Here is a 72,089-nt window from a genome sequence, read left to right on the forward strand (position 1 = left end):
TGCCAACCTGTATGAAGTATGTTGATGTGAAAATGACAACTCTATGAAAACTGTGATATAACAGCTATAATATATTCTTGCATTCTTATCCAGCACTTTTATTACATTGGTGCATCTATGTAAATGTCTAGATTTTCTGCTTGTAAAATTATAATATAGAAACACCACCTACTTAATGGAGTTTATAACAAAAGTTCAGGCAAGATGACAACAACCAAGCTCAATCAGACTCAGCTGTCAGTAATTAGCAATCGCTCCTGACAATCCATTCCTCTTCCAAACACTATAAATACCTATGAGATCCCCATCTCTCTCTACCTCTTGCATCCCACCTCCCCCTCTGCAGCTACCTCTTCGTCACCCTGCAGGGGGGTCCTGGTCTCCTTGTCCTCTGGCCGGGAGGCCAGCCCTCAGCCAAGTGGGTTAAGCCACATTTTCGCTCCAAGACGCTTTCATCTTGGGCATTGTCATTCCTCGTGAACAGCCCAAAGTTTGTAGGTCTTTCACTTTCGAATTCATTCAAAACACAATCCAGCATTTACTGGTGTACAACCAGTGCAGCAAGACAGAAACTGTAACCCATAAAAACAAATTGTTGTAGAAAGTGTTGTCACTTAGATATGCATCTGCACATTGTATAAATTAGTAACTGCAATACCATCAGGTTCTGCAGGTGTACACACCTATTGTGTTATGTGGAAATTACGTCAATCCTTCGTTTATAAAAGCAAGTATAGGTGTAAGTAAAGGTTATTCTTGTTTTGCCTTCCCACCTGCTGATTGAGAAAGAGAAGACTTTAGTCCAAAGTCAGACGACAAGTAATGTATTTAATGTCTTGTTATTTAAATTCTATACTGTAACTATTGTTAAGGTCTGACATACAGTAAATGATGTTGAAATTAAGTGTTATACTTTTTTTTGTCTCTTTGCAGGTACAGCTCTGGAAAAGTGTGATGGCTTCAGCTTTGGGCTGGACTCTTGCAGCATTTTTGCTCACGGACACTATGGCCTTCTTTCCTGTTCCAATCCCACTTGTAGTCAAATCAACAACTCATGCAGACATCACCCGGAGAGCCATCCTGCGCAAGACAGCTGAGGTCTGCAGGGACCTGGCCCAGGCACAAGGCAGAGACTTCATCCTGATGGTAAGGACACACATTGTTTTGTTTCTGATATATATGATCATCAAGTTCCTTAAAATTGGTGGCACACTATAAAGCAGATACTGTATAACATCGGAAAATCTAATATATATTGTTAGTGTTTTCATAAGTTGAACATTGTTTCTCTAAATACTTCCATCCATCCTTTCTTTTATTTTTAACACGCAATTTAGGGCGCAGGGGAGCCTGAGCCTATCCCCGCAAGCAATGGGTGCAAGGCAAGACACTCCCTGGACAAGACAGTTCATCACAGGGCAGACACACAGATGCACACTCACACCAGGGCCAATTTTCCTAGAAGCCTATTAACCTACCAATATGTTTCTGACAGTGGGAGGAAACTGGAGCACCTGGCAAAAACCCACAACATCATGGAGAGAACATATAAACTCCCTGCAGATAGCTAACAAAGTCTAGAATTCTAACCAGGGCTTCAGCGCTGCGAGACAGAAATGCAACCCACAGTGCCACTGTGCTGCCCTTCTCAGAATGCTTTTACGATCTAATTTACACAACCTGTGAAAATTAGAAATAGACCACAGTATGTTTGGTGATGATTATTAAGATGCATGCACTGTATGTTGCATAAAAAAATCAACACAGATTTAGTGTGTACCTTAGTAAGTAAGTAAACTATAAAATTTAAATAACCAAACACCCCACTATTCAGGAAATGTTAAATGTTAAATGTTCACATGGCTTCTTTGTTACTGGCATGGTGGGCTTTCAGAATTAAAGAAAAAGTACTCAGAATACACAGACTATAATTTGCAAATATGTTGTGTATCTGTGAGTATTTGTGCCTAAACTATTAAAAATCTTGTGACCTGACAAACAGATCTCAGCCCCTTCTGAATCTGAGACAAATTCAGTAGAAGAAAGATAAAAAACTTTCTCATAATAGAGCCTGTTTAGGTTTTATGGCAAATGGGAACAGAAAGTTAAATCTGAAATGGGCATCCACATGTTAGTGAATGATTTGAAAATATGTCAAGGTTTATTCCATGCTAAAAAGAGAAGAAAAGAAAAACAACGTTTTGGCTGTGGAGCCTTCTTCAGCTGTGGCCTTCTTCACACCCGAAGAAGGCTCCACAGCCGAAACATTGTGAAATAAACCTTACTTGTTCCTTTGCAGCCTATGCCTGCTGATGCAGCTGTACGTATTTGAACTTATCCAAATATGTGCATAAGAACATAAGGTTACATTTGGCACATCTAGTAGTAGTTAATTGATCCAAGAATCTTATCCAGTCAAAGTACCAGCTTCAAAAAGTGATGAAAGTATTAGCTTCAACCAAGTTACTGGGTAGGTTTACTTTTCCCATTCTCATTTTTTCCATGTAGTTTTCACTTGTTTTCTCTCATTTGGGTTTCACTGATCATCTTGAAAAAGTCCTCTGTGTTGACTTTGTAAATGTCTTTCAGCATTTTAAATACTTATATAAAGTCCCCTTGCAGTCCTCAAGACTAAAAAATGGCTCACCTTCTCATTCTGTAAGTGTAGAACATTTCTGTAAGTCCTGGAATATGTATATGTAGCCTCTTCTAGCTCACTGCTCAGGATTTTGTATTTATAGGTCATTTCTACTACCTGCATGCCAATTCATCCCTTCACTTGTCTACATTAAATATCATCTGTCAGCTGTTTGCCCCATCTAAACCTTTCGGAATTTTATCTGCTGCTTCTCTAGTATTAGTTAATTCTATTAATGTGATATCATCCACAAACTTGACTAGTTTACCAACTATAACAGAATCAAGATCTTTCATATACAGTATATTAGGAAGAACACTGTCATGATCATCATCCCTCCTCTAGAGGGCGCTCCGACCCATTTGTGTTTTAGTGTCATTATCCCATGCACCCGTCCCTGGATTCGCAGATATTAGTTAAACCCTGTGCTTCAAAAGCTCAGGGCTCTGCATTGGAAGACAGACGCCCGGAGGCCCGCCTAGCATCAAGTTGCCCTACGTCCGCGGCTTGAGGGCTTAGGCTTCCGAACGGCTCCCTGACCAGCTGAGTCCGAGGCTCACTCGTCACTCCGTTTTTAACTTCCTAGTTCCTTGTCCCTGTTCCTGTTTTTTAATTGTCTTGTCTTGGATGGATCACCTGGTTTTGGATTTTGGACTGCGCCCTGGATTTCCTACTTGGACTGTTTTTGGACTTGTTTGCCTGTGCTCCCCAATGCACTTGGTTCACTGTCGGCACCACCCCCTGTTCGCAATCCCTTCCTTTCCTCACCGTGTTTTCCCCATAGTCCTTTTCCAGTCACTTCCGGATTATACCGTCAGCTCAGGGTCCTAAACTAGGCACTATATGTGTTACAAGCACTGGTCCTACGGATCACTAACTACATAACTCTTATTTGAATATTTACTCCTTATCTATAGTCTTTTTTCCTATAAATTAACCAGATCTAAGTCCAATTTAGAGCATTTCCCCAAATGACTGCGATATGATGATTTATCTTTTATGAGGAAGTTTATCAAAAAGCCTTCTGAAAATCTGAATTCATCATATTACCTGGGTTGGTTTTACTCTTGATTCCTGAATCTGACTTCCCTTTTCGATATCTGTTTGATATAAAGTGCTACACCTCCTTCTTTTCTGTGTTTCCTCTTTTCAACAGAACAGTGTTACTGTTTTCAACAGACTCAGTGCTGATGTTACATGAGTCTCCACTGTTTTCAGCTAGTCAAGATTCTATGACACCAGTTATTTTATAATTACTGTACCTGCTAATTTGGTAGCTTCTTTGTTTTGGAAGGTCTTTGGCTTCTCCCCTTCCTTTAGAGTTGAAATGTTTCTTTGTCAATCCTTAAAGACTGGTGCCAGTTTCATTCAGATGTAATCCAACATGTCTTTTCAGATGGCCTTTGGAAAGGCTTCTAATGGCCAAGAAAAGATTAAGCTTTTTTTCTGCACACAATGTCCTCATCCATATGTTGTGCTGTCAAAATAACCTTTGCAGTTTTTCACCATTGCTTAGTGTTAGATGGTTTCCATTTGAAATCACTGATTTTGTACTGTAATTCAGTTTGTTGCAGAGTTGTTTTAACTTATTCTGGATGTTAAGTGTGCTATTTATACCAATGTATTTTGTGCCCACATGAAAATGAATGTGGGCACAAGTCTTTGCCTATCTGACAACAGAAAACTGTTAACTATATGCACAAAAAAATCACTTATTTTAGTAATGCTATGAGATTTCATACATTCAGAAGTCAGGAACAGAGGTGGTGTGGCCTTGAGCTCCCACATCTGATTGTGAGTCCGTGAGTGAAAATCTGTTTGGCGATGTGATGCTGGATAGTATTGTTTGGTTGGGATGGTGAAAGATATTCCTTTAACCTACTGGTTCCAGCTTATTTCAATTTTTTTTCCTGTTTGTCCTGTTTGTCCTGTTATCTCACTAATCCTCCATAAAAGATTTTATCATTTTATTTCAGGAATTTGTGGCTGTTACAATAGGTGTGGTTTGGCTGATGGCCAGTTAATTACAGTTCTTCCTGCAACAATCACAGAATGTGATTGACGATTGCCAAAGACGATTGATAGGTGGCACTTATGGTGCATTAGATGCTAGTGAAACTATCACTGCATTTAATCTCTGTACCGTTCAAGTTTACATCTACTTAATATGGAATATCAATATGGAACTTTAGAATTAAAGGAAACCTTTATTAGCTGAACATAAAAATAACCAGAGCATAACGTCTCTGAATGTCACAAACTATATTAATTTAGGAATATAAATATATGATGTATGCTGTATATGCATGGTAGTGGTAGCTTAAATAAAATGTACACAACCGTATTTCACTTTCTTCATAAAAATTTGATGCATCAAACATTTAACTCAGTAACTTACTGTGGTTGTTTAAGAAAAGTTTTGATGTGCTCGTTCTTATTGTATTAAGTTTATATATTTTATAAAAAGCTATAACGTTTTAAACTTTTCTATGAACACTTGCTGTCGTTATTGCAGTAAAAATGTGTACTTTTCAGAATCTGCTTAATAGGGAATATAATATGGAATCTCATAACTAAAGAAATTAATAACGATATTAATGTAAGGATCTTAATATATTTATATGGCTAATAGTATTACCATATTCCACTTTCTTTGTAAACATCTGCATCAACTTATTTTATTATTTTTATATATCACAATGCCTTCCACCAGTTTAATTTAATTCAGTTCAGAAATACTTTATTCATCCCAGTGGAGCAATTAAACACAAGTCTTTATAATAACAAAGTGGTATTAAAAAGACCACTGAAACTTAACTGTAATAACATATCTGATCATTGTTAACAATATAAATGTATTAATAATAAATAATCATTTCAAACATTTTGTATTTTGTTCAGGGTAATTTGTTGTCTCCGGTTTTCATAGCCTTTGCTTTCTTATTAAAATGTCTATTTATGAGACACCATGTTTCAGATGTCAATAACTTTGCAAACAAATGACACAGAGCCTTTAAACCACAGGTATTTTACGGATCGTCATTTGTGAACATTTTCACCTTTATCGTTTGCCCAGCAACTAACACAAACTAAATAACAACACAAAGTGTATGTGCAAGAATAACAATTACAAACATTTAAAAAGCATACTTGCAAGATCAGAGTAATACGCTGTAATATTAAAACACTCTATGGGCACTACACTGTGAGACACACTGCCCAGTAACCCGAAAACTTCATGGCAACGTCACGTAGCTAATTCACAGCTGGATACAATTTTATCTTGCCTCGTGAAGCTGAAAATCCAGAAATTTGTCAACTTATTTACTAAAATGATCATCATTAATCTCATTGTGCACCCCGGTGCTCACTCAGTCTTCATACTCCCAGTATAGTAAAGGAAAAAAATGTGTTTTTTTCAGGTGTGAAATATATTTTGTAACTGTTAATAAATATAATTGTGATTCTCTCACAATAAAACACAATGCAAACTATATTCACATTTCTGAAAATTGTACATATCAAATATTAATATTGATGATAATGTAACAACATGAATAAACCTCCAGACCATCTCCAAGATGTTCAGAAAGAGCTCAGGAGGGATTGTTTCATGCCAGCCAGCACATTATCACCTTGCACACGAGAGGGAAGGGAAAGTGCTGGTGAGCTTTTATTTTACTTTCCATTACCCCCCCACCCGGAAGGACAAAGGTGAAAAAGGTCATAAAAATCCATTCAAAAGGGTGTGGTGTGTTAACATAAATTTTAACAGAGCTTGTAAGACCAAGGTGACTTTCTGCTCAATTAAAGCTATAGCACAGATAGATTTTAAATAATTCAAGCAAAATGAGCTGTTTGTCAAAAATCAGCTACTTTACAAGCAGTACACGACTTCTGAAAAGGTACCTTTTGTCTCTCGTGCAAACTACAGTTTATTTTTTTAGAATTCTGAAACTTGGAGGGTATTCTTTAGGGACTCATTATAGTATAATCAAAATCCCCCCCGCTGTTCCACACACGCGAAAACCCATGAAGTCAGATCCACAGATATACCGCAACAGTAGCGCGCATGGCAATGAACGGCAGTGTGTTCATATACTGTATAAATATACGATACCGTATGGTTTTAAAGCCACTACAGTACAGTATGTATGAAGTATTTTTACAGATGGTGGATATATATAATTTTTTGCAGTTTATTACTGAACATCCTCATTTACTACTCCTACTACTACTAGTCACGCCCTCCCTGTAAACCTCTCCAGCAACTGATCCAGAGAATTGCACACAACTCCAAAACATTTCAAACTGCTCGACTGAGCAGAACTACAACAGGACCTAAGCTTACATTCATATTCCCTATTGTGTGGTATTACATCAGTGTTACACCTTTTTCTTATAACAATAATGGCAAGTGTTCTTATTACACATTCTTCAAAAAGGATAAAACATTTTTTTATGAAGTATATAAACTTTATATAGTTAGAACAAACACATCAAAACTTTTCCAAAATATCCACAGTAAGTTACTCAGTAAAAAACTTGAATGTATAAAATGTTTATGAAGATGGTGGACTACTGTGTATACTTGGGTTTTTTTACATTTAGTTACTACTACCATCTACTGTATGTACATTAGGTATATAATACTGTGTATATGAGACAGTATGGCTTTAAAGATACAGCAGTTCAGTGTACGTGAAATATATTTTTCACTTTCAGAATTTAAAGTTAAATTATCCTGATTACTCATTGCTGAAATTTACGTTAAGGAACAATACAGTATATATTATCACAATGTGGATACAAGCCTAAAAAAAGCACATTGTGTTGTAGCGGCGAGGCTTGTTAATAAGACAGAATTAAGTGTTGCTGTGCTTTCCCAAATGAGGCCCCATCTCTCCCTTCATCTCTGTGGTGCAGCCACAGAGAAACTATTCATGCAGGCTGATTTAAGGTGTTTTCTTTTGATAAGGGACAACTCCCAAATGGGGATGCACTTAGCTAAGCCTGGCTATCATGATCAATGGTCATCCATTGGCGCCTATCTGTCTAGGGAGTGCCAGATGGACATCTGGACTGCATTCCTAAGTGTCAAGAGTAAGTGACTCATATCTCACCTTAATCAACCAATCAGGGACTGGTAGGGCCGAGTAACCCACGTGGGACTCTGATGCCCATGGAACTTTCAGCCAATGAACGAGCTGAAGTTCCTCCAGGTAAAAACAGGCAACACAGAGCTCCAAGACTATTCTAAAGAATTCCAGGGCAGGACGGCCCAGGAGCAGAAAGGCTCCCAAGGGCAGGACATTCTCGCAGCGCGCCTCCTGACCATCCTGAGACTCAGCCCGGACAACCACGGAACGGCCAGTGTGTCCGAGTGCCAGAACTTTCCTTTGTTCTAAGAGTCGAGAGCGGAGGTTGCCACGAGTAACCAAAGGATCCACCCGAGGTTAGCACCAGCAGCAAGCCTCGTGAACAGGTCGGAACTGTGGACAGCTGAATCAGTATTCAGAACTAGAGCTTCATCAGGAACAAACCGGTCTTCTTCCTAACCTGCTGGGACCCAGAGTATCTTTTCTCCTGTGCACAAACTTTGCTAGTTAAATCCAACACTAACTAGCTGGTCTTCAGAGAGCATCAGCAGCGCACCGTCGCAAGCAGCACAGCACAGCCTGGCACGGAGCCAGAGAGCGCGGATTGGACAGTAACAAGCCCGCAACTGCTTCTTTGTGCCTACAGGAGATCTGAATCCCCAGAGATTGGATGAGTATTCAACTTCACTGCATCACTGCTCGAGAATTCAATTGTTATCCCAACCAGTTGATATCAATTTAATTCCTAAGAGTTATGTACTTGTTTTGAGTATCTAATGTAGAAGTTGTAACCAAGTTCAATTACGAAACGGTCTAAATGAATGATATACCGAACGTATGTCCTCTTGATATGTGTAACTCTTTGTAACCACCCGTATCTTTTGTATTCTGATAACCCTCACGATAAGATCTGTTAGGTTTACATGCATATTCTATATATTAATAAATGTATCCTCGTGTATTAGTACCTCTGTGTGTGCATTGTTTGAGTTATATCGCATGGTTGGATTCTAAGGCCATTAAAAGAATCAATTTTGTGATTTACTGCCACAATTAATAATTGTCCCAGTAAATGCCCAAACCCCTACAGAACTGGTGCCTCGTGAGAGCACACTACAGTGTTCACAACAAGCCACAGTAGAGTAATAAACTATTTTTCATATATCGAACTGAGTAATGTTGTTTTTGCAGAATAGCCCTATTTTTTTTAGTTAATTTAATATTTAGCATACTGTAATAAACCATTTAAAATTAATAAAAGTCTAAACAATTTACAACTTGTTGTGTATCTTAATAAAAAGCCGTTTTTATATTATTTTAACTATTTTATTAACTACACAAATCACGCCCTTACACCATATATTCCCACCTTCTACTCTCTCGTTCTGTTGTCTCGCGATGTCTACTCACTATACTACATCCCTTCCTTTGTTATTTTTAAAGTCCATAACTTTACCATACAATTGTAACAATTCTATATCAACACACAGTAAACGGTTATTAACTATTATAACAAAATGTATGTAAAACCTTCCATTTCTATTCGACACATTCAACTTTTTTTCTTTTTTTTTACAACTATTTCTATGCATACCAACTCAAATTTTAGTTCAATTTCTACTTAAGTCACTTCTAAATATCACCTCATTTCTAGAAGTCTAAGCAACATCTACATAGATAACACAAACAAAATAGGGCAATTTAACATTTGGAGAGCTATGCAAGTCCTATATTTTTAAATGTCTCTGTAACGAGCCAGTTTCCTGATAACCCTGCCACTTCTGGTTGTTACTTCACTTCTGGGTAAAGTTACTGGCTCTCCTACAGATGTACTCTCCACTGTCTGAGGACTCGGCACTTCCTGCACATCAGAAAGTCCTGTATTCTCAGCATTTTCTGTTTCTGCAGATTCAAAATCAAGATCCAATGGAGGAGTGTGTCAAAGATGTTTTACATTTCTCATTATTTTTGAGCCATCTTCCACATTCACTAACTCAAAAGAGTTACAAGAGGTGTTTCTTAATAACACATAGCGAGTGTCTTTGAACGTGGCATCCAATTTACCGTTGTCTAGGCCAGCCACAAACACTACATCACCGACCTTGAAGTTGTGATCCCTTGCTCGATGTGTCTGGTCTGCATATAATTTCATTTTGTGTGTGTACTCCTCATGATGTCTATGGATATCTTTTGTCTTTTGAATGTCCCTCGGCTCTTCTTCTTTCTTTTCCACGTTTGGTAGTTTAGTCCGGATATCACGTCCAAAGATAAGATTAGCTGGGGTTTCTCCAGATGCCCTGTGAGGTGTTGATCTATAAGCCAGCAGAATCTTAGGGAGTTCCTCTCTCCGTTTTTTTCCTTCTGTCGCAGCTGCTCTCAAGGCCCTTTTCAGGTATCTGTGAAATCTTTCAATTTTGCCATTACTTCTCGGATAGTAATGTGTTTAATTCCACAGTTAGTCAGAAATGATTCAAACAACTGTCCTATGAATTGCCTCCCATTATCTGTTACTACCTCTAGTGGATAACCAAATCGTGCAAAGATGTTCATCAGCTCTCTAATAACTGTGGCCGAAGATATGTCTGATACAACAACCGCCTCAGGGTAAGAAGTATAATAGTCTATGACAGTCAATATGTATTCATTCAGAATGGGACCTACCAGGTCAATGCCCAATTTTGTCCAAGGCCTTGGTGGTAATTCAAGTGGTTGGAGAGGTTGACCCTCCTGCAATGGCTGATTCAACACACAAGTGAAACAATTCCTGACTAGTCTTTCAACATCACTGTCCATGTTGGGCCAGTAAAATTTGCTTCTCAGGTACTGTTTTGTAAGAACCACACCCTGATGTGTCTCATGTGCTATTTTCAATCCTTGTCTGATTTTTTTCGGTAACACAATCCTCTGTCCTCTTAAAAGCAGTCCATCATATGTAGATAACTCCAGCCTACACCTGTGGTATGGCTGCAGTTCTTCTGGAATTGGATTAGGCCATTGTCCTTTTTCCACTATGGACATCAACAATTTCAATGTGTCATCTTCGTTTGTTGCCTGCTTAAGTTCCTCAAGTGTCAGTGCATGCAGTTCATAAGTGCTGATTGAAAACACTCTACCAACATAGGTTTCTACATAACCACTGTCTTCTGTGTCTGGTAAAGGAAGACGTGACAATGAGTCTGCAACATTGGTTTTCCCTACTATGTGTTCAATTTTGTAATCATATGGCCGTAATCTCAATCCAAGTCTTTGTATCCTGGGTGGTAACAATGTTGCCCTTTTGGGCTTGAACATGTAAATGAGGGGTTTATGATCCGTTTGAAGTGTGAACTTGCCTCCCCATAAATATGTCCTAAAATGTTCCACTCCCCAAACACAACCCAAGGCTTCACGCTCTATTTGCAAGTAATGCCTTTCTGTTGGGGTAAGTGAGCGACTTGCATATGCCACTGGCTTGTTCTGTCCATCTTCTTGTCTTTGTAGCAATACTGCTCCAAGCCCTACAGGACTTGTGTCACTGATCACTACTGGTGGCGCATCTAGTTTGAAGTATGCCAGACACGGTTCAGTTACAAGTGCTCTTTTCAACTTGGCAAAGGCTTTCTCAGTTTCCGATGTCCATTCCCACTTCTGTCCTTTCCTCGTTAGTTTTCTAAGGGGTTCTGATATATCTGCATAATTAGGAATGAATTTAATCAAAAATCCACAAGTGCCTAAGAACGAGCGCAAAAGTGCAACATTCTCAGGTCTGGTGCACTGCAAACAGCTGTCACCTTTTTCGGGTCTGGCTTTATTCCTTCTGCAGTGACCAAAGGTCCCAGTTTCTCGATCGCTTTCAGGCCAAAGATACACTTATCTTTATTTAAAGTTAAGCCTCTGTCTTGGAATCTTTGGAATACTTGCCTGAGCCTCTGTTCTAGTTGTTCTTCATTTTCCTACATCATCATCCATATACCATACAACACCTGGCATTGCACACAACATCGAACCCATAGCCGTCTGATAGGCCTCTGGGGCACTAGACAAGCCAAAAGGAACTTTTCTGAAACGGTAACAACCCAACTTGCCAGAACCCTTTTCAAGCATCTAACTTTGCAAAAACCTTGGCTCCTTGCACTGCTTGCAATATGCTGTCAACCGTTGGTACTGGATGTCTCTCTCTGATTACTGCTTTATTCACTTCTCGCAGATCCACACACAGTCTCACTTCCTTGGTGTCTTTTTTAGGTATTATCAGAATATTTGAGATCCATTCTGCACCTTCATTCACGTCTTCAATAATTCCATCATCCAACATTTTATCTAACTCCTGATTAACAGCTTCTATCATCGGATAGGGTACTCATCTCAGACTTTGAGCTACTGGCGAAACTTTCTCATCAACTGTAACCTTGTGACTGTAACCCTTGATCTGTCCTAAACCTTTAAAAGAGTGACTCATATTCCTGTGCTAACTGCTTAAATCTCTCTGAAGACTGGTCAACCGCATTGACAGTGTCTCCTACACTCAGAATCTTCAGATCAAAACATGCTTTTCTTCCCAACAACGCTTCTACATTTCCTTCAATTACATAAACTTTGTCCTTTATTACATTCTTCTGCCATTTCAGCTGTGCCTCGAAGTAGCCAACACACTTAAGTGGACTAATTTGTGCATAGGCATAAAATTTCTTCTTAGTCTGCTGAAGTTCAGTTCTGTGTGCAAACACTTTCTTGAAAAGTTCTACTCCAATGAAGTTTCTTCGACTTCCTGTATCTATCACCATTTTTATCTCTTGGCCATTTATTTGAACAGTTTCTTTACCTTCAGGGTCAATGGAATTAACAAATTCATCTGAGTCTGAAGAAGGTTCTTGAACTGCTCGCAGTTTTGTCCCTTCCTTATTTGTATTAAGTTTCTTTTCCTGATGGGAACCGTCTTTCTTTCTACACACTCGTGCATAATGTCCTGTTTTCTTACAGTGCAGACATTTTGCTGTTCGCGCTCCGCATTCATCTGCTTTGTGCGTTGTTAGTCCGCACCTGTAACATTTAATGTCAGCCGTCCCCTGTTCTTCTATATCTCTAGCTTGACTGCATCCGGCTGCTTGGCTTTTGTTTGTAAAGTTTGAGCAAGTACCCCGTTCAGTGTTTCTTGTGAAGTAAACATGACTCTCTCTAGCTTTGTCACTGTGGTCAGAAAGCATTCTTGATTCTGCTTGAGCTGCTTCATGAATTCTAGCGACTGTAAGAGCTCTTTCTAAAGTCAGCCCTTCCTCCCGCAACAATTTATCACGCAGTCTCTTATGTGCACATTTTTCCACAAGCTGATCTCTTAACATGTCAGCTTCCAATACTCCAAAGTCACACGATTTAGCCAGTCCTCTTAGTGCATTCACAAAAGCATCAACAGATTCGTCCTGAGACTGAGTTCTCTGCCTAAATTTATGCCGTTCCAAAACCACATTTCTCAGCGGTGTAAAGTAAGCGTCTAAGGCAGCTACAGTCTGTTCATATGTACCTTTTTCTCCAGGGAGGTTGGCGAAAATCCGCTGCACAGGCGCCCCCATACAGTGCAGTAATGTAGCCCGTCTCACGGCATCCGGAGCTTCTGTAGATCCACTGGCGATTTAAAAAAATCTGTACGACTCCATCCATATCTTGTATTCCGTATACAAATCCGGAGCTCCGAGGTTCAGTGGAAGCGGTGCAGAAAGCTGGGCATAAGCAAAGCTTCTCGGCGCGGCGGCCATATCTTCCATGGCGCAAGCTAAACGAACAGTCCGAAAATTCAAAAGTTCGTTTCTTCCAGCAAGAGAACTAAAATCTGCAGTGTTCTGCTCGCTTTGAGTTCATCAAGCACTCATCTCTCGTCGCCATAAATGTTGTGTATCTTAATAAAGAGCCGTTTTTAAATTATTTTAACTATTTTATTAACTACACAGATCATGCCCTTACACCATATATTCCTGCCTTTTACTCTCTCGTTCTGTTGTCTCGTGATGTCTACTCACTATACTACACAACTTAAATTCTATAACTGGGAAAAGATTGTCCCACAGCATTGACCGGGATTTGAAACCAGGTGTTTTCTGGCAACAGCCCAGATACTTCTAGGCCACCTTATGCTTTCACTGCTCCACCTGGTGGTTTTACAAAGTAGTGGTAACCTGCAGTGCAGGCACTGCAATGTACTGCAATATCCTGCAAGCATTTCTGAATGAGTGGATCTGTACTATAAATTATAATAGTGAATGATTATACACTAGTAGTAGCATTATATACACAAATCACAAATATATTCTTGTGTGAATGTGTATATGCATATATCAATACATATATATTAATTATATACAAACCATATTCTTTGTTTTTTGCAAATGCAGATTGATGACAATCTCACCCCACAGCAAGTGATCCAGGCACACTATGACACGATGGGTGAGAAGGTGTCTTCAGAAACATTTGAGGAAGCTATCCAATCCATTGTTTTAAGCAATGCCTGGGTGGATCTGAGGCACGTATTGAATGAGGAGTATCATTTTGACAATGAGTCCTTTCTGAAGGGGAAAAAGCTCATTACTGATGGGATAGCCAGTGTGAAAGGCAACATTAGGCAGCAGAACTTCTATACAGCAAGAAAGACACTGGGGCAAATCTTTCACACCCTGCAGGTGAGTAAAACATTTCATCGTGCCTGGTTAAATCTCTGTCCTTCTGCATCTCTCTACTATGTGCCTATGAGGTTTTTATTGTTGATAAAAGCAGGATAGCAATCTTTCCTATCATACACCTTCTTTGTCAGTCATCTCTACCTACTGTAGCCTCCACATCCATATCAATAAACTATGAGAATTATCAGAATATTTAACTTGCTTCCCAATATGTAAAATGTATGAAACTGTTTTATTGCAGAGATTTAATGATTCCTTGTTCCTGGGGACTATTCAATTAATAGAATGGAAACTATAGCATCTGAAATCTACAGTATGCATCATCAGAATCCAAACAGAGCATACCTTTAAATTACAAGAAATAAGAGTAAAACAAACCTGGTGGAAGCAAGAAAATAATATTTTTGTGATTATAATTATTACATTATTCCAAAGATGGGATACAACAGAAATCCAGGAATAAAAAAAAAACATGAAAAAAATAGCATCTCTAAGCACGTAAAGCCAATAGTCTGTTTGGGTTTTTGTCAGGTTGCTATTAATATATAGTATTAATTAATATATATATTAATATATATACCCTCCAGAAGAAGGGTGTTTTTGATAAAACAAAGGAATTTTAGACATACCTTCTCATTAAATGTTATAAAGGTTATTATATGGTACAAATTTAAACAACAGTTGCTCCCTTAGCATTGACACAATCCTGTTTCATGTTTCTTTATTATCATTCTCTTCCCAACATGTATGTTTGTATTTCCTAGGATTTCTACAGCCACAGTAATTGGATTGAACTGGGCTACAAGACTCCTTTTTCCAACTTGATACAATCCAGTGCCTCTCTCGAAAATATTGCATGTGAGCTACTGTCTGTTGTTCTGTGCTGACACAAAGAGTGACGACTAATCTTCTCTTCTCCTGCATCAGCACACTGCAGAACCTCCCAGTTTCCAGAACACAATCTCGACAAGACATGTCAATCAGCTGGTTCATCTAAATACTTGTTATGGCAGAAGCAATGTCCCACCTGTGCACGAATAATGACCATACCTACAGTATCTCATTGGGAACAGCCTATTTAAGATAGGACTTTGCTTTACTCAGAGCTCAGTCTTAGAGCTTGTTCTGAGTATGAGAGGGGAAGAGATTCCATTCCTAATTCTCGTCTCTAGTTGCTTTAACTTGTGGATTTTGTCTTTGCTTTGTTTTGACTCTGCCTTTATAGTCTACATGCTTTATACCGTGGATTTTTTGGCTGTGGCCATGCTTGCTTTTTTTTTCAACTATACAGATGCAGCCATTCAAAGTGCGCGGTACAGACACGTACCAGAGGTAATTGCCTACAGCGTCGCGCATCGTGACGCGCGGTACCGCGGTACGTGATTGGTTGACCGACAGGGGCACTCGTGGTCCATTGGTCGGACGTAGAAAGATTTACAGTAAATGTCTTTACTGTGCCCGTTTTAGCATTGAATATTCATATGGAATTTTACCACTGAAGGGAAATCTTAGTACCTGAGCATAAAAAGAATAGGAGCATACTGTAACGCGTGTGAAGGCCATAAACGATATTAATTTTGGAACATAAACATACAGTATATGGCTGGTCTCGGTACTTTAAATAAAAAATACACACCAGTATTCCATTTCTCCCTAAATATTTTAAGCTTCGAAGTCTTTAAGTAATGTGATACCGTAGTCAACAAGCATACTTTTAGAATTTGATTAAAAGGGAATATAATATGGAATCGCGTATCTAAGGAAATTAATAACGATATAATTATATTCATGTACCGCAACACAAGAATAGTACACGCTGTACATTGTCTGTTGATAATGTTTCTGTAGTGCTTTTTCAACACTCCTCATGTGACCTCGCCGGTGGCGCTGTGGGTTAGGTTCCCGACTCCTGCATCACATGGTGAGTGTTTGAATCCAGCTGAAGCCATGACTTTTTTTTTAACAAACATTTCTTTGAAAAAATAAAATGTTTCCCTGGGTCAGAAATTAAATAAAACCTCACTCGCACCAAACAAATTTATATTTCTAAATATCACAACATGATCGAATTTAAGTCATTTTAATAACAATGAGTAGTCACCTATGCGTTACAATATAAACATTTATATTGATTTAAATCGCGTTTTGATTTAAATCGCAAACGCGTGTTTAAATATATGTGTTTTTTGATTCACAGTCAGACAAATGTAACATAAATTGATATCTTTGTCTTCTAAGTATCTTAATAAACTTTCAGCATAGCTTTCTCCCCGTTTAGATTTATTTTTCTTGGGATCTTGGGATCAAACGTGGAAAGATTAGATTGTAATCGTTTTTATTTTTTAAATGCATTTTAGAAAAGTGTAATCTATACTAAAAAGCTGTACACCACCTGCTGTAAAGATACATATTGTAATACTTTCGGGTTCGGATAGGACAGACACGAGAACTCAGACTTGCAGAGTTAAAGAAAGTTAAAGCCTTGATTTTATATATCACCTTTAAAAGTGGCATCTCAAAGCAAAGTAAATACCCAACACTGATTGTACCCATCTGTCATGCTAATATAGCACCTTGAATTGGGGGGAGGGAGAGAGAGAGAGAGAGAGAGAGAGAGAGAGAGCACAGACAGGCAAATAAGATACACTCCACAGACATTCACAACAGCGACATATCATAAAACGTTTGCACATATAGTTAAATTATTAGCTGTTTTTCAGGAAGTTAAAAAAAACACTTGAATTACTTATCCAGTCTCTCGAAATAAAGTTATTTTTCAAGCAATGCAACAAACGTCGGACAATGTGTTTTTTTTTAATCCAACATTGACAGCCACATCTTAAATCTTGTCAGTCAGCTCTTTTTTCTCTATTTGAATTGTGGCGATTCAAACAACCTGGGATAACAAGTGGTCTCAAAGTCGCCGAGCTCACAGAGCTTCAACAACAGATGACAATTCCCTTAGTCCTTCCTTAGTCTTCCTGAAATTGTCGGATTATGAGTGAATAAAAGCATCTTATTAAAAACACGTTTGCGTTTGTTTGGGAGCTATATTATGTATTTTTCATATGTAAGATATAATGATGTGTTCCCGCTTACACATCGCACGACTTTAAAAGCTAGAAAAACAGGTTTCGATTCACATTATCTGGAGAGCCTTGTTTTGTCAAAGGACAGCACAAAAAAACAGACAATACACGGGGGGGGAGGGCAAGCGAGAGAGAGAGTTTTTTACCCTCTGTCAAAAAAACCCAAATCACCAGGGGCAGAGACTCTGGGGGGATCATTGTGTGGTACAGAGCGGAGCTCAGTCAATCCAAACAAGTACAGTAGTAAAGAGAGAAAAGTCAACAATTGATTTAAGGACGATCTGTCAAAGTGCAATGAAATACAATATTGTTGTTGTTGTTATTGTTGTTTTTATCCTGTAAAGCGTTTTGAGAAGCCACCTTTAAAGGCGATATATAAAAGCGCTGATTCTTATGGAATGTGTTCCGCCGGGGAACAAGTATAACCTTGTTCATGCACAAACAGTGGCATGTTACATTATTAATTTGGGTGTCTCCTCTTGCCAGAAAGCTCTAAATTGCATTTTGAGTGCGGTTTTTGACTTTTTTAAAATTGTAACCCATAAATAAAGCTGATACCGTTTAGACTTTTAATTATTTTAAACTGTATTACAGCAGCACAATGAACAATGCAACGTAAATTGCAAAAATGCACTTGGAATCTGTCCAAGCCCTACTTTGTCAGGCATTTTCTTTTGCTGCAACGGACATAAAAACTCCCTTGCTTTTAACAGAGCGTTTCATAATTTCTAACTACGAAAATTATTTAAACTGCGACACTTATCATTCAACCAGAGCTCGAAATATCACAAGGATCCTCAAGAGCACAGCAAAGACTGTATTAAAAGAATCGCGTATCTAAAGAAATTAATAAGATATAATTATATTCGTGTACTGCGACAGGGCTGTGTAGGGCTGTTTCACCTCTCTCTTCATGTGACTCTATTCAAAAGCCATTTAGCAAAGAGGGGATGAGAAGAGTGACAAACTAGTATACTTTAGATCTTTTTTTCTGAACTGGGGAAAATCTGATCATGTTTCTCTATAACAATAATAAAAAACATTATTTTACATATCACCTTTAAAAGTGGCATCTTTCCACTTGTATGTCATCGGAAAATACAAGAAGTTTCTGCTTTGTGTAAGGATGGTATCAAAAAGTAATCTAAGTGGTGAGAAAGCTGTGCTCCTCAAAGCGCTTTACAGGATAAAAACAATAACAACAATAGTGTTAGGCTGGGCAAACGATTTTTTTATAGAAATACAAAATGAGATATAACGATGTGTTCCGGCTTAGACATTAACGAGTACAACCCCCCTCTCTGCGGGAGTGCTGGCTGTGACGAATTAAACCGGTTTCACAGGTATTTTCAAAGCAGAAGGGGGCGAGATTTCCAGCGAAAGACACCTCCCCCCTCCAAAAGTACAGTACTTACTAGTTAAGAAAGCTAGGCTCCTCAATGAAATCGCTTTAACATGCTAATGCGTTGGTGTAACAGTCCAGGCGTGGCAAGCTTCTAATGTCTCCCGACTACGGCGAAAGGAACCCTTCTTTCATTGGAAGACAATGAACATATTCTAGCCCTGAATGAATTAATAGCAAACATGGTTTACATAAAAGACATTTTTCCAAGAAAGTTTAGCCTTTGTCACTAATGAAACCACTAAATAAAGACATAAATATAGAAATCTTAAGATTTTTAAAATACATGACTTTGCTAAAATTTATTTAAAAATAAAAACGATTACAAATGCCAGCGGAGAGAGAGAACAGGGGAGGGATGTTGGTTTTGCATAAGGGGTGGGGCTATGGAAATGAGGTCTATTTGGGAATGTGGAGTTACATGTTCTGGCTGTTTGTGAATTATCGTTGTTGAGTATGGAGTGTTGAGGTATTGATTTTGTGTAATGCTTTATGTTGAAAATTGAGCTGGATTTTGTTTATGATAAAGAGGATAAACTGGGATGGGAGGAGGGTTTGGTTTTGCATAAGGGGCGGGATTATGATAATTGGAGGAATTTGAGAGAGTTTTTGGTTTGTATTACGAATAATTCGTACAAGATATTGAGATTTCTTGTTGTTTTGTTGAGATTTGACTCCACAAGTCTGAGTTCTTGTGTCTGTCCTATCCGAGCCCGAAAGTATTACAATATGTATCTTTATAGCAGGTGGTGTACAGCTTTTTAATATAGATTACACTTTTCTAAAATGTATTTAAAAAATAAAAACGATTACAATCTAATCTTTCCACGTTTGATCCCAAGATCCCAAGAAAAATAAATCTAAACGGGGAGAAAGCTATGCTGAAAGTTTATTAAGATACTTAGAAGATAAAGATATCAATTTATGTTGCATTTGTCTGATTGTGAATAAAAAAACATATATTTAAACACGCGTTTGCGATTTAAATCAAAACGTGATTTAAATCAATATAAATGTTTATAATGTAACGCATAGGTGACTATTCATTGTTATTAAAATGACTTAAATTCGATCATGTTGTGATATTTAGAAATATAAAAGTCAATTAATTGTCCATAATATTGCTATTCTATTTTTTCAAAGAAATGTCGCAGTACACGAATATAATCATATCGTTATTAATTTCTTTAGATACGCGATTCCATATTGTATTAGCAGAAAAGCTTAAAACTACCACTTTTTTACATGCTATTTCACATGTTAGTTAAAGACTTCGATGCTTAAAATGTTTAGGGAGAAATGGAATACCGGTGTGTATTTTTTCTTTAAAGTACCGATTCCTGGAATCTGACTGGCTGACACCCTTCTGAAGTGGTTCCATAATATCTGGTATACGGAAAAGAAAGCGTTGATAAAAAAGCCTGGATTCTCATGTATCTGATACAAATATCTTTTAATACAGTCTTTGCTGTGCTCTTGAGGATCCTTGTGATATTTCGAGCTCTGGTTGAATGATAAGTGTCGTAGTTTAAATAATTTTCGTAGTTAGAAAGTTTTATGTCCTTTGCAGTAAAAGTAAATGCCTGACAAAGTATGGCTTGGACAGATTCCAAGTGCTTGTACAAATGTGCTAAAGAAATTATACTTTGAGTTTACAGCTTGTCCAAAGTCATTCATTATTAATACTATTAGTAATATCTTCGGTAAAGGCTTTGATGCATAAATATTTCTGATAAAGGTAGGTTGTGTACTTTTGTCCAACTGAGCAATCTTGCTTTCATAAAATATACCAACTTTTTAATGACTGATGATTAACATGCTGTAATACACAGTTTAAATTTAAAAGCTCAAATGCTGTACATGAGAGGTTAAGCTTTATTGGCTCCTCCTGGCAGTTTTACAAGGTGATGCCGGATACTTTCCGGCATGACGTCAAATGACGCGATTAACCCCGTGATACTGCGTGATACTGCGACAAGCCCACCGGGGTATACCGCGAAATACCCCACCCATTTTGAATGGCTGCATCTGTATCTTTGGATTGCATTTGTCTGCTTACTTGTTCGCCATGCCAGCTATTCTGCTTGCCTCACCTGCTCTTGGGTTCTCCTCTGGAGACTTTGGGTCTTCCTATCTTGACAGCTTCGGTCATCAGTAGAGGAAGCTGAAACAATCGCATTTTATATGTGATGGAACATTATTTAACCTTTTCTGTCTGGCACTTGCACTTGATAATACTGCCACATCATTTCACAGTTTCGTTTATTGTGCAATAATAGTGTAAGATGCATGGAGAGATCGAAGATGCAAATTACAATTTGTTCTCAGCAAAGGATTATGTGTACAGAGTGTAGTTTGCACCTCCCATTAAAAGATGGAGCTGAATATAATCAGTTCCATGAGGCACAGTTCATTAGCCAAGACATTGATTTCTTCATGCCTGTTATCCATCCATCCTTTTTCCTGTTCAGAGTTGTGTGGCAGCTTGAGCCTATCACTGCAAACAATGGGCCTAAGGCAGGGTGCAGCCTAGGTCCATCACAGGGCAGACACACACACACTGACATCTAGGGCAAATTTGCCCAGAAATCAATTAACAGGATCACCCAGAGGAAACCGACATGGACACGGTAACAAACAAGCTCCTTGTAGATAGCACTCCAGATCTGGAATCGGGGGCCCTAGCACTGTGAGGCAGCAGTGAGAACCACTGTGTCTCTATTCCACCCTCGTGCTTGTCATGTAATATTTTACTCTCAGGAGTCATAGAAAACTCTATATAGTAGTATCACCACCTGAACTTTAAACGTGCTTACAAATATGTCACATTTAAAGATTTCCTGCACGACAGCCAGTCATCATATATTGTCTAAAGAATTCACTATGTAATGTAAGCATTATGTTTATTTACACCTTTAATGCTTCTATATCAGGGTTTTCACTATATTTCCCCAAAGGAAACAGGTAATAGGAGTCAAAGGGTGAAGACATAGAAGAAGATTATTTTATAAACAGCAAAATGTATTTTATACTCTTGTGCTTTACTGTACATACATTTTGGAGCTATACTGGTGTATTAATATTTTGTTCTTTCTCTACTTAATATCTCAAAGGTTCACATGTCAGGTCTGTGTCAGTTTCTCTGAGTGTCTGTGACTGTCATCTGGCTGTTCCACCCATCAGCACTACTTGCAAAACTTGTCTTTTCCTTCAGCTAAAGGTGAGCCAACATGCAGTGACTGTGCTGAGGGGACATGTCCGGACAACATCCTGGAAAGTATATTACAAGGAAGGAAGCTCACGTCAGGGTATTTTGATCTCAGGCCTTGGGCATCAAAGCCAACAGGTATTGTAAACCAGTTACACCTGTTATAATAAACTAAATTAAACTACAGCTATATATTTCATATTATTTGTTAATTTTAGAGGACATTTATTTCTGTTAAGATTTCAGTCTTCATTTTCCTCAAGTATTTCTTTCATCTTGATAAGTAAAGAAATTGCCTTTCAGCTCATACAAATTACTATGTATGAATGGCTAATTGTATTTATTGCTCGTCAATAAACATCCATCCACCCATTTTTGAACCACTTCATCCAATTCAGGGTTGCAGGGGAGCCAGAGCCTTTTCTGGCAATCAGTGAGCACAAGGCGGGATACACCCTGGAGGGGACACCCGTCCATCACAGGACACAACCACAGGGTCAATATTTTAACCTACTAATACGGCTTTGGACTGTGGGAGGAAACCGGAGCACCAAGAGGAAGCTCACTTGAACACGAGAAGAGCATACAAATTCCACACAGACCGCACCACAGGAATTGAGTCCCAGGCCTTGACACTGAGGCAGCAATACTAACCACTGTGCCACTGCTTCGCTCATCAAAAAACACATCACAGTTTAAATTAAGGTTTATTAGTTTTATTTTTTGTATACACAAATCAATTGTGACAAGAGTCCTTGAAAATGATCATTTGTAGTGCTTATAAGGTTGTTAATAATAATAATAATAATAATAATAATAATAATTGCTTACACTTGCATAGCGCTTTTCTGGACTCTCCACTCAAAGCGCTTTCCAGTGTAACGCTGCGCGTTGTAGATTCAATGTTGAACCCTATGCGGAGTTGTGGAGCTGAGTAGGGAGAGATTTTAGGTAAATCCTGGTTCAATACCAAAGATAATCCAGGAGGAGAAGGCAGACAAATACAAAATGCTAGACGAGATCAGGATCAAAGGTGAGTTCTGGGTTCGAGTATCCAAAAGCAAGAGCAAGCAGTTACCAATGCGAGGTCAGGGGTTCCGAGGAAGCTAACAATACTGAGCAAAGGAACAAGTAACAGGTTTATTCCTGCAGAAAAGAGAAGAGAGAAAACACAATGTTTCAGCTCTGGAGCCTTCTTCAGGTGTCTTTCTTCTCTTTTCAGCGTGGAATAAACCTATTACTTGTTCCTTTGCAGCCAACGCATGTTGACGCAGCTCCCCACCTGAAATATTGAGCAACGATCAGTGAAATGGAGAAGGCTTTAGTATGTTTGGAAGTGGAGGGTGTGTTAACAAGTGAGGCACTCTGATTGGATGAAGTGATAGATCGGCGGCGTTTGCAGGGATTGCCTCCAGCTGGTGCTTGATTGGGGCGAGACCGTCTGTGTGGAGGATTAGCAGGGGGTGTGACATCCAGGTCATGGGGATCCCCTCCACCACCACCAGTGTGCAGCCCCACCTGGATGATGCGACCGCAGCCATAGTGCGCCAGAACACTCCCCACACACCAGCTATCAGAAGGGAGGAGAGCAGAGTGATGAAGCCAGTTCATATTTAACGTCTCATCCGAAGGACAGAGCCTTTTTACAGTATAGTGTTCCCACTAACACCTCTTCCAGCAGCAACCTTAGTTTTTCCCAGGAGTCTCCCATTCAGGTATTGACAGGCTCACACCTGCTGAGCTTCACGGGGCTGCCAGTTATGAGTTGCTGGGTGATATGGCTGCTGGCTAATGATGGCAATGAATGATGGTTTGTATGTCTTTGCTGAGCCTGAATACAAATTGCTAGCAATGTTATCATGTCCAGTGCAATGGAAACATTATTTCAGAAACATGAAAAGTTAATTACATGTAGTACAAAACAGCGTAAGCATTATTGAAAGATTAGTTTAGAGGTTAAATGTGAATGGCAGTCTGCAATTGTTCAGTACAATGTCTCTGGGCTCTAAATGCAATCTTTTAAAATGTGATATTCACTACGACTTGAGATCTACATGGAAGGTAACAGACAGCAGTTAAAGGCCCTGAACGTTTTATCATTGCTATCAGTAACAAAACCGTGTACAGACTTTAGCAAACAATCAACATTTTCTCCTACTGGAATTGTCAAGCCTTCCTGATATTGCTGACTGTTTTTCCTGTTACTGCTCTTATCACAAACCTAAACTGTACATATATACTTTATACTATGGTTTATTCTCTCTCCCTGTGTGTTCCCCTCTTTCTCACTTTTCTACTCTCTATCTCTCCAACTCTAGGGAAGTGTAGTCATGGTGGGTTGTCTGATTTTACTAGTGATGATATTCCCCGTGGAGGTATCAGTAAGGATACTTACAGTTCAAATCATGGCTCTCTGCATGAAATCGCTGCGCAAATAGCCACCACAGCTACGATGGAACAGCTGCAGGACCTCCGCAATGCAGCTGGAGATGATGAGTTTCTACGGTATGAACAATTTTGAAATTTATTATTTTTAACATGTGTCAGAGTGCCAGTCATTCAGTGCGATCATTCAGTATATCTCAGTGGACTTTTAGAGTGCTTGCTCACTCATGGTCAGTGCTATGTAATTTTGGCCATCGAAGTGCAGTTCTGTATTTCACTTTCTAAACCCCTACTCTCACTTTTCATTCCAAATCGTTCTCACACATGCCTGTTCTTCTGTCTTCCAGGTTCATGGGAATTTCTCGTCCTTCTGTGCTCTGTTTTGTCATTGACACTACAGGTAGTATGTTTGATGACATAGAAGAGGCAAAGAGAAGATCCTTCTCCATTATAGACACAAAACGTGGAACCCCCAATGAACCCTCTGCTTATATTCTGGTGCCCTTTAATGATCCTGGTGGGTAATGTATGATAATATACTGATACATAAATGCAGGACTCATGTTTTATGTATTTAATCAAATATGTTAAACAATTATCAAATACAATCACTAAAACTATGAATACCAATATACATCAAATAATTATTAAGTATTACAACTGTCAAATGAACGTTATAAAAAAAATATCAGCTACTGTATGACCTGAGAATGAGAATTGCAGGGTGACATGGCGGCTGGTGATTAGCCATGACCACAGTGATCACCTTATTGTGGTCTAAAACACAAAAGAGAAGGACTTGGAAATCAGCACCTACATGTGCTGACAATGTCCCTCAAAATTCAGAATTACAAACTCTGGATATATGGTACTGATAGCCCTGGGTAAAATCTTTACTGATGGATAATTTAAATTAAAGGAATCCTATCCCTGAGGTCCCTGCTTCACTCAATGAGTACCTCATTACCTCCTCATACTATATTAATATGAATAATAGGAAACTTATACACCTACATAATTTAAAGCGATAATCTTAAGTCTCTCCTCCACATTCAGACAACAATAACATTCTTGAAGAAAACTCAGTCTTCACTCAGGTTAGGAGATTGTCAAACAGTGATCTTTTATTCGATCAGCTGAAGGGGAGCACAGCACGGAGAAAGGTTTTTCCCTAGCACCCATTTAATATGCTCGCTCAACTGAAGTTTCACTTTTCCTTTTATACATTAAATGTAGGCGAGACTTGAACATATCGAAGGAACACACAAGGCACAGGAAACTCACAGAAGTCTTTCAAACAAACAAAATAGGACAGGACCATTCCATTTGGCATCCTGCAATCTGTTTTATGTCTCTCTCTGATAAAACACACGGGTGTGAAAAGTCGCAGGCTTTGGTTGCAGAAAGACAGCTGTCTCAGGTGCAAACAGAAAACCTCTCCCGCGCATAGTCACAGTCTTGACCCTTCTCAAGAGTTCGTCTCATTTAGTCTTCCACTGCAAAACAGCCTTTGCAACATTGTGCTGTACTTCTAATGAAACATTGCAGGTACACCTGACACTTGTGACAGAATAATAATAATAATAATAATAATAAACTTTATTTTATATAGCACCTTTAAAGGTGGCTTCTCAAAGCACTTTACAGGATGACAATAACAATAAATAAGAAGACTACAACAATAAATAAGAACATTTCACAAGATAGGACACAATTATAATTACAACAATACAACAATAACAATAGAGGAGACCGTGGAAGGTGGTATTAAGAAGAGCAGAGGGGTGAAGAATGGAACCAGTTAAGTAAAGGCTTTTCTGAAGAAGGTTTTGAGTCTGGATTTGAAGGAGTTTAGAGAAGGTGACTCTCTAATATCCTTGGGTAAAGAGTTCCAGAGCTTGGGGGCATAGCAGGAGAAGGCCCTGTCGCCCATACAATGTAGACGGGCTTGGGGGACAGTAAGGAGGGCAGAATTTGAAGAGCGGAGGTTGCGAGGTGGGGAGTAGGGCGATAAAAGTTCAGACAGGTATTGAGGTGCCAAGCTATGTAAAGCCTTATAGGTGAGCATGAGGATTTTAAAGTCTACACGGAATTTGACCGGAAGCCAGTGCAAAGACTCCAGGATAGGAGTAATGTGAACACTTGCACTAGACCTGGTCAGGATTCTGGCTGCTGAATTTTGGACATACTGCAGCTTGTTCAGAGTAGATTTAGATACCCCAGGGAGTAGAGCATTGCAGTAGTCAATTCGAGAGAATACAAATATGTTGATCAGCTTTTCAGCCACAGTTAATGATAGCATAGGGCGTAGTCTAGCGATATTTCTAAGGTGAAAAAAAGATGTTTTGACAGTATGCTGTACATGTGGGTCGAATGTTAAGCCAGAATCGAATATAACCCCAAGGTTTTTCAATTTTGATTGAAGCTCAAGTACAGAGCCATCTAAAGACAGAAATTATCTTTAGTTCCTTAAACACGAGCCATATGTGATTTGATTATGCTGTTCTTACAAGTGCATTGGTATTTTGTGACCGGACAGTCAGAACTAGGATTTAACATTAGAAGTAGGCTCCGTTGAAGATATAGATGCCTCAATGTATTATCTGGACCCAGCCATTCACCCACTAATTTACTGTACATCTGATGCCCTGCAGCCCTTATACCTGCAAATTCAGATGACTATACTAAATGTGTTGAATTAAATTCTCTATGTAGTATTCAGCACTACATTTTTGAAGAGTAGATATATGCCTTTCTTAATGCATTTGTATGTTTGCGTTTTAGCTTTAACTTGGCTAGAATTAAAACTGGCGTAGACTACTCCGGAGCCTTTTAGAAAATACTGCTTGACACGTTAATTTTCTATTGTGTGTATAGATTTTGGACCAGTGACAAGGACAAAGGACCCAGAAGTTTTTAAAAAGAAGATCAATGCTCTCACTGCCAGTGGAGGAGGTGATGAGCCAGAGATGTGTCTGTCTGCCCTTCAGGTGACTATATATATACAGTATATAAGTCCTCACAGAGTCAGCTAAAATCAGCATGTTATCTCCCAGTCAGAAAGCCCATGAAGGTACAGTAAAAACAAAGCTTGAAGGCGCACAGCCCTTTTCTCATCACAGATGCAGTACAGTATGTCAAACTGAGTATCACATACATCCAATTTTTTTGAACCACCAATTAACAATTTTGAACCTCTGTCATATTCTTCTGTCTTTCCACGCCTTGACTCCTTGCTGAAAAATTATCCAGACCCCTATAGGCACATGTGGCATCTTAGTAACATATGAACTCCAGATCTACAGGACAATATGAGGAGACTTGTGTGCGATTGGATTTAAAGTGTGGTTCATAAGGGGTAAGCTCAGAAGTGCTGCAGAACATAACTACATGTAGTAAATAACAGCATATTTTATAAATTGCTTTTACATTGACATTTTGAATCTGTGTATGTACCTGCATTTCATTATTCTTGTAACCCAGGTTCTCTGAAGGAAAATAATAGCCATCCGCCAATTAGATATCACTTGGTGAAAGAATGAATGAGTATTTATGACAACTAGGCTAATCACAAGTGTGACATTGAGTGGATCAAGGACCCAGTCACTGCTAGGCTGAATCTCGGATATATGTTTGAATAAGTTGTAACATAGATGTCATCCAGAAAAGTAGTTCAGGTGCTCACACCTGAAGAAGTCCCCACGGCCGAAACGTTGTGTTTTCTTTCTCCTTTTTTTCAGCATGGAATAAACCTATTACTTGTTCCTATACAGAAAAGTACTCTGAAGTAGGACACATAATTTAATCATGCTTTCACTGGTGTGCACATCAACCCCCTCTAGGAATTAGCGATGTGTAGAATGTGGAAATCACATTCACAATCCAGTGAGAATGGTGACTTTTCTGTGGGCACCCGGGAATAATAAAATAATAAAAGACGAGTGGGTGGTCAGAAAGGCATGTTACTCAAGTCAGGTCTATCTAACAGCACCAGACCGATATTGCACTTTGTTCAGACGCATGGGTTGGGCCATAATTACACTCTATATGATTTACTGGGGAAATGTAGACAATCATTCAAACATCATAAGCATATGGAGATTAATGTCATTTTCCAGAAACAACAGCAAGCGAAAACATTGTCTGGATATACAGAAAACGGAGATCCGCCATCTAGTGATATTCAAATGGATTTGACTGTAAATGAGAGCAACAGACCTGGAATCATTTTTTGATAAAAGGTGTATGAGCTTCAACAACATGGCAGAGCAGCTTGTTCCATACTCCCACAACCCTTTGTGTAAAATTGTGAAACTTGCATTTCCTTAGTTTAGTTTCCTCTACTGTCCACTGGTTCATGTTTTACTGTTGATTCTGAAGAAGTCTGTGATGCTTCATACTGTTCATAACCTTGCATTTTAAGTGCAAATGTGTTTCTTTGTAACCTTACTGATTTTTTTATTGATTGATTTTATTGATTTATTCTGCCTGTGTACGGTTTTCAGCTGGCCCTCACCAGTGCCCCCCCTTCCTCAGAGATCTACGTGTTCACTGATGCCTCAGCTAAGGACTCCTACCTGAAGAGCACCATCATTGCACTGATTGAGAGCACCAAATCTGTGGTCAGTAGTTCTAAATGTGTGTCCTGATTAAGAGAAACAGATGTCCTTTGCAGATATATATGTGATTGCATTAGGCTAGATTTCAGACGTTAGCCTTTAGGAATGATAATGACAACATCTGTACAGAAGTACATCCACACATCTGCATGACATCTTTCCAGAAAGACATCTGAAACCAAAATTATCCTGTATTATCACACCTCCCTCCTTGCCTTAACAACAGATTTGTCTCCTTCTAATCCTTTCTATTCATCAGCAGGTTTTGACTTCACACCCCTCTTCCAGTTCTGCCAGGAACACTCCTTCTCTCCTGCGTTCCATCTGCTCTCAACCACCATGTCTTTTGTTCTCCCCTGCTTCATTAACCGCTCATTAATTCCCTCTCTCTCTCATACCTGTCATACCTGCTCCACTGTGTCTCTGTTCACTTCCTTTCAGCATGGAATAAACCTTTAACTGTTCAATGGAATTCAATGTATTTTTATATAGCGCCTTTCACATCAAGGTTGCCCCAAGGCCCTTAACAAAGCTGTGTGACAGTACATAACAGTACAATACAGGAAGAGAAAAAGCCAGAAGACATCAGAGGAGAGGAACCAAAAAACCTTTAGGGGTTCAAGGTCAACTGGCTGCCCAACCACTCTGGACATGCTAAGATTATACAATTCAAAAAAAGTACTAAATGAGGAGTATTAAGTCCATTATGTCCTTCTGTGTGCCAGTACTCCATGCAGTTCTCTGTAGACCAGCAAATCCTCCTAAACGATAGCTATATCCACGATGCCTCTCTTGGATCAATGGCAGTGATGCAACATCCAACTCAGATGGTGCCCAGCCCGGGCGCCATCCAGACATGTGGGGAGGAGAATAGGATAGTTTGGTCAAAACAGATGTATCTACCTGGTGGGCCAACATACTGTAGAGACACACAGTGGTATGTACAGCAGCACCAGCAGCCATGATGTAAGGTGTGAGTAGGCTAGGCTGAAGTAATAGGTTTTCAGTCTGGATCTGAATACTGAGATTTGCAGCTACCTACTTGAACATATTATTATTATTATTGTTGTTGTTATTATTATTATTATTATTATTATTATTTAATGATATTATTGTTAATTATTATCAATATTAATACTACTACTAATAATAAAAACAACTTTCATTTATATAACTCTTTTTCTGGACACTCCAGCTAAAGCACTTTCTCTGCTTTTTCAACCCTCTCTCTGGTTTTACCTCCAGGTCAGCTTCTTGCTCACAGCCGGCCTGTCTCGGCGGCGACGGTGGAGCAGCAGTGGTCAGGAACACAGGCAGCTGATTGCTGGTCGAACCTCTCAAGATGCAGCCCTGCTGTACCAGGACCTGGCACAGACATCAGGGGGGCAGGCAGTACGCGTCAGCAAAGGTCAACTGTCGGAGGCCTCTGCCATCATTTCCTCCAGTGCTGCTCTGGTAAAACATGCTTTCAGTGTTGGATCTCAGTTGATCAGAGGTTGCACTGGCAAGATAATTACAAATGGGGGTTCCAAAAATTGTGAAATCAGGAATTGACCGAGCAGCATAGTCAATAAGTACAATAATTATCCATAACCCCCAACTTGTAAGTGGTTTCTACAGAATATACCTGGCTGGTATAATTAGAGGCACATGAATTCTTTATTTATTTGGTGAAAAGAGGAATAATCCAGACACACTTGGTTAAACAAATGCTTATTACAATGACAAGACACAAACTACACTACACACAACAAAACATACAGCACACAAGTTACTCTATGTACAGTATTTACAGATAAAGCGTTTCAGAGGCCTAACATTCCGATCACCCAGAAAAACCCCAGACATCTACTAAGCATGAAACTCTTAATGCCTACAGAGGCCACATAAGAGATAGGCTGTCTTTTTAGTACAGTAAATGCAATACAACCTGCAGTTAAATCTCTGTGCCACAAATCTGGGTGCAGCAAAACAAATGGGATCCTATCTCCCTATTCTAAAATAAACACCTTCAGCAGGAAAGACATCACTAACAGAGATATTTTTACCCAGGAAACCCAAGTTCCCTAACAACACAGAATAGCAAGCTCTCTCTAGCAAGGTTGAGATACTTAGCTCCAGTCAGGTTTTGTTTGGATGATCGTGAAGTAGGGGCTCTCGTCTGTTACAAGTTCCAGCTCCTCTGGACTCCATTCTTCTCTCTCTCTTCTTTCCTGCTTCTTCTTTCTTTTCATTGTTCGCCCTGTGCTCTTAATGTGATCTTATATGGTGTGTTTCTGTGCTGCTTGTTGAAAATCATCAATCCAAAGCTTACCTAGGTATCCTTAGGCATGTTGGTTTCTTAACAAGGGACCTCCACATTTCAACAAACATCCTCTCTGCTTTGAAAATAGAAGTGTTTACTCTGACAGGTGTTACAATTCATCTTAAATCTAAGAGATACTTCCCAGTCAAAGCTTTAACAATATTTTTCTCTTTCTATATACCCATCTATTCTATATATACCTATACCTATTATTGCTGACTGCCATTGTGTGTGCTGAAAGTATATTTGTGATAAAAAAAGAGTTTGTTTATTTTTTTCCTGCTTTATAATGGTGTATTTAATTAATAGATTATTTTTGTCTTTAGAAAGTTTATCTACAGGGATATTTAATCTCTGTGCTGATTTCTTGGACTAGTGGTTATTGCCAGTGAGATCCAATAGAGAGCCCTTTCAGATTTTTCTCACCTTACATTCTTACATGGTGTCAAGATCAATGTTATTGTGACTGTCCTATTATAAAAATGTGTTGCACATGAAGAGAATAATTGGAAAAGTAATAGGATGTGGAAACATCGGTCTCAAGAACAAATGCAGATATTTAGTACATTCATTCCTCCTTATATACTGGGGAATATGTGAATATTAGGGAATTGAGTAGAGTGCCTGTTGCCTGTGTGGAGCAGAGAGCTAGTTTTGCTAGGGGAATTAGAGTGCAGAGTCAGGGGGCAGAAGTGGAAAACAAAAAAAGACAACAAGTGCAAGCAGACACTGGTGAGAATCAAAGTCCACACATATACATAAGTAGCGCAAGTGGTAACTGCTAAGGACAGTCATTTTTATTACTTTTTTAAGTTTTATGTGTCTAGAGTTACATCACACTGATTAGCTGTAATAAAGATAAACAAAGCTTTCCTTTATTATTATACATCTCCTGAGATGTTTATGCTTTCTAGTGAAATGGTTAACTGATATCAAATTTTGGTCATTTTCATGTTATGGTATTCATCCACTTAAACATTTATTGCTCTCTGATTCTAGGTGACACTGTTCCAGTCTGTGACTGACCCAGGAAAAACAGAGGAAATATTTTCATTCTATGTTGACCCCTCGGTCAGTAACCTCACTCTCTACATCACAGGGAGCTCCCTCAACTTCAAACTGCACAGCCCTGCAGGTAAAAATAAAACTAGCATTTCATCTCTGCCCTGTATAAAAGGCAACACATCACCTCTAACCTATACAAAAGGCAATGCATAATAAGAAGAATAAGAAAAAGAATAAATACACTTACTGTATATAGTGCCTTTCTGGATACTAAACATAAACAAAAAAATATGTTGCAAAGTTGCAATGAGGCGGGTAATGTGGTGGGGCAGTCTGGCTGGGTTATTATGGTTATTGTCAATGATGTGACAGAAGTTTCTGGATCTAGCAGACTCTATCGTATCCTTATATTCAGACAGTGTGTTTGTTCCAAGCCTGATAATGATACAGTTGTATGCAAAAATTTGGACACTCCTGGCCAGATAACATGTTATGTTGGTTTTCTGGCAAAAATATGTCAAATTTAATTTTGTTCACTGCAGAGGTTGTGTTAACTTCTTTTCACTTAGAAAAGCAAAAAAATCTGTAGTTTGGCCAGGGGTGCCCAAACCTTTGCAACTGTATGTGCATGCCAGAAACACACCACCTACATTCAAGTTTCTGGGAGACCAGGGTACCGGGGAAAAAGAGAAAAAGAGATGGTTTGACTTTTTAAAGGAGCTAAGTTTTCCTTCTTCTACACTGTGTCTTGCAAAAAGAATCGGCCTCTTCCAACAGTGTCTTATTTTGGTGACTTAGAAATGATCTAGGAAAAACATTTAAGCAGGCATTTAATCAAAACTTAAAAGCTCAAACTAAACATTTTTTTGGTGTTAGCAGAAACTGCAATGAAAAATATAAAACTATTTCTTACACAAAAAGGAATTCAACATTTCCTTTATAAAAATCATTTCTGTCCTCTGGGAACAAACACTATCACCATCCTAATACAACAAGCAAATAACACCTCTGTCCTTTACAACACACAGTTTGTCTTTCCATTGAAATCTGTTACAATGAGTAACACACTGTATTCTACGCAAGTATTAACAAATCACTGGTAACACCACCAATAATGTCTGATGTCAGTCCTCTACTACAGTCAAAATACTTCACCTCTAAAATTTATCAGCAAAAGGACCTCACAACTTGTTATTGCTGCACAACAACATGTTATTGCTGTTCTGTACAGCAGACAATACATAACATCTCATCTCTATAATGACACGCTTTCCCTCTGTCCTGTACAACCCAAAACAAGTGTTGTGTTTATTGTAATGTGACTCCTGCAGGTTTATCTCAGAACAGTTCTGTGATAGAAGGACCTTTAGGCAGGCTGCATGCTGTGGGGAATTTATACACTGTGTACCTGGAGAACCAGACTGGACTGTGGGAGATCAATGTCACATCCTCAAGGCCCTGCAGCATCAAAGTCACAGGTGAGCTCTCTCAGTCTCTCATTAATGCTAGCATTAATGGAGTTTGTGGTTTTGTATGATCGTGAATGCAGTTTTACATCTTTTGAATTAAGGATATGATGTTGTGTATAATACAACTTGCATTATTTGTAGAAGTTGATAATGTTGAAGATGACTTTTCAAGGTAAGAGTGCTGGGTCTTGTTTTCATGGCATCACTACACATTTCTGTGTAGTAATTATTTTCTTTGGCTTCTTGGTTTACTTCTTAAGAATTCTCTTTTTTTAGGATTACAGACTGTTTGTCATGATCGCTACTCCTCCTCTTAAGGGCGCTCCAGCCCTTCCTCGTTCTGTCCCATTACCCACACCTGTTCCTTATTTCAGCCCTCTTCAGTTCCACCTTAAAAGCCAGACGCAGACGTCACTCGAGGCTCTTCATTGAATCCCGTTTCGTGAGAGCCCGGGTCCTGCTGCGTCTGGCTCCGTTATGGTTTTAACTTTCTGTTGCTGATCCCCCCCGCCGGCTCCAACCCGGTTCCCGTTCTTTTTCCCCCGGATGGATCCCCTGGCCATGGACTATAGCTTCTGTCTTGGATTACCCGTTTGGACTTCTACATGGATTGTTCGCCCCGGAATCACTACCCCTGGACACCTGCACCCCTTGGACACGCCTCCGTCTCCATACCCTCTCCTGCATGACTTTTTCCCCAGTGTTTCCTCACTCCGTTCGGGATCGTGTCATCTGCATAGGGCCTGGAAAGAACTGTTCGTGACACTGTTTACAGAGATGATTTTGTGTTGTGAAGTTCTTCAAAATTAGAACTAGGTAAGGTGTGTATGGTAGCACAGTGGTTAGCATTGCTGCCTTACAGCTACAGGGCCCCTTGGTTCCATTTCTGGGTGTCATGACTAGTGCTGCCCCCGGACATGTAGGTGCTACAGACCCAATAGCTAGGCTTCCGGCACACACCACAGGCACAAGACAATGTGGCACCAAGCCAGCCCGAGGTGACACTGTCTACTCGAGCCTGGGGATGGAGTTGGGAAGCAAGGGCTGCAGGGTGTTGCTCTCATCAGATTTGGATAGTGGGATGGAGGACAGCCTGCTGGAGTTGGCCAGGGTGCAAATAAGCGGATTGACTGACTGGAGAGCAGGAAGGGGAGGTGCAGGATGGGAATGAGCCACCAAAGTCCAGAGCTGTGTTTCATCTAAAAGGCATTGCAGGGACAAGGAATCTGACCTCCCTGGCCGTCAGGAAACTCCCAATAGGGGACCACAGACCAGGCCAGTCTTGCACTGTCAGTCTGGTCTCCTGGAAGACAGTCCTCAGGGGAAGCACTGTCTGGAAAAAGACAGAACCAGATTTCCAGGCACCATCAGGACTGGGCAAGGAGACATCTGCTGAGCTTCTCTCTCAACCACTGGAATCCTCCAGGCAGCACAGCCACAGGCAGAGCTCCCGCCGGAGCCCTAGCGAACTGGAACTTTTAGACAGGCAGGGCATCTACATTAGGATGCTGTTTATAGATTACAGCTCAGCCTTCAACACAACTGTTACCTCCAAGCTGGTCCTGAAAATCTGGAATCTGGACTTCTGCAGTTCCACCTGCAACTGGATACTGGATGGGTAGACCACAGGTACAAGAATGTACACCAGGTGGATGCTGCACGTTGGTGGTGGATGAGAGTCCCTGTTACCTGTAAAGCGCTTTGAATGGAGTGTCCAGAAAAGCGCTATATAAGTGTAAGCAATTATTATTATTATTACTCCTTGTTCACCTATGATTGTACAGCCATTTACAACAGCAACCACATTATTAAGTTAGCTGATGACACCACAGTTATTGAGCTGATCACAACGTTGAGTCTGTATATAGGAGTAAGGTTGAAGTAAGACACAAGATTTGAAAAGGGTTAACTTAAGTCAGTTCTGCCTGAAGATTAGCCTTCTAAGCAACAGGAGTTTATGGCAGGAAAGGGAGAACTGATAAGGATTCCAGATGCCAGCTAGGAAAACCCCTGGGGACTTAATCCCTGACCATTTGGCCAAAAGGCTGTAAACTGGCAAAACACGTGACCTCCATAATAACGAATGACGTCCGAAGCAGCAAGGAAGGACTATATAAACCTAAAGTTTGTACCAGCACCTTGAACAATATTTCGGTTTTGTTGTTTCTTGTGGGAAACAAGACTTCGGCTTTATTGTCCTTGCATGCAATAAACTCATCTGTTTAACTTCATCTCGGGATCCAGAACCTTATTCTTTCTGTTACAACAAGGTGGAGCACCTAATAAGGATGAACAAGACAAAAGAACTCATTGTGAACTTCAGGAGACCCAGAATCTCGCCCCAATCAGTATTGAGGGCAAATGGTCAGCTGCTTCATATTCCTCGGACTGCAGATCTCCGCCAGCTTGGCTTAGTCTCACAACACAAAATATAAAACATGAAAGCTGTATTTAGCACATTTCTATTACAATAACCGCCAACAAATGAAGGGTTTTTGAAAGTTTTCAGATCCTGATAATTCGATTGAAGACTTTGCGTCTCATTTATTTGGGTTGATGACTGTGTCTGTTGACAGGTCAGAGTGTCATCGGTTTCCTGTATTCCTTTGTGCAGCTCTTTGAGGGACCTCACCCTGGCTTGACATTGATAGAGGGGCGCCCCCAAGTTGGTAAGATAGTTACCAGTTGTTTCAGGTGAAAATGGTTACAAAACAAGTGAAATGCTGATGGTTGCTTTGGTGAAAACTTGAAGTTGAACTTTATTGCCATATGTAACCGGTACTGGTACAATGGAATTCTTACTTACAGAAAGTCTCTCGATTGTAAAACAAGTGTAAAAAACAAGACAAAGTGCAAACAGTGCATCAAGACAATGTACAAACAAACAATAGACAATGTGCAAGTAAACATGTAGACAGTTTGAATGTAAACAATACAGACGTGTAAACAATGACTGGAGATGTGCAATAGATAAGAAATCATAAAGAGGTAGATGGTGATGGTGTAGGTGTGGTCCGAGGGGGATGGCTAAATGTGTTCGACAGTCTCACTGCTTGTGGATAGAAGCTATTGAAGAATCTAGTGGTAAGTGTCCATATGCTCTTATATCTCTTGCCTGAGGGCAGTGGGGTGAAGAGCTCATGCCCGGGGTGGTGACTGTCCTCTGTGATGGCCAGAATTCTACCACGGCAGCGGTCCTCATAGAGCTGTTTAATCTCGGTGAGACCGCAGCCGATGATCTTCTGGGCCATATTGACCATTCCCTGCAGTGCCTTTCTTTCTCGCGAAGAGGTGTTGCCATACCACACGGTGATCCCGTTGGTGAGGACGCTCTCGATGGTGCAGCGGTAGAAGTTCACCAACACATGTATTGGCATCCCCCATCGCTTGAGGCACCTCAAGAAATAAAGGCGCTGCTGAGCCTTCTTCATGATAGAGTCAGTGTTCACAGTCCAGGTTAGATCTTTAGAGATGTGAATTCCCAAAAACCTAAAGCTGGTGACTGTTTCCACATCCGTTCCATCAATACTGAGTGGGCTGTGAGTGTATGGCCTGTGTCTCCGAAAGTCCACTATTAGCTCTTTCGTTTTCTTTATGTTCAATGGAAGTTTGGAAGGTGTTCTATTAAGTTTCTTTTTTTTGTATTGACACAAAGTTTACCTGTGTCACTCTCTCTTTCATCTTCATTTCTAAAAATATTTTGATATTTTTCCTACGTTAGCAGAACATAACAGTTTCTTAGATAGACATGACAGAGCACTTACATCTCCAACTTAAAACTGCTGCTTTTCAGGATTTAGGGCTTCATTCACTCAACTGCAGTAGTATTAGTAGTATAAACTGCATGTATTAAATTCAATTTGGTTAAATTTAGCAACACAGTATACCAATCTTACCAAGTAGAAGATGGAGTTTAGCATGAACAGAAAAACATTATATTTATTATGATATGTAAATAATTCAAATACATTGATATTTTTAAATTATGATTTCTGGAAATGTGTGCAATATCTGGATGTCATTATCCTCATTGTCACCTATAATCTAGCTCTCAGCCTTTCTCATTTTTTTTTTCCACAGGCAAGAATGCCACTCTGTTAGTGTCAGTAACGGGCTCTGAGTCTCTGAGAGTGGCAGAGGTCTCTCTGGTGTCGGCTTCTGGTTCAAGAGTTCAGAGGGGCAGTGTTACTCCACTGGACAGGAATGACAGGAGAGAATATCTGGTGTCAGTACCCAGTGTACCTGCAGGGCAGTTCAGTGTCTTACTGATTGGGGTGGACAATACTTCATCCACACCCTTCCAGAGGCAGGCCAACACTCAATTCACATCCACCAGCATTGAGGTCAAGGCAAGTAAACACTCTTACCAGCAGTTTGATGGGTAAGGTTGGGCAAACAAATGTTGAACTGAAATTTGTCTATTTACAATTAATTTAAACAGGACAGCTACAGATACTGTCTTTTATTTTCATTCTTTATATGTTTTTTTTTTCCTGTGACCTTATAAGGTTAAAATTAAGAGAAAAGAAGTCTGATGTCCTTAGCATGCAATAAACATATCCTAAGCAGTTGAGAGTAACTATAGTGCTGGCATGATTGTGTTACTTTGTGGGTCGATTCACTGGTGAAATAACGTAGACTGTTTACCTCACAGGCTCAGGCCAACACAACTCTGGAGCCTGGGAAAGACTTCATCATCCCCTTCACTGTAGCGACCAATGGGATGAGAGAAACATACACCATCAATGCACGAGATGACAAGGGATTCGTCAAAGCATTCACAGACAAGTGAGTACAACAAAAAAAAAACTAATAGAGGAAGAGAAAAAAACAAATAAGAAGTCATAGTACTTTCCTTCTGACATATATAGTTTAAAATAAATGACGCAATAGATGTGTCAGTAATATCGCCCCAGCCCCCGGAGCACTGGATTATTGTTAATAAAAGTCTTGGTACTTAATAGAGTTTAATTTAGTTTTGATTCTTTTCCAAACTTTGCATATTAGAGGGAGCCTATTTCCTCTGTCAGTTGGGTCATGTATGACAATTTTTATGTCAGCAGCTCCACTATAAAGTAATTCTGGAAGACAAAAATGAGAAATTGCCTCACCAGTTGAATTAAGGGGAAACCTTTGGGAGACCAGAAAGTCCAATTGCATAGATAAATTTAACAGGGACTATTTGTGGAGGATTTTCTTGTCCACAGGGAAATGTGACACTTTACTGTATTGTAAGCACTACTGCGGTAAACTGGATTTCCTTGTTTGACTTCAGTACCAGCACATACCTTGTCCGGCTTAGCTTTTGTGATCTGAAAGGGTACAATAATGCTATTCTGTGTTGCAAAAACGGAGATGTTGATACATAATGAAATAAAAGCCAAGTAGTTTTTGTGATTACAAGCTACGGAGCAGAGCTGGTTCTTATTAAACATGTCTTTATTACTCCAATGTAAAAAAATGAAAGGACTATTAATAAGTTTGTGACAATAGAAAATAAGTGAAACCATTTCTGTGATTTAATTAAACTTTTTTATTAACCATTAAATATAAATTCCATCCATATAAGTCAAAATTTAGCTACAGTACTACATAATTACATCTTAATGTCATGATGCTAGTGTCTGGGGGTTACACAAAAAATAAAAAACTACACAAAGTAAACAAAATTTGACGTTTTTTTAACCAGATGAACACATTTCACATGGTAGAATAGGAATATATGAACGGTTACAAACAGCAGGAGGCCATTTGAGCCATGTTTTCCATTGGATAGTTAGTATTCAGGGTTATAAACATCTTAACAAAAAGAACCATGTTCAATCACCAGGGTTTGACAAAAGTCAGGATTTTCACTTTCACAAATGCTCACGAAGAGCTGTATCTGGTTACATAACTACAATAACATATCTTCAACTCTTGACCTGCTCTGGGGCAGCTGAACGTATCCTGGAAAAAACAGGAAAAGCTCTTGTAAAACATTACTAAGATAAACTGAACCCGGCTACATTATGAGTTGAAAACTACAACAAAATTGAAGCGTCATACACTTTATGAATGGCAGCACCCAGAGGCATTTGCATTGAAAAGACCTTTTTTTTTTAATATTGTAGCTAGTCAACAAATTAAAGAAAACTAAAGAAGAAGAAAAAACTTTATTTTACAGTTTGCATATTAGCAAATTACCGTTTTTGTCTTGGCTAGAGATTAATGTGTAAGAGGTAAGTTACTCTTTTAAAATGTGAGTTGGTCGAACACAGTGGGCGCGCTGCATTTCAGCTGTGTGATGCCATTAAAGTGAGACTGTAACGTTTGTGCACATTTCACAGCCTGTAATGGCCATAAGAAAAGAATGGTCTTTAATTACATGTGATTTGTTTAGGTGGCTGGGTGTTTACCTTACCAGGAAAATGTTATCATAGCGCTAATATTTTTTTCAGCTCATGGAGTCATTCTGTCTTATTTTGTTCAGAAAAGCATGTGAGGAGTGAAGGTGCAGGGCTCTCATTTTGTAAGCATGATACTAGAACGATGTCGTCAGCACTTAGACAAGTATTACACATTGCTAGTTTTTGACTGAACTATTATGATATCAAAAGGGCTAGTTATTAATAATATTATACCAGTGAGTTAAAGAATGAATATATTACTTGATATATATTTTTAAGTTACTCATGCAATAATTCCCCTATAGTTATTGCAAATTCAATATTGGTATGAGCGTCTGCTGAAAACATTTATAATAATATTGCTTTGAAAAAAAAAGTTACTTTGAAAAAATAACATTACAAAAATACTTATATAAAAATTATTATTGACAGTGCCAAAACAGATTTTCTTATTATGCCAGACTCACTGAATGTCTCTGCATAAGATTGTTATTAATCCTTTATTGCACAATTATTTCTTGTATTTGTATTATTCTAATTCTGTTTCAGTTGACTGAAAGTAAGAGTAATTATAGTCAAACTTATTCAACTAAAGTAGAAGTGGATGACTAGAAAGTGGCTATGACTAATAGACATTTTAGTCGACTTGACTAAGATTATGACTAAATCAGGTGACTGAATTAACACTGCTGGAGTCCCACAGAAAGACTCCTTTTCCTTCTTGAGATGAGGCTGAGAAAATGGCCACCACACAGTGGAGTACAGTGAAATAGCCACATTGCTTGTTCTTAGTTAAGTCTTTGTTCTTTGTTGGCAAGGTTAGTTAGCAAAACAATGTGTCTGAATGTCACAGTCCAATAACAACAGCATACACTGCATAACAGTCACTAAACTAACAGTAAATAGTTTAAAATTCAATGTAATCAGTGCACCACTGTACAACAAAAGACACACCACTAACTGAAATGCTGTAACGCATCCGATTCCGGAAGGTAAACCAATATCTTACACCAGCTAGTTACAATGCAAAATTACACATGATAATGTAAAATGATCATAATCAAAAACATTCATCCACATCAAAGAACTGATTAACCTAACAAAATACTGTAAATTAACATCCTTAACTAGCTACCTCAGTCTCCAGACCTCAATTCAATTTCTTATAACTATTTATTGTTCAAAGTCAAGGCGGCAAACCACAGATGGAAAACAAAGTGCCTGAAGGACCTAGAGCTTATCTGTCTTGATAAATGGTCCAAAAAAACTGTGAAGACCAGAACCTCATAGTAGAGTGCAGGTAGCATCTTGTCACTGCAAGTCTGATTCTTCTCCCTCTTGATTGTGTAATGCTCACCAAAAATCCTGACAGAAAATTAGGCCTTGTAGGGAATGTCTTAAATTTATATTCCATTGCAAGTCGTCGTGATTTCACTGTGCTTGGATACTGTGTTCAGTTCCTTTAGTTTTATCTGAAGATAAATAGAGCAGCCAGAAAAATAGTTGAATATCTGTCATCTATACAGGTGTGGCTGCGTGGCTTTTGCCCCCCTCACCTCCTACAGTGCTTAGAGGCCAGCCAGGGGACCACCATTCATCAATGTTTCGCCCCCTTACCGCGGTACATCTCCTAGTGGTGGGGCAGTGAAAGGGATGTCTCCCTGTCACCCCCTGAAGCTGCCCTCTCCCTAATTAGTTTTTTTTTCTTGCCCCCAGATCCTATCTCTTCTCCTCAGCCATAGCTAGAAGCTTCCTTTTTCCACCTCCTCCGCTAAGTGCTTTACTGCCACTCCCACATCCCTGAGGAGGTGTAACATTGATGTACTTATAAAGCTTCAGCATGCCACTTCCACTGGGCAGGTCTCCAGTGTGGTCTCCAGCCACCTTCTCTGCATTCTGCTGTGAGCTCAGAGTACCTCAGCCTCTTCCTCTCATATGCCGCGTCCATTACCCTCCTCTCACAGGACTGTCAATTCTACAAGGAGTACAGTCTTGGTCTCTTCTGTCCACACCACTATATCAGGGCACAGTGCCGTGCTGCAGATTTGCATTCTTGCAGCCTGTCAGAATATGCTACAGGTTTCTATTGGGGGTGCCACAAAGATGGCAGGACTCCTCCACCCTGTACCATGGGTGAGGTTTCTAGGAGCAAGGCAGGATGTCATAGGTCGCCCTGATCAGATAACTGAGGAGTGTTTACTGAGACCTTCCACATGTCCTCCAGATGATTTTCCTGTTCACCACAGTCTCACACAGCACAGCTTCCCTGTTGGCCTTGTGAAACTGCTTTCCTCTCCATCTTTGTGACCTCCATGACCACCATCTCTTTCTAATCGTTCTTGTTGGCTTTGGACCACAGGCGAAGTCTGTCTCCATCCTAGTCCTGCTTGACCTGTTTGGATTGATCCAACCACCTCCCCGTGTTGCAGCCTGTTCACTGCCTTCTGCATTTCATCTTGTGCCCTCCAACTTCTTCCAGTATGCACCTGGACATTGACACCTCTGAGTGTCTGGTTGCTGGACTCTCTCAGTTCCATGATTAGCATGCTCTTCTCCTGCTTATAGCCTACACTTATGGATTTTATAGGAAGCTAGAGAGAGTTCCTCCCGCCTGGGCAATGGCCAAACTCTGAGAGACATTGTGGGAGGTTTAGCCACTTTCAATTGTAAATGTTGGCTTTTATGTCTATTTTTTGTATTGTTGAGGTCATCTCACAGATCTTCACATTATCCTTTGGTACAGTATAAATTAGTAGCACCATACCTTGTACTTTCCAGTAATCTGACGTCTCTGCTGCATTAATATCTATACAATAGTACACCATATAATAGTATTAATATTTATTATCTGCCAAGACTTGGGTGGGTTGCTCTGCAATCAGGGGGATGCGCTCTCCGCCTACCGAAATGGAGATCTCGTCATTCCTTATCCCCTTCCTGATTGACAGGCATCTGGACTTACTCGGCTTAAACTTCACTCATGCCCAAGTGATCAGCTCATCCATTCTCCTCAACAATCTGGCTGTGCATGCTGCTGTCCTCAACAAGCTCATGAGGTCTTCCATGCAGGCTGTAGTGGTAACCTCTGCCCTGATGTTAGCCTTATGCCACCCAATGATCTCAAAGGCCACCACGAACAGTATTGGAGAGATGGAACATCCCACTGTTCTTCAAACTTCCAGTTGCTGCCAGCCTGTTGTATAATCCTGTAGCGCAAAGCACATTTATAAGTTCCCTAAAGTAGTTGATTACCATTCCTTTAACACATTCTGGGATGTAAAACAGGTCCAGGGCAAATGCATTTAAATGCATGTACATTTCAATTACACATGATGTGCTCTGTTCTTATTGAGGATTATAATATGTTGTTAGAGATCAAAAGGAAACACATTTCCTTCTTTTGTGCCCTGAGTTGTTTTCTACTTTGAAGAGTTTTATTTCCCCTCTGTTTTCTCTGTATTACTCATCTTTGTGACATAGTACAAAAGCTGTTTAACATTTGGTTCTGACTGCAACTCACACCTCCGAGAGCCCTTTTATTACTGAAAGGATAATATGGTGCTGTAGCTGGCTATCATTAACCCATCTATTAATTCATCTATTATTAGCAGGAGGTCAGCTAAGAATTTAGAAATGTTATGAAGCTTTGAATCAAAAACTGTACAATACCATACATTTCCATCTGTTTTTACAATTCATGCGATCCACTACACCACTCATTAATTTTAAAAGTTTTTAGTAAACCTTTTGACCGTGGGTCTTTGATAATGTCATACTCAATGACAATGTGTGTGCTCCAGGTTCCCTGGTAACATTTTTATTCATAGGAAATCTTTTACCTCATTTTTGACTGGTGGATAAACTTTCTGCTGTATTTGTGTCATACACACCGTATCTCACTCTTTTTAGTACCCTCAGTATCATTACTTATACCATGTTAACATGTTTGTTTAGCCTTTCTTCTTTCTGGATGCTTCACTTAATAATTGACCTTCCTAATTCTCTGAATCCCTTAATAAGGCCCTAGCAATTTAGGAACAGACATTCCACTGTAGGAACAAGAAAGAGTACCCCATCTCCTGGTTTAGTGATCTGGTCTGTTACTTGTACCTGTCTTAGTTGCTCTCTGACAATAAGTAATTTTCTATATTGTTGTCTTCCAGTCTAAACCTGACCAATGGGGGCAGTGCTGAGGGCTCAGTGACACTCGTAGCACCAAATGGCACAGAATCTGGAACAGACGTGTCACTCACCGTTGAGGTGGCGTCTTCATCCACTGGCGATTTTAACTACGTTGTTCTGCGTATCACTGTTGCCAGTAAGGTAAGCCTAAAATATGGAATATATAAGGCTTGTCTGGTCTTAAAATTCAACAGAAAGACTATTGCTGTGCTGCACCCAAAACAAAGTGTGCCATCTGCAGATAGTTTTGCTGTCTGAAAGAGTTAGTGTTTAATTGTACTACTGAATATCAGCATGATTCAGGACCATTGATTAGGCATTTTCCATAATGTCCATAATGAAGGACAGTAGATATACAGTAATATTGTGACAACATACACAATCACACAACTCATTTTCAAAATGAGTGAGATTTGTATCGTGTTAGGTCTTGCAAAGATAATTAAGTGTTTTTTCACCTTTGGCCATTCAGGTGACAGATGTCAGCCCACCAGTTTGCAACATAACTTGGGTGACAGCAAACTGTACAGAGGACTGCAGCCTGAAAAACTGGGAACTCTCAGCCAACCTGAGTGACGGGAGAGGGTCAGGAATCCAGAGTGTTTACTCCCGCCTGGGCAATGGCTCACTCAGTATCACACGATCACTGGACACAGAGGGCATCAACGTCACTGTGGCCACCTACAGTGCCACCTGCTGCTCCCCAGATGTAGAAATTGTTGCAGTAGATGCTGTGGGCAATGTGGGTACCTGCAGACACTCCATCAGGACCTCAGAAATATCAACTACTCCTCCCTCCTCCCCCACCACTACTAACACCACTATCTCTGTCTCAAGTTCTACTCTGTCTCTCTCTTCCACAACTGGGGGCTTCTCCTTCACTCTCAAACTGTGCTTCATGCTCTTCCTCACCATCACACTGTCACCTTGAGCTTTTAGCTCATGAACAGATAAAAAGCAGCGAGTATGTTACATACATGACAGTACACTACGTACATTTTAATTTCTTTAAAGAAAAAGACATTCAAAAATAGATGTAAACAAAGAACATTACATAAAAGCATAAGCATGTCATCTTAAAATCAAAGTAAAAAATAAAAAGATTGAAGCATCAGCAATCTGTGCTATTCTGCTGTGCCTCTGTTCCTTTTAAAGTGCTTTTGTGTTTGGAGAACTGGACAAACTAGACAGCTCTCTGTTTCTGTTTCAAGTAAACCTTTTGGATTATTTTTCTCTGATCTTTAAGAATAAAATATGTGGCTTACAAAAATAGTGGATATCGGAAATTGACCAAATGGATAAATCAATAAGTAAAATAAATAATCATAACTCCCAACTTGTAAATGACTTTGCCAAGAATATACCCTAAGGTTGGTATTGTTAAAGGCACATGCGTTTGTTTTCTGGCACAGCTATGGTGAAAAAGAGGGACACTGGGTTAAACATTTGTTTATTAATAACGACAGTACTCACACTAAACAAAACACAACATAAACATACAACACGTTACAATATTATCAAATTTTCAAATAAGGTACCCCTAATGTCCTAACTACACAGAAGTCCATACTGCTACAAAGTATATGACTCTTATATAACACCTACAAAGGCCAAAAAAAAAAAAGAAAAGCTGCCTTCTAAACTAAACAGAATACAACCTGCAGTTAAATGTCTCTCTACACACCTGGATGCTACAAAACGAATCTCCCTATCTCCCTATTCTAAAAATCTACCCACTAAGCAGGAGAGGCTGTTTTTAACAAAGGGATTCTTCACACAGGAAATCAATGTTCAACGTCTTTGTAACAACAACAGAACAGCAAGCTCTCTTAACAAGGTTCAAATATTTGACTCCAATCTGGTCTTTCTGGATGATCAGGACAAGGAGCTCTTGCCACCTGTCTTCCTCTCCTGTCTCGCACTGTCTCATCTTGTTTTTCTTTTTTCCTGTTTGTATCTGCTTGTTTTCATGCTGTGTTTCTGGACTCTTGATTGACAAGAATCATTTACCCAGAACTGACTATCTAAGGTAAACCAAGGTATACTTTACAATTGCTTTGATCACTGAATCTGGACCCCCTACATCTCAGCAAACATCCCTTTGTTTCGAAGGTGGAAACGTTGACACTAGCCAGGTGTTGCCCTAGATTCTTAAACACACTTCAGGACAATATTTTAAAGCTGAACTAATTGGAAGGATGTCTGAGTGCTCTTTTGGTTCTTTTGAAATTGTGTTCTACATATATAGCACATAAGGGTTACTGTATATAACACATAAACATTTCAGTGGGCTGTAAATAAAAGCAACCGAAAGACAAACAAAATATTTTCCAATACTTGGTGAGTATTGATATATGAGAATTGGAAGACTATATTGAAGTTTACAAAGCTTTATCTATGCACAGCTTCAGCCTTTTAAAAGACTCTCAGACTTTACCAGATGCACTGCCTTGAAAAAGTATTCAGATCCTTCCTATGATGTCCTATTTTGAAAAGTTAATAAAATGGTGCATATAACATTTTTAAACAGTTTATTCAAACTGAAAAGCTATAATGGCAATTTCTAGCTGGCCTAGAGATTCTTTTATTGATAATAAGTTTAATTTTCCATTAGAACTCAAAGGGACATTATATAGACAGATTTAAAGCAAAGCAAAGATTTAAGATGATGTTATGAAACCAAATTCCCACCTCACTTGATTCCCTGTCCCTCTTAGAGAAACACTGTAAGAAAACCCCTAATAATCAATTCATACACCTTGTTTTCTTGTCTGGCAACATATTTGCCCTTTTTTAAATTTTAAGGGTGAACCTTTTAGAGGAACACTCACTGTCTGATGAATCACAACTAGATCTAGAGGTAAATTAATTATTGTATATGTTCAGCAGGAGTCTGCCCTAATGTTTCTTTATCTTTTCTCTTAATTATCTTCTTTCACAATGCAAAATATTCCTCGAAAACAGTATTGGCATGAAACTTTTAACGTGCTTGAACCAAGATTGTTAACTCTGCCCTACTGGTTGCACATACTTTAGAGCCAGCATTATACTCACAACTCTGCTCAGGATTGTAGAGCTAAGTAATATGGGACTTCAGGAGACTGCATTCTTCAATCCCCAATTTTCCCCAGGTTGGGGAAGGGGTTGTATCTATATTCAGTGTGAAAAGGACTCACTATGAGACATTGCATCAGAAACATTGCAGTTACTGTGTAAAACCGAAGGAGCATTGATAAAAATATCCCCAGTTAATATGAGAGAATTTCTCATTTTAAGGGTCTATTTTCCCAAACTGAAAAAAAGAGATGAGATCAGATATACAGAATCTCTGCGTTATCTTATGTTCACAAAACAAAAGTATGGGTGAAACAGCCTATAGCTGGGAACTAACTCACAGTTACTCACAAATGTTCAGAGGCTTAAATTTAACATGACATAAACTGATGGTTAAAAACAGAACAGGTACATTACAAGATTGTCACCTTACATGTTCATTCATGGACTTACATTCCCAGAAGTCTCCTTGAATTCTACAATGTTATAAAGAACATATATCATTCAATAGACTATGTTCAATGAGCAACAATATTATTATTGCTCATTTACTGAGCAATTTATTCAGTCAGCTCTTCGTCCCTAAAATTCCTGTAATGAGTTATTCCTTAATGACATATGCTGTAAGGAGAGAGTAGTGGAGTGCACAGGTTCAGTTACTGCGATGATTTTTGCATGACTTTTCTAAATAAATTCACACCAGTAGTACACATTCTGTCTGTTTTGGACATGTTTAAAATGTGGGATAACCAATAACAATTCTGCTGTGATTACCTACAACTACATGAGTGTGTGTTAGAACTCGGTATTGCACCTGTGCGTTTGAAGACACACTGTGGCAAGTACAACAGTACAATGGGTGCAATTCATTCCACATTAAGATTCCAGCATACTGACCATTTTTCACATTACAGATCATGAACAGAAAACCTGAGAATTGAATCACGGTAGGCACGTCTCAGAAAACAATAGTAAGCTCTACAATTTTCCAAAATTCCTGACAGCCAGCCCTCAGTCTGTCAGAGTTGTAACATCCCCAGATTGTAACAATAGAGATGGCCCGTGGAGAGAGCTTCTTCCAACGGACAGACAGAGAAGGCAAATGATTGTTTTTTTCAGTTGAAACGGTCGTAACAGTGTGGAGGCAGTGTTAATATCAGGCCATGAGCTCATTGTCCTGTCCTGTTTCAAGACCACAGACAACAGCAATGACAAGCAGGTGTGAGTCAGGACTTGATGCAGTTGGAAGAGTCTGTCATGGGGATTACTGGTGCATCCCAGAATGGAACCAGAGATTTCTGGACCTAATGACACATATGTTACTGGAGCCAGACAATGCACTACAGGATGAATGCTGTACTCTTGGCTTATGAAGCAGCCCTTACGGGATCCAGTGATCTCTGCACTACAGGACTCAGCTGGCACCCTGGGTTTGGCTCTTACTTGTTGATCTGGTATAGAACATCCATGTTTGTTATAATGGCAGTAAAACCAAATGACTCTTACTTCTGTTCCTCTGGTCTGGAGCAGTAGGTGCTGGAAGAAATGAACATTTCTAAACCTGAGAGAAGAACATGTAGGCATATTTTTATTTTAAAAAATAATAAAGCTCAAAAAACGTGACAATGGGAAATGACCTTTTAATCCCCCAAACACATGACTAAGATATACATTGTTAATACAGTGAACCTGCTTGCTTAACTGCTGAAAGCCTGCAGGCAGTGAAATGGGCCACTATGCACTAAGATTGTGAACTGTCTTGGGGGAATCATTCAGACCACGATGAGAAATACTGGAATAAGGTATTGACATGCTTTAAGGCACTGGTAAGTATGAAAGAAACATCTTTTCAATTTTCTCTAAGGTTTTCTCTGAGGTGGGAGAAACGGGATGTTTTTTTAACCATAAAATCAGTTTATTATTTCACATGGTCTTATTTGATTACTGCTTAGGTAGTGGGATATGGTGTCTTTTATAAGGTTGAGCCTGAATGCTAATGACCTTTTTCAATTACTGTAATACAAGAGCTGTTTTTTCATATGTATTTCACTTATAGTTCACTGCAGTACTGAAAAGTAATTAAGTAAAAGAAAACTAAAAGTAAAAAGAAATTAAAAAAATATCCAGGAGCTTGTACAATGTAACATTATTCCTACAGAAACTCTATTTACTTTACTTGCCACAGTGTTTACTTACCACAGTGCTTCTTATTTACAATTTGGATTGCTCTGAGCTGCAGACAAGAGTTTCTTTCCTGAATCACCCAAATTATTGTCACTTAGATCCAGCTCTCTCAAACGTGAGTGTAGTGATCGAACAGCAGTGGCCAGATCTCCACAGCATCTCTCAGTTAGCCCACATTCTGCCAGCCTGCAAATGAACAGCAGTGCAGTTCAAGATCTGTGGAGCTCATCCACATCTTTTTAAATCCATTCTATAACACCAAACCAATTACTGAAATTGTGAGAGACATGCTTTCTCAAAATGTTAAATGAATACCATTCTAATTTTGTCAGCATGATTGTAATCAAACAAATATTTTTTGTGATTGACACCCGAAGAAGGCTCCACAGCCAAAACGTCGTTTCCTTTCCTATCTTTTCAGCATGGAATAAACATTTACTTGTTCCTTTGCATGCTAAGGCAGCTACCTACTTAAACTACAAATAATTATTAGCTTTATAACAGATCCAGTATAGTCATACCTAATTAACAAGAATAACATCATATAGCCTCCTTTGTACTCTCATTGAAAACATGAGCAAATCAGGGGATTATCATTCTAAATATCCAATCTACATCACAAAACAGATTCCATGGCTTGGTGTGGCACGAAGAGCCTATCTGCCTATTCAGTTTATTCTTTCATTTGGTAAATCTCCCCAATTTTCCTTTTCTTCTGCTGGCTGGCCTCCAGCAGGGCCTCTGTGGAGAGGATCTCTTCCAGCTGTCTGTTCTCAGTGCCTCTCTTACTGAGCTAGATTCCCCACACGTGCCCAGCTGTCCTTCAGGTCTGTCCCTGCACTCTATGACTAGCAGGGACGCCCTGCAGAGCTGTGTTTGTCTGGCCTGTTCCAGGAGCCCACTATTGCTGTTCTGAGACTTCCTGAGCTTCTCGGTCATTTCTTTTAGATGTGTCCGCAGCACGTATTCGCTTTCTGCCAAGCTAAACTGCAGCCAACTGACAACTACCCAGGACAACTACCCTGGACTGCAGGCTCTTCCTCTGCTGATTGTCAGCCTGTAGGGCCTCATTCTCCTTCCTTAGCTGCTTGATCTATTTTTGGTGCAATCTTGACAAATCTTTACAACTCAGCTTTTTCTTCTAGCTGGCTTTCTATCAGGTGGATGACATCTGAAGAATTCTCCATAATCTAAATAGGCTGCTCCCAGTCTCTGAGTCTCTGCTGGGTCTCAGTCATGTAGACGTCTTCAGCTGGGCTTCTGGATACTTTTTCATTTGACTTTCTTTCCCTCTAGGAATTCTTGAGATGGTCTGAGCTTGTCCCACACAAGATCAGAGCACACTGAAGTTGCATTGAGTTTCTACTGCACTTCTTTGGGACCAACTGCCAACAGCCACTGCCCTGCCATGGACTTACAACTCTTCTTCTTCTCTGGGGGCTGGGACCTTTGATACCCCCCAGCCTCTCCTGATGCTTCAGTTCCAGCACATTTTTTCCATCCTCCCCCTGCAGGAGGATCTATGGGCAGGTTTTGCAGTAGACTCTAGCCTTCGTCCTTGAGACAGAATGAATGTAGTGGGGTCCCCTCAAGTGCAAGCTGCCTTTGTTCCTCCTCTCTACACCTCTATGTGCAATGAGTCCAGGCCACAGCTGTCATGACATCACAATTGTCATGACATAAGACTGATTTTACATACAACAGTGTGAAAACCAAAGCTCCTAAAGTAACAACCAAGCCAGGTAGTGACCTATACTAGGAACAAGGTTTATTCCATGCTGAAAAGAGAAGAAAAGAAACACAACATTTCGGCTGTGGAGCCTTCTTCAGGCATGTGAGATGATAGAGTGTATTATCCTTCTCTGCTGTGAGGAACTGGCAAACTTTGGAGTTGAGGGATCTGATGAGGTTAGTTATGAAAGGAAGATGTTGTGGAGCTGTTAGCCATAAAGATTCCTTAGCTTCTTTGATACTGTTGTCAGAAAGGGTAATCTGCTGTTTGAGGAAGAGAGTGGTAGAAAGCATTAGTTTCCTCGAAAATAGTTGTAGAAGTCTGTGAGTGTTACTCTGGGTGGTGTCAGAGTTGTAGAAACCAAGAGATTTGAACCTGAGGTGTCTGTTCGCCAAGCAAAGCTTTATTGTAGGCATACAAGGAACCACAATAAGGACTATTGTTATAGTAATTCAAAGGAGATATGACTCTACACAGTTTATATACACTTTTTCTATACCCTCCCTCCTGTCTTTGAGGTACTTTCTCAAGAAACTCAAGGACTCAGAGAGCAATTAAATACATTCCTTCCTTATCAGGGAGTTTGGTACAGAAGATGGGAGTTTAATACGGAGAGGGGGAAGCATCTGCACTAAAGCAAGTGTGAAGGTTAGAGTTTAGCATGTGAATTCAGCAGGAGTTCACATCTCCTACCACTATATGGGTACAGAGTAACATACAGATCCTGCTAGCAGACTCCATCAGAGTAAAAGGAAAAGGTGTTAAATTTCAGACTAAATCTTTTAGGAATTATATTATAACGACAACCGACATCTGTAAAGGAATAGGAGGTAGTTAGAAAGCCTAGTCTTGGAACAGTTTGATGTGAAGAGAAGGAATGCTGGTTTGTTGAGAGAGGGGGGCAAGTAGTCCAGGGAGGAGGAGAAGAATGACAAAGAGATCTAGAAAAAGATTTAGCAGACGGCGTAGTGGGTCACAGCAGAAATAGGCTGAAGTAGTTCAGGTGGGGAGCTGCATCAGCATGCGTAGGCTGCAAAGGAACAAGTGAAGGCTTATTCCATGCCGAAAAGAGAAGAAAAGAAACACAACATTTCATCTGTGGAGCCTTCTTCGGGCGTGTGATGCAACACAGGTACAGAGATGCAGCTGTACAGTCAGACAGCCAGAGGTCTTTGAGAATGAAAGAACAGTACTTGATACAAACAGAGCATATGAAATTGTTTTTCAACAATCCATGTTTGGACTTCATTAGGACTTTCATGAAAAGATTAATACTCAAATTGCAAGTAGTAGAACTATGGCTACTCACTATACTCAAACGCAGGAAGTATAACTCCTTTACACACAAAACAATGCTGAGAATATTCTTGACAATACTGTCTTGATCCTGAATATGAAGTAGCAGAAGAGTCTTGCCTTGTTTTCCTTATAAAGAGTGTTTTTTCCCCACAGAAATAACTCGGAAATAACTTACCACAATATTTCTAATTTACAATTTGTATTCGTCAGAGATTCAGACAAGAGCTTCCCTCCCGAATCATGAAGAATATTATCACTCAGCCAGAGGAGCCTCAAGCTCGAATGTTGTGATTGAAGAGAACAGGCTAGATCTTCACAACATCTCTCTGTTAATCCAGTTTATCATCCTGCAATCAAAAATTAGCACTATATATGTATTAATGTACTCTGCTACATCATCATACTTCATGTTAGGTTGACAAAATCAGAAGATGATCTCAAAATGTATGCTGTGGGAATACAACACTAGTATCATTTATTTCATTTTAAAGGCTGCAAAGACAGTGGCTTGTCCTACCTAAACAGTCTGACTAAACTCTCTGTTGTATTCAGGTTGTACAGTAGTGTTGTATACAGGCTGGCCAGGTATGAGGAAGACACTTGGGGCTGTAGAAATATTTAATACAGGCTGGCTGGATGAGAGAGACACTGGGAGCTGTAGGAGTGTTTAAGCCCAGGCATCTCTCATTTGCAACTCAGTATCATGTATACTGTTCAAAGACAGGGAAGAGTGAATGTTTGAACAGAGGGAAGGGTAGTTTGTGTACAACATAGAGAGGAGTGTTCCTGTTCAGAGGGAGAGGTGTTCTGATAGCCTAGGAAGGGGGAGTCTATAACTACAACATTTTTCATTTTACTGTCAGTATAACTTTGCAATTATCATGTACATGATCATTGATCATTTGCCAACCCTTTATTTTTCCAACTTCAATTTAACAGGTTGCATCCTACAATTATTGCAATTGATGTCTATTCTGTCATTACTTTCTCTTAGGTAAAACCTACCTCAGTTTTTCTAATTTACACTTAGGATCCCTCAGAGCAGCAGACACCACTTTCACTCCTGCATCACCCAGTGTGTTGTCACTTAGATCCAGGTCTCTCATACTGGAATATTGCGTCTGAAGAGCAGAAGCCAGATCTTCACAACATCTCTGTTAACCCACATTTTAGCATCCTAAAGAATAAAAGACAAGAGTACAGATCACATCCTTCTTTGTTACACTACATTAGCCAACAGCCATGTCACCCTGCAGCTCACAACTGGGAGACAACCTGGGAAAAACGAAGGTTGCTGCTGGAAGAGGTGTTAGTATGGCCAGTAGGGGGTGCTCACCCTGCAGTCTTTGTGGTTCCTAATGCCCCAGTATAATGATGAGGACACTGTACTGTAAAAAGGTGCCATCCTTTGGATGAGGTGTAAAACTGAGGACCTGACTCCCTCTGGTCATTAAAAATCCAAGGGTGTTTCCCAAAACGAGTAGGGTTGTAACCCTGGTGTCCAGGACAGATTTCCCATTGCCATTGGGCTTCCTAATCTCCATCTGAACTGGCTTCATCACTCTGCTCTCCTCCCCACTGATAGCTGGTGTGTGGGGAGCGTTCTGGTGCACTATGGCTGGCATGGCATCATCCAGGTGGGGCTTCACATTGGTGGTGGTGGAAGGGATCCCCTTTACCTGTAAAGCGCTTTGACTGGAGTGTCCAGAAAAATGCTAGAAAAGTGTAAGCAATTATTATTATTACACTAAAAATAATTTTAAACAGTTCCGAAAACAATTTTAGTTACTCCACACCTGCGAACATCCACTTACATTTTTGATGCTATTCTTACAAAATGGGAGTGAAACTACCCTGTTGAAGAGTGTTAGGTAAAATTTGTAGTACATGTGAAGTGGGACATGTGTTCTTTATATACTTTGGCAATGCTCTGGTAACAGAGTAATTAATCAGTCAGGCACAGTCAAGACAAAAATTTACTAACAACAATCAAGGCACAACATACAGTATGCAAATATTTTTATATTGGCTCTGAGTTTCAGAGGCCAATGTCTTTCAGACCCACAAAATCCAATATTCTAGCCCTCCAAAACTCTACCAATACTGTAACGGGCCAAAAAGATAAATAAAAACCTGCAACCTAATAACTGAATTAGAAACAGAATGAAAACGTCCTACAAAACAAATGCTCAAAAATGAGAGCCCCTGTTCTGTAGGGGAGAATGTTCCTCTTCTGAGGGTTCCACAATACAGGAAATCAGTATTTATAACTCCACCGCCCTCCTCTCTCTGCTGAACCAACTTGGCTGACAACAGAACCATGTGCCTGCCACACTTGTTGTCTGACCTTTGGGTCTTAAACTTTTTCCCGAAGCGCCGAGTTAGGGGTGGGCCCGAATATAATTCCTCTCCTGTATTCCATGAAATGGGGGAATTGTGAACTCAGCCTGCAGCCTTGGGATGGCACCTGCACTACCAGTGACCGCAGCAGGAGCAGAGGGGAGCTTTTCAGGGCTCAAGTTGATTAAAACACCTGAGGTCAAAAAGATAGGCAAATTAATTTATAGAACGTTTTTTATATATACTATATTAGTATTATATATACTTTCACAATTCTCAGCCTTACTGATTTCACATCCCTTGTTACCGAGTGCTCTTGTTTGATGAAGAAGGTAAATGTAGGATTAAAGAGAAGAAAATAGCAAAGAGGAGACAGGGGAGGTGGTGAGGAGAGAGAGAGATATTCAAAAAGAAGTTAAGGGAGGGATATGGAGACAAAAGAATGTTTTTGTTATATTGTTTCTTGTATCAATCATTCTCCTGCAATAATTCTAACGAGGTGATAAAATTAAAAAGCAGAAACTGTTCACTTCTCACCATTCACAATCATCGAATGATTAACTAATTCACCTCTTGTATATTTTTGGAGGCCTAAATTGTGCATCTTAAACCAACAAGCTGATTAAATTATCAATCTTTTCTTAACCCAGTCTGCCACAACTTGATACCAGTTTGGACGCACTAAAACACAGGAAGATTCATGAAGGCAGTGGGGGACCAAACTATCACTGAATGACTTCTTACCAAAGTGTTTTTAATTTACAGTTTGGATCCCTCAGAGCTGCAGACAGAAGTTTGACTCCTGAATCACCCACGTCATTGAAGCTCAGATCTAATTCTTCAAGACTGGAGTGTTGTGACTGAAGGACAGAGGCCAGGTCCTCACAACATCCGTCTGTTACACCACATCTTGGTAGCCTACAGAAACACATGGTCACAAACAAACATCTTCATTTTAAGATTTCACCAATATTTACTAACATATTTTTCTAAGTGTTGCACAACAGTACTACCTAGTGCAACATTTAGAAAACCAAATGACCATAAGATTTACACTTGTATTCTCTGCAGTACAGCAGCTGTTACCTAATTGGTTGGCTTTCCTAGTGCAATTGAGCATGATCATACTGGGTTAGACATCTATACATTGCACTGTCACCACCATAGTTACAAAGCACGTATTTTGCAATAGGAGGCAATACGTCTCCATTATCTTGTACAAAAGTATGTGTGATGAGATCATATTATTTATCTTCCTCTAAAAAGGTGCAGTGAATGCTTTTATGGAAGCCTCATTATTTGATAAAATATTGGTACAGATGTTTTTATCTTCCTAGGATAATAAGTAGCTTCCTATGAATATCTCCTTCCATCTCATTGGAAAAATATCATACAAAATCAAAAGATCACACCAGGAAAGAGAGCATATCATCCACATTTCTAAAGCCCTACTTTAGTAAGGCTTGTCAGGCTTTCGTAAATAAAGCAGGCTCCAGAACTAAAATTATATGATAACCTAGCAATCCCAAATAACAATAGGAATACATTATTTTTATCACAGAAATGTTTTTTTTCAAGGTAGAGGAAAACTATCTTATCTTTAATAATAAAACAAAGCCAAATAATGCAATGACACCCAAAATAAACTAGTAATGCAAAGTAAAGGAATAAACTGCCATTATACCTAAATCTAAGACAGAGCAGGCAGTGTAACAAGTAATAATGAAGCAAAAGAATGAAGTAGAAGAAATCTTAATTTGAAACATTATGTTAAGATGAAGTTATATTTAGATAAAATGTAGAAAGCCTGAAGTAGGAGTGCGAGGGGTGGGGCTTCTGCCTGAGCAATATCAATCTCTGAGTGACAGCAGCTTGAGGATGTGGACTGATGGGCTCCAGCTGTGGACGGTCTTTCACAGACAGACAGAGTGAGTAAGAACCAGACAGCAAGAACTGGCACAGCTGCTTGAGACACTGCTGTCTACGAGGCGAGAGCTGATCTGCAATCTGAGAGAGCAGACGGCTGTGTGTATCACAGTAGTTTATTGAGCGTTTATTAGTATTGAGTAGTTTATTGAGCGTGAGGCTGGCGGCTATATGAGTTATGTCATATGGGAAGCCAGCAGGCTGAGTAGGTTACCGCTTCTCTCAGGAGAAGAGTAAAGTGACATAGGATCGAGGACAAATATGTCCCCAATTTGATTTTTGTTTTTTACTTGAATATAGTCTTATTCAAGAGTTGTACCCAAAAAGGGGCACCCTAAAGTCTTGAATGACTACAGACCAGTGGCACTGACATCACACCTAATGAAAACTCTGCAAAGGCTTGTACTGGACCACCTCAGAACCCTGGTGAGTACAGCACTGGACCCCCTGCAGTTTGCCTACCGGTCACACTTGGGAGTGAAGGATGCAGTCATCTGTCTGCTACACAGAGCTAACTCTCACCTGGAGAAGACGGGGAGCATTGTGAGAGTTATGTTCTTTGACTTCTCCAGTGCCTTTAACACCACCTTTACTGAGAGATAAGCTAAGGGTGGCGCATGTGGACACTCCCCTGGTGTCCTGGATTATAGACTATCTGACCTGCAGGCCACAGTATGTAAGGCTACAGAGCTGTGTGTCCGAACAGGGTGTTAGCTGTACTGGGGCTCCACAGGGGACTGTGCTTGCTCCATTCCTGTTCACCTTTTACACCTCTGACTTCAGGTACAACTCTGAGACATGTCATCTGCAGAAGTTTTCAGATGACTCTGCAATTGTGGGGTGTATTAGAGAGGGGAGGGAGGAGGAATATAGGAGCTTGATTACCAACTTTATGGAGTGGTGTCATCTTAACCATCTCCAGCTTAACACTAGCAAGACCAAAGAAATGATCTTAGACTTCCGAAGGAATAAGTCTCCACTGAACTCTGTTTCCATCCAGGGTGAGGACATAGAGGGGGTACAGTCCTACAAGTACTTGGTGGTACACCTGGATGATCAGCTGGAGTGGTGTGGTAACACTGACGCCCTGTACAAGAAAGGTCAGAGATGACTCTATTTTCTTAGGAGGCTCAGGTCCTTTGGTGTGTGTGGAACACTGCTACACATTTTTATGAATCAGTGGTGGCAGCAGCCATCTTCTACGCTGTCGTGTGCTGGGGCAGCAGCATCATGACAAGAGATGCAAATAGGCTCAATAAACTTATCAAGAAGGCTGGCTCTGTGTTGGGGATGAGCCTTGACCCCCTGGAGGCGGTGGCTGAGAGGAGAATGCTGACCAAGCTCACAGCCATCATGAACAACACCTCTCATCCGCTTCATGGGACTGTTACTGGGCAGCGGAGCACTTTTAGCAACAGACTGCTCCAGCTATGGTGTTCAAGGGAACGTTTCTGCAGGTCTTTCCTCTGGCTGTCAGAGTGTATAACGCTGCCCTAGGCTTGGACTGCTAGCCCTTCATCTGCTCGTCCATGGACAGCATGTTGCTCCATTGTACTTTTTGGACAATCAATCTGTATAAACTTATGCACATTTTGCACACACCTATATATTTATTTATTTTAGATTTATTTTGTAAAACTTTTCGTCTATTCTGGTGTCTGTTTTTGCTTGTCTTGGGCTGGACTGCTGTAACACATCAATTTCCCTACGGGATCAATAAAGTCTTATCTATCTAACTCGCCCAGCGATCGTCCCTATCCACAGGCCAAGTGAAGACCGCGAGGAGAACTCGGACCGCGAGCAAGCAGAACGAAATCTCTCACTGTGTGGCAGTCTGGGGGGGCTGAGGATCGCAGGAGTAACATCTAGATTGGAAATTAATTTTTAGTTCAACAAGCGGCAGTGTTATTAGGTCCTTTAAAGACACACTGCTTAAAAGACAAATTTAAGACCTTAAAAAGTCTAGCTTCTGAAATACAATAAACTGGACGTGTCTGCAAACCACACCAAAGTAGGATGACTCGCAAACCCTGTAAGTGCAGCAGATGAAATACAAAAAGATCACACTAAAATCTGCTACTGCTCAAACACTCTGGTTCTCTCTTCCTCCCCTCACCTGACTGTCCATGTCCTCCTCAGGCTTGCTGGGCTGCCACACAGTATTGTGGACAATCTCTTGAAAAAACACAGGTTCAAGAACAGGTTAACCTGAGAGGAAAGAATCGGTCATATTCGAGTTTAACTGTACACACATCTACAATCTATAAAACTTCGTCAGCAATTAAAACCTATTATGTTGTTGTAATAACCTTAGAAAAGTACAAATGTGAGGATACAATTTGGTTGCTAGTAATTAATTGCTCTGAATACCTCACACAGCTGTTTCACAGCTGAAGCAAAAGCATTGGTTCCAGAGCAGCAACCTTTTGTGTTACATGGTGACAGAGATTGTACTGTACTCTGAATGAGGCAGACTTCATTGTACCTTTGAACATGACAACCCTCAGATTAATTCTACACTTTCAGATAATGTGTAAAATTATTTCATTTTACTACCCGCACAGAAAACCCTGTACTTGTTCACCATTACCTGTAAAGTGCTTTGAGTGGAGTGTGCAGAAAATTGCTATAGAAGTGCAAAGAATTATACTAAGTTATTATTATAATTAGCTATAGATGCAATAGGAGGTGTCATACCTCATTTTGCCACTAGAGGGCATTCCAAGTCAAACACAATCTGTATAATTAAATATAGTTCAGCTGGGTAGGTGTGTCAGCATGGTGGGCTGCATAGGAACAATAGGTTTATTCCATGCTGAAAAGAGAGGAAAGAAAACACAACGTTTTGGCCGTGGAGCCTTCTTCAGGTGTGAGAAAGACAGGGCAGTAAGCAAAGGTAATGTAGCAAGAGAACAAGAGCTAGGAGAGAGGAGGAGCGAGGGGTGGGAGCAGGGGACAGACAGAGAGGCCAATCAGGAGGTGTGAAGTCAGGACAGGTGAAGAGAGGTGTGAGATGAAACCTGCAGTGAATAGAGAGAATTGAGGAAAAGAATGAGTGTTATTGAGAGAAGGGGAAAGGTGTGATCCTAGCTGCAGGATAATTTTAGTTTCTGTAGTCTTTATGCAGAAGTAAACCTGAAAGAGGCACATCACGTTCACAAGCTACAGTATAATAAACTTTTTACATATCCAACCGAGCAAACTTACTTTTATCAAAAATACTTACTTTTAAATTAGATTAATGTTTAACATGCTGTAATACAGTTTAAAATGAATAAGTCTAAACAGTATACAACTTAAATCCTTTAATTAGAAAAAGATTGTCCCCAGGTGTTGCCTGGGATCGTAATTCAGGCGTTCTCTGGCTCCACACGCCATGTTGAGCGTTCACTGGTCCAGCTGGCAGTGTTACACAGTAGTGCAGCCCCACTGCTGAGTATTTCTAAAGAGCTGCAGTATCCCGCAGCCCCTGAACTCCAGACTACTGCAGTATCCCTCGCACATTCTGAACGGCTGGAGCTGTAATTAGTGTAGTCTATAAACCACACCAAAATGAAATGCAAGATCACACTAAAATCTGCTACTGCTCAAACACTCTGGTTCTCTCTTGCTGGGCTGCCACACAGTATTGTGGAGAATCTCTTGAAAAAACACAGGTTCAAGAACAGGTTAACCTGAGAGGAAAGAATCGGTCATAATCGAGTTTAACTGTACACACATCTACAATCTATAAAACATCTTCAGCAATAAAAACCTATGATTCTGTTGTAATCACATTAGAAAGGTACAAATGTGAAGATGCAATTTGGTTGCTAGTAATTAATTGCTCTGTATACCTCACGCAGCTGTTTCACAGCTGAAGCAAAAGCACTGGTTCCAGAGCAGCAACCTTTTGTGTTACATGGAGACAGAGATTGTACTGTACTCTGAATGAGGCAGACTTCATTGTACCTTTGAACACGACAACCCTCAGATTAATTCTACACTTTCAGATAGTGTGTAAAATTATTTCATTTTACTACCCGCACAGAAAACCCTGTACGTGTTTACAATGTCATCTGCCAGGTGTTTGCTCAGTTTTCAGGGTTATTCAAGTGTTTTTTTTTTAATTTTCTCATTCCACAGTTTTAGCTAATCCTCCAATCACTTTACTTTAGAAAATCCTAGCAAGATACCTTGCATGTTAAAATCTGTATTTCTTCCTATACAATTCTCAGAGGTTGAGTATTTACATTTCTTAACTGTTTTTTCCCATTCACTTCATATTAAACAAGCACAGCATGGTTCTTTTGAAGGTGGTACATAACACTGTATTTGAACGGAATTGAGGGAGTTTACCCTGTTGTACAGGAATGAAGTCACTGTGATGACAGTTTGGTTCCTAGATCAATAAGCTACAGATGCAATAGGTGTCATACCTCATTTCTCCACTAGATGGCACTCCAAGTGATGCACTTAATTCATATGACTCAGATTTCAAATTCTACACTAAATCAGAAATCCTAATAGCATTGAGTGTCTCAATCACAACTGTTTCACAGCTATTATTAATACCCACTTAAGACGAAACAAGTGATACTTTTCTGAGCATTCACTTGGATAGCCCAGGTTTCTTGAATTTCTTAGATTTTCCTTACAGAGAAAAACTGCAGTGAGCAACTTAACCTCTCAACTGAACCAACACGCATCTAGTAGACAGAACTGAATTTGAAAAGTAAGAATTATCAAGATCTAGGGGACTGTGAAACAAATTCATATTAATTTTATTCAGTCTTAGAAAAAAAAATGCTGTTTAATTGATATGTTTTCCAAAGAAAACATTTACAACTACGAAAGTGCAACCTTTGGCAGGAAAAAAGGTTCTGGATTGACAGGAAATTTTACAAAATACTTGCATGGGTAGCTGGGAATTAAACAATTTCCTAGCGCACATGACTCACAAAACTGGGTACATTTGGTGTATATTTTACACCACTCATTAGTGCTGATGCTTTCTAATCCAGAAATATCAAAATAGCCTTGCAGTTCCCCTTTAATATTCGGAACAGTTTTATCACAAAAGTAAAAAATAATCACAAACTGTTCAACAAATTATTTAGGAAAAACAAGGTGCTTTATAAAATGACTGACAAAACAGAGGAGGGAGGGAGTTTACCCTGTTGTAGAGGAATAAAGTCACTGTGATGACACACACAGTACTGAGTTTGGTTCCTAGTTCAATTTGAGATGCAATAGGATGTCATACCTCATTTCTCCACTAGAGGGCACTACAAGTGATACACTTAATACGCATGACTCATTTCAAATTCTTCACTAAATTAGAAATCCTTTTAGCATCGCATGTTACAATCACAACTCTCTTGCACCACTTGTTATAAACACCTCTTTATTTAGACCACACAAGTGAAATTTTTCTGGGTATTCACTTGGATAGCCCGGGTTTCTTTAATTTGTTTGATTTTTCCTATATGCTACTCTTACTTCATGAAAAGAAGGGAAAAAAACAGGCAGATCAAATCGGTTTTGGTGCATATGATTTTAAGGTACATTTACAGTTTCTTAAAATTACAACCTTACAGAAGGATCTAATCCTCATGATTTTTTTTCATGTCTTGTTAAGTTGTATGATCCTTCCATACAGTTTAAGAGACAGAAGCCTCCTCTTCAGACTGGATAGGAAGGATGGTTAACTCATCTTCCTAAATGACCACAGTTTTATGATGGGGTGTGTGTAACCTTTCCTGGAAAAGTTCAGTCCTTCTCATATCCAGGCATCACAGTGAGAACTGATTTACGCAGCTCAGCCGGTAAAGTAAAGTATGATTTACAACATTAACCTTAGATCCAGAAAAAGAGAAGATCATGAAAGACCAAACAAAATACTTTGATTTTAAAAAGGATGAACAGAATCTTAAAAGCCTGAGCAGCATAACAGGAGGAAACAGGAAAGGCACCTGCTCCTCCCCCATCCAGGAAGCCAACTCGAAGATTTGGAGTGCAATCAATTTACTAAATAATGGAAGCCCCACCTGCAAAGAGAGCAGCACCATGAGGAAAGTCATAAAAATAAACAGTCCAGAAACTGGCATGACCCTCCGAACCCTGACAGCCAGCCTGGGCTATCAGGAGGCATAGCCTGCAGAGTGTGGAGGATCAGTTCTTCTGCACTGAAGGCAGACAGCCACAGTCCAGGTCCCAGAGGAAACAGGAGGGTTTCCCGTGGATCAGTCACACAGCAGAGACAGTGGGGAGAGTCCAGGAGACCGACAGTCTTACCAATCAGGTCAACCCAGAATCCTCCACTGCACAGCTACTGCAGCCAGGCAGACGGACAGGAACCGCCAGCACAGACGATTCAGCAGGGACTGAGAGGAGGAGGAGCTCTCGGCTGGCTTTTCCCCCGGACTGACGTGACTAGAAGCTGAAGAAGAGCCGTTGCCTCCAGGAGGTCTCGCCCAGTGACACGTCTGTGTAACGCTGTGGGAGCAGAGATCCAGGGACAAGGAGCCACCCAAAATAAAGACTAGAGGCTGGGTCTGCGCCACATCTGTTGCTCCTGGAGCCAGAGGATAAGAAGGGCAAAATATTCATATCAGCCTCACCTGCTTCCTTTAAATAAAATACACAAACATTAAGGTGCTCATTTTCTTTGCAAGTGTATTCTATTAGCATGGTTAACAGGACAGCAAAGCAAAAAACACTTTTGTAAAGTATTAGAAGATTCTTTAAAGCAGTATTCTCTCTCATTTATGTAAAAAAGGTGTAATACAGGAAACACTTCAAGCGTCAGCCCGTAAGATGTTATAGTCAAAAGCAAACAAACTTGAATTTAAGCCAGTATCAATCCTGCACTCCTCCATCTCGGGACTCACCATTACCCACAGAATACTCTTCAAGGTCCAATACACTCTTCACCTGCGTCAACATGAGAACACATTTAATCCAACAGATACCACTGTCTTCAAGAAACCCAATCTGGAACAACCCTCCTTAACAAGACTTCAACTCAGACTCTGGCTGGGCTCAGGAATGGGAATCACTGGGCTTAAACAAGCACCCCTTCACATGCCCTTCCCAACAACCTCCCGGCTCCCGCCTGCCAGGAGAGGTCCCCTCTGAGCTGCTTCAGGACCGGTCATGGTCCATGGGATCAGTGCAGCCCTGCCTAGAGTCTGCCCACTGCACAGACTCAGAGAGGACGACTCGCCCTCAAGACAGCCGCACTGCCAGCTGTCTCTGGGCTCGCGGACAGTGCACTCGCTGAATAAATACACTACATGTTGCCAGGAGGTTGAAACGTGGATTTTTTGGCAAGCCTTAACAGATACAAAGTGTAATTAAAAATACGTGTAATACTCACTACTGATTTGGACCTTTTTTATTAATACAATGCAAATACTTTTACTCAAATTGCATATTCTATATGCTGGCAGTGTGTGCTAAGAACAAAATCAATTTTCAATTACACCAGCTTCTTAAAGTAATAGTATTTTAGTGGTTTGACCACGTGAAAACCTCACATTTCCAGTCAGCCCTGAGATATTGCAGCAGTTCTCTCAAACCAAAGGAACATTGCAATTGGGTAAAACGTTTGTTTTTCCTCTGGCGTGTAAATACTGTAAATAGTAGTGTGTTGTCTTATTCTGTCAGCTATTTTGTGGCACACTGAAACACACTAGTCTGTCCTGTGGAAGGCTGCACCCATGCGCCTTTCAGCCTTTCTGTAAATCGAGGTAAAAATTCATTCTTCATTTCTGTCGACAATCAATATTCAAAAGACAACCAAAAATGGGAATAACCCCATCCTTCGCTCCAACATGCTCACGGCCACCCACACCCAGGATGGCTCCCCCACTTACAGAACAAAACCAGTGGAAGAAAACTCTACAGCAATTCTTTACAGGGATGTGACAAAGAAAGTCCGACCTCTTACGATCCTTTGGTTTTACAAACCTGACCTTCATCTAGTCCTGACCAAGTCCTTACAGGAGATAAGTCTAACCTCGTGTGACAGATAACATACAAATTTGACTTTGGTATGATTTATTAAACAACAAAGTCAGCCAACGTGCTGTCATCAGCGTGTTTGAATATGACCCCTCATGGGAATGTTACTGTGCTCCAGGGCAACGGAGGGCTGCGATGCTGGCAAACCTGCAGATCTGAGTAACTCATCCAGCGATCGTCCCTATCCACAGGCTAAGTGAAGACCGCGAGGAGAACTCGGACCGCAAGCAAGCAGAACGAAATCTCTCACTGTGTGGCAGTCTGGGGAGGCTGAGGATCGCAGGAGTAACATCTAGATTGGAAATTAATTTTTGGTTCAACAAGCGGGAGTGTTATTAGATCCTTTAAAGACACACTGCTTAAAAGACAAATTTAAGACCTTAAAAAGTCTAGCTTCTGAAATACAATAAACTAGACGTGTCTGCAAACCACACCAAAGTAGGATGATTAGCAAACCCTATAAGTGCAGCAGATGAAATACAAAAAGATCACACTAAAATCTGCTACTGCTCAAACACTCTGGCTCTCTCTTCCTCCCCTCACCTGACTGCCCATGTCCTCCTCAGGCTTGCTGGGCTGCCACACAGTATTGTGGACAATCTCTTGAAAAAACACAGGTTCAAGAACAGGTTAACCTGAGAGGAAAGAATCGGTCATATTCGAGTTTAACTGTACACACATCTACAATCTATAAAACTTCGTCAGCAATTAAAACCTATTATGTTGTTGTAATAACCTTAGAAAAGTACAAATGTGAGGATACAATTTGGTTGCTAGTAATTAATTGCTCTGAATACCTCACACAGCTGTTTCACAGCTGAAGCAAAAGCATTGGTTCCAGAGCAGCAACCTTTTGTGTTACATGGTGACAGAGATTGTACTGTACTCTGAATGAGGCAGACTTCATTATACCTTTGAACACGACAACCCTCAGATTAATTCTACACTTTCAGAAAATGTGTAAAGTTATTTCATTTTACTACCTGCAAAGAAAACCCTGTACTTGTTCACCATTACCTGTAAAGTGCTTTGAGTGGAGTGTGCAGAAAATTGCTATAGAAGTGCAAACAATTATACTAAGTTATTATTATAATTAGCTATAATGCAATAGGAGGTGTCATACCTCATTTTGCCACTAGAGGGCATTCCAAGTCACACACAATCTGTAGAATTAGAATATAGTTCAGCAGAGTAGCTGCGTCAGCATGCGTAATAGGTTTATTCCATGCTGAAAAGCCAAGAAAGAAAATGTTTCGGCTGTGGAGCCTTCTTCAGGTGTGAGAAAGACAGGGCAGTAAGCAAAGGTAATGTAGCAAGAGAACAAGAGCTAGGAGAGAGGAGGGGTGAGGGGCGGGAGCAGGGGACAGACAGAGAGGCCAATCAGGAGGTGTGAGGTCAGGACAGGTGAAGAGAGGGGTGAAATGACACCTACAATGAATAGAGAGAATTGAGGAAAAGAATGAGTGTCGGTGAGAGAAGGGGAAAGGTGTGATCCTAGCTGCAGGATAATTTTACTTTCTGTAGTCTTTATGCAGAAGTAAACCTGAAAGAGGCACATCACATTCACAAGCTACAGTATGATAAACTTTTCTACATATCCAACCGAGCAAACTTGCTGTTATAAAATACACCTACTTTTAAATTAGTTTTATGTTTAACATGCTGTAGTACAGTTTAAAATGAATAAGTCTAAACAGTATACAACTTACATTCTTTCATTAGAAAAAGATTGTCCCTCAGCGTTGCTTGGGATCGTAATTCAGGCGTTCTCTGGCTCCACACGCTATGTTGAGCGTTCACTGGTCCAGCTGGCAGTGTTACACAGTAGTGCAGCCCCACTGCTGAGTATTTCTAAAGAGCTGCAGTATCCCGCAGCCCCTGAACTCCAGACTACTGCAGGACCCCTCGCACATTCTGAACGGCTGGAGCTGTAATTAGTGAAGTCTATAAACCACACCAAAGTAGGATGATTAGCAAACCCTATAAGTGCAGCAGATGAAATACAAAAGGATCACACTAAAATCTGCTACTGCTCAAACACTCTGGTTCTCTCTTCCTCCCCTCACCTGACTGTCCATGTCCTCCTCAGGCTTGCTGAGCTGCCACACAGTATTGTGGACAATCTCTTGAAAAAACACAGGTTCAAGAACAGGTTAACCTGAGAGGAAAGAATCGGTCATATTCGAGTTTAACTGTACACACATCTACTATCTATAAAACTTCTTCAGCAATTAAAACCTATGATTCTGTTGTAATCACATTAGAAATGCACAAATGTGAAGATGCAATTTGGTTGTGAGTAATTAATTGCTCTGTATACCTCACGCAGCTGTTTCACAGCTGAAGCAAAAGCATTGGTTCCAGAGCAGCAACCTCTTGTGTTACATGGTGACAGAGATTGTACTGTACTCTGAATGAGGCAGACTTCATTATACCTTTGAACACGACAACCCTCAGATTAATTCTACACTTTCAGATAATGTGTAAAATTATTTCATTTTACTACCTGCACAGAAAACCCTGTACGTGTTTACAATGTCATCTGCCAGGTGTTTGCTCACTTTTCAGTGGTATTCACGTGTTTTTTAACCTTCTCATTCCACAGTTTAGCTAATCCTCCAATCGCTCTACCTTAGAAAATCCTAGCAAGATACCTTGCATGTTAAAACCTGTATTTCTTCCTATACAATTCTCAGAGGTTTCTTAACTGTTTTCTCCCATTCACTTCATGTTAAACAAGCACAGCATGGTTCTTTTGAAGGTGGTACAAAACATTGTATTTGAACTGAATTGAGGGAGTTCACCCTGTTGGTCACTGTGATGACAGTTTGGCTCCTAGTTCAATTAGCTTCATTACTATCTCCTCCCCACTAATAGCATCATCCAGGTGGGGCTGCACATTGCTGGTGGTGGAGGGGATCCCCATTACCTGTAAAGTGCTTTGAGTGGAGTGTGCAGAAAAGCGCTATAGAAGTGCAAGCAATTATAATAAATTATTATTATAATTAGCTATAGATGCAATAGGGGGTGTCGTACCTCATTTTGCCACTAGAGGGCATTCCAAGTCACACACAATCTGTAGAATTAGAATATAGTTCAGCAGAGTAGCTGCGTCAGCATGCGTAATAGGTTTATTCCATGCTGAAAAGCCAAGAAAGAAAATGTTTCAGCTGTGGAGCCTTCTTCAGGTGTGAGAAAGACAGGGCAGTAAGCAAAGGTAATGTAGCAAGAGAACAAGAGCTAGGAGAGAGGAGGAGCGAGAGGCGGGAGCAGGGGACAGACAGAGAGGCCAATCAGGAGGTGTGAAGTCAGGACAGGTGAAGAGAGGTGTGAAATGAAACCTAGAATGAATAGAGAGAATTGAGGAAAAGAATGAGTGTCGGTGAGAGAAGGGGAAAGGTATGATCCTAGCTGCAGGATAATTTTACTTTCTGTAGTCTTTATGCAGAAGTAAACCTGAAAGAGGCACATCACGTTCACAAGCTACAGTATGATAAACTTTTCTACATATCCAACCGAGAAAACTTGCTTTTATAAAATACACCTACTTTTAAATTAGAGTGATGTTTAACATGCTGTAATACAGTTTAAAATGAATAAGTCTAAACAGTATACAACTTATATTCTTTCATTCGAAAAAGATTGTCCCTCAGCGTTGCTTGGGATCGTAATTCAGGCGTTCTGTGGCTCCACACGCCATGTTGAGCGTCACTGGTCCAGCTGGCAGTGTTACACAGTAGTGCAGCCCCACCGCTGAGTATTTCTAAAGAGCTGCAGTATCCCGCAGCCCCTGAACTCCAGACTACTGCAGTATCCCTTGCACATTCTGAATGGCTGGAGCTGTAATTAGTGTAGTCTACAAACCACACCAAAGTAGGATGATTAGCAAACCCTACAAGTGCAGGAGATGAAATACAAAAGGATCACACTAAAATCTGCTACTGCTCAAACACTCTGGTTCTCTCTTCTTCCCCTCACCTGACTGCCCATGTCCTCCTCAGGCTTGATGGGCTGCCACACAGTATTGTGGACAATCTCTTGAAAAAACACAGGTTCAAGAACAGGTTAACCAGAGAGGAAAGAATCGGTCATATTCGAGTTTAACTGTACACACATCTACTATCTATAAATCTTCTTCAGCAATTAAAACCTATGATTCTGTTGTAATCACATTAGAAATGTACAAATGTGAAGATGCAATCTGGTTGCTAGTAATTAATTGCTCTGTATACCTCACGCAGCTGTTTCACAGCTGAAGCAAAAGCATTGGTTCCAGAGCAGCAACCTCTTGTGTTACATGGTGACAGAGATTGTACTGTACTCTGAATGAGGCAGACTTCATTATACCTTTGAACACGACAACCCTCAGATTAATTCTACACTTTCAGATAATGTGTAAAATTATTTCATTTTACTACCCACACAGAAAACCCTGTACGTGTTTACAATGTCATCTGCCAGGTGTTTGCTCAGTTTTCAGTGTTATTCACGTGTTTTTTTAACCTTCTCATTCCACAGTTTAGCTAATCCTCCAATCGCTCTACCTTAGACAATCCTAGCAAGATACCTTGCATGGTAAAACCTGTATTTCTTCCTATACAATTCTCAGAGGTTTCTTAACTGTTTTCTCCCATTCATTTCATATTAAACAAGCACAGCATGGTTCTTTTGAAGGTGGTACAAAACATTGTATTTGAACTGAATTGAGGGAGTTCACCCTGTTGGTCACTGTGATGACAGTTTGGCTCCTAGTTCAATTCGCTTCATTACTCTGTCTCCTCCCCACTAATAGCATCATCCAGGTGGGGCTGCACATTGCTGGTGGTGGAGGGGATCCCCATTACCTGTAAAGTGCTTTGAGTGGAGTGTGCAGAAAAGCACTATAGAAGTGCAAGCAATTATAATAAATTATTATTAAAATTAGCTATAGATGCAATAGGAGGTGTCGTACCTCATTTTGCCACTAGAGGGCATTCCAAGTCACACACAATCTGTAGAATTATAATATAGTTCAGCAGAGTAGCTGCCTCAGCATGCGTAATAGGTTTATTCCATGCTGAAAAGCCAAGAAAGAAAATGTTTCGGCTGTGGAGCCTTCTTCAGCTGTGAGAAAGACAGGGCAGTAAGCAAAGGTAATATAGCAAGAGAACAACAGCTAGGAGAGAGGAGCGGCGAGGGGCAAGAGCAGGGGACAGAAAGAGAGGCCAATCAGGAGGTGTGAAGTCAGGACAGGTGAAGAGAGGTGTGAAATGAAACCTACAATGAATAGAGAGAATTGAGGAAAAGAATGAGTGTCGGTGAGAGAAGAGGAAAGGTGTGATCCTAGCTGCAGGATAATTTTACTTTCTGTAGTCTTTATGCAGAAGTAAACCTGAAAGAGGCACATCACGTTCACAAGCTACAGTATAATAAACTTTTTCACATATCCAACCGAGCAAACTTGCTTTTATAAAATACACCTACTTTTAAATTAGTTTTATGTTTAACATGCTGTAATACAGTTTAAAATGAATAAGTCTAAACAGTATACAACTTACATTCTTTCATTAGAAAAAGATTGTCCCTCAGCGTTGCTTGGGATCGTAATTCAGGCGTTCTCTGGCTCCACACGCTATGTTGAGCGTTCACTGGTCCAGCTGGCAGTGTTACACAGTAGTGCAGCCCCACCGCTGAGTATTTCTAAAGAGCTGCAGTATCCCGCAGCCCCTGAACTCCAGACTACTGCAGTATCCCTCGCACATTCTGAACGGCTGGAGCTGTAATTAGTGTAGTCTATAAACCACACCAAAGTAGGATGATTAGCAAACCCTACAAGTGCAGGAGATGAAATACAAAAGGATCACACTAAAATCTGCTACTGCTCAAACACTCTGGTTCTCTCTTCCTCCCCTCACCTGACTGCCCATGTCCTCCTCAGGCTTGCTGGGCTGCCACACAGTATTGTGGACAATCTCTTGAAAAAACACAGGTTCCAGACCTGAGAGGAAAGAATCGGTCATATTCGAGTTTAACTGTACACACATCTACTATCTATAAAACATCTTCAGCATTAAAAACCTATGATTCTGTTGTAATCACATTAGAAAGGTACAAATGTGAAGATGCAATCTGGTTGCTAGTAATTAATTGCTCTGAATACCTCATGCAGCTGTTTCACAGCTGAAGCAAAAGCATTGGTTCCAGAGCAGCAACTTTTTGTGTTACATGGTGACAGAGATTGTACTGTACTCTGAATGAGGCAGACTTCATTGTACCTTTGAACATGACAACCCTCAGATTAATTCTACACTTTCAGATAATGTGTAAAATTATTTCATTTTACTACCTGCACAGAAAACCCTGTACGTGTTTACAATGTCATCTGCCAGGTGTTTGCTCAGTTTTCAGTGTTATTCACGTGTTTTTTTAACCTTCTCATTCCACAGTTTTAGCTAATCCTCCAATCGCTCTACCTTAGAAAATCCTGGCAAGATACCTTGCATGTTAAAACCTCTATTTCTTCCTATACAATTCTCAGAGGTTTCTTAACTGTTTTCTCCCATTCATTTCATATTAAACAAGCACAGTATCGTTCTTTTGAAGGTGGTACATAACATTGTATTTGAACTGAATTGAGGGAGTTTACCCTGTTGTACAGGAATAAAGTCACTGTGGTTCCTAGTTCAATAAGCTGTAGATGCAATAGATGTCATACCTCATTTTCCCACTAGATGGCACTCCAAGTGATGCAATTAATTCATGACTCAGATTTCAAATTCTTCACTAAATTAGAAATCCTTATAGTACGCTGGGCAAACGTTCCGAGGTCAAATTCTTCCAGCACGGGGGTACCTTTAAAGCGGAGACGACGGCACCGAAATATTTTGGTGCGCCTTCTCTTTAAAGCCCTGGCCAAATATGAAGACAGTACGTACAGTTATAATTCAAACTGAATTAAAAACTACACATCCCAGTTACCATGGTGGTGCTTGTGATCATTGCGTTTAACCAACGAAACAGGGCGAAAAATCAGTCACATGACTTTGGGGTAGAGTTTTCGAAAGCTTAACCTATCAGCAACAAAGCGAAATTTACACGATAGGCGACCTCAAACCGCCAGTTACACGA

General features: G+C 40.0%; 2 protein-coding genes across 3 annotated transcripts; one reads left to right on the forward strand and one right to left on the reverse strand.

The window, feature by feature from the left end:
• The first annotated feature begins 768 nt into the window (after positions 1 to 768).
• Positions 769 to 45,394, forward strand: LOC148818174 (von Willebrand factor A domain-containing protein 7-like). Of its 2 annotated transcripts, none has more exons than XM_088937567.1 (17): positions 769 to 819; positions 934 to 1,146; positions 14,100 to 14,387; positions 15,152 to 15,245; positions 22,093 to 22,224; positions 24,405 to 24,591; positions 24,819 to 24,988; positions 27,349 to 27,461; positions 28,977 to 29,093; positions 30,336 to 30,545; positions 32,395 to 32,530; positions 33,732 to 33,878; positions 36,446 to 36,538; positions 37,950 to 38,218; positions 38,524 to 38,657; positions 44,422 to 44,581; positions 44,913 to 45,394. In XM_088937567.1, exons 2-17 carry the CDS (start codon positions 955 to 957, stop codon positions 45,369 to 45,371), a joined length of 2,901 nt encoding a protein of 966 aa, XP_088793693.1. In that variant the 5' UTR covers positions 769 to 819; positions 934 to 954; the 3' UTR covers positions 45,372 to 45,394. The 2 variants fall into 2 exon arrangements, with proteins under 2 accessions (XP_088793693.1, XP_088793694.1); XM_088937568.1 differs by having other exon boundaries at positions 775 to 824.
• Positions 45,395 to 49,701: 4,307 nt separating this feature from the next.
• On the reverse strand, positions 49,702 to 57,469 carry LOC148818175 (ribonuclease inhibitor-like). The gene is made up of 7 exons (XM_088937256.1): positions 57,438 to 57,469; positions 55,794 to 55,967; positions 55,718 to 55,730; positions 55,315 to 55,348; positions 53,715 to 53,850; positions 52,885 to 53,040; positions 49,702 to 49,864 (listed from the first exon to the last, which is right to left on the reverse strand). The coding sequence occupies exons 1-7, from the start codon at positions 57,467 to 57,469 to the stop codon at positions 49,702 to 49,704; spliced, it is 708 nt and encodes a 235-aa protein (XP_088793382.1).
• Positions 57,470 to 72,089: the final 14,620 nt, after the last annotated feature.

Source organism: Atractosteus spatula, chromosome 19 (genome assembly GCF_055471065.1).
Source record: "Atractosteus spatula isolate fAtrSpa1 chromosome 19, fAtrSpa1.hap1, whole genome shotgun sequence".
Lineage (NCBI taxonomy): Eukaryota > Metazoa > Chordata > Actinopteri > Semionotiformes > Lepisosteidae > Atractosteus > Atractosteus spatula.

Excerpts from the sequence above, each read along its gene's own strand:
- LOC148818174 (XM_088937567.1), top strand. The coding sequence starts at position 955 with ATGGCTTCAGCTTTGGGCTGGACTCTTGCAGCATTTTTGCTCACGGAC. Across the intron at positions 27,462-28,976 it reads TGTGTCTGTCTGCCCTTCAG|CTGGCCCTCACCAGTGCCCC; the intron begins GTGACTATATAT and ends TACGGTTTTCAG. Across the intron at positions 36,539-37,949 it reads AGAGGGGCGCCCCCAAGTTG|GCAAGAATGCCACTCTGTTA; the intron begins GTAAGATAGTTA and ends TTTTTTCCACAG.
- LOC148818175 (XM_088937256.1), bottom strand. The coding sequence starts at position 57,469 with ATGACTGCATCCTTCACTCCCAAGTGTGACCG. Across the intron at positions 55,968-57,437 it reads TTCACTCCCAAGTGTGACCG|GCTACCAAGATGTGGTGTAA; the intron begins GTAGGCAAACTG and ends GTGTTTCTGTAG. Across the intron at positions 53,041-53,714 it reads TGTAAATTAGAAAAACTGAG|AACAGAGAGATGTTGTGAAG; the intron begins GTAGGTTTTACC and ends ATAAACTGGATT.